This window comes from Peromyscus eremicus, chromosome 10, assembly GCF_949786415.1.
Source record: "Peromyscus eremicus chromosome 10, PerEre_H2_v1, whole genome shotgun sequence".
Classification (NCBI taxonomy): Eukaryota; Metazoa; Chordata; class Mammalia; order Rodentia; family Cricetidae; genus Peromyscus; species Peromyscus eremicus.
Genome location: NC_081426.1, coordinates 2827754 through 2899842, shown reverse-complemented (window position 1 = coordinate 2899842; position 72089 = coordinate 2827754). Strand labels below are relative to the sequence as shown.

The following is a 72089-nucleotide window of genomic DNA, read 5'->3' as shown; positions in this document are numbered from 1 at the left end:
CTGGGCTACCAAGTGAGTTCCAGGAAAGGCGCAAAGCTACACAGAGAAACCCTGTCTCAAAAAAAAAAAAAAAAAAAAAAAAAAAAAAAGAAGAAATCCCAGCCCGAGTTCTGAGGTTAGTGACTAATTTAATGAGTGAAGTGGGTTAAGTACCCACTGCTCTCACCTGCGATGTGGACATTACTAACTTGTTAGTTGGTGGCACTAATAGAACCCCAAAGAAAGTATCTTGTTAGTGTGCCAAATTAATTTTCTTCCCATATTTCACCCTTTGCTGAATTAATAGCAAATTGTAGTATAAACACATTAAATTAAAAGTGAGCTTATACAGTTCTTAGATTCACACTGTGATCTTACAACAATATCCTTATATCTTGGGATGATCATTTTGATTCTCATTGTGGTCATCTTATGCAATGTCCTTGTATCTTGGGGTGACTGTTTTGAAAGCATTACTTCATAAGGAAGTCATTTTGAGATTTTAGAAGTAAAAGGCTCTTGGTTAGTGTCCAAGAATCACTGTCATTTTAAATGAGTTGCTGATTGTGACAAAAATATATTGATTCTTGTGTGCTTCAACTTGGGTTCTGATGAGGACTCTCCAAAATTTTAGTGTCAGAAACCTACACTAAGACATGCTCACATTTTAGCTATTTCCTGAGTATCACAAGACACACCATTTGGACAATGTTCTATAGTATACTTAACACAGTAAGACAATTGCACACTTTACTGCCACACAGAGTAAACCTATGTTTTTCCTATCACATCCATGTTATTTATCCAGATAGTATCATTTTTGCCATTTTATTCCTGTTTGAACATGATGTATTTTAACAAAATTCCTTTCTATTCCTGGAGCTAGTAGTGATCACCCAGAGCCTCCTGGACATGCAGTTAGAAACCATCACCCTCTTTATATGACATCCTACTTCCTGAACCCAAGCCCTTTACAACTGGATTTTTTTCCCTAATTTTGAAACAAGAACTATTGGAAACATTCAAATAGAGGGTAAAAGACCCCAGAAAATGTGCCTTTTGGGGCATGCTTATCATTAGCATAGCACAAATATGCCTGGTTATTATTTGATTTAGAAAAAACTATGGTGAGGATATTTTTTGTTTGGTTTGTTTTTTTCTTTTTTCTGTCTCACAAAAACCAAGTGTTCTCCAGCAATGAGGCAGCGGAAAAAATCAATACTTGCCATGTACCATGTAACCAATAGAATAAGGGGAATGATTTATGTATGGATGGATGCAGCCTGAATCAGCTGGGGCCTCGCACGGAGAGCAAGAAAAAGAGAGGAGAAGAAACAGAAAGAGAAGGAGAGAGGAAGGCTAGGCAAGCTCAATTGCAGAGATTATTTCTAAATTGTGGCCAGATTTTTTCTTTTCTTTTTTTCTCCTGCAGCAATAATGCCCATCTCCGCTCTGCAGAACATAGGAAAGCCTGCAATTTGTGGAATATATGATGGCTCAGCTTTCCCCTCCTTTCCTTAGAGTCCTGATGCCATGTTTATATTAAAGTGCACTGAGAAAGGGAAAATGATGCATGGCCTGCAGCCCTTCAGCCATCTAGTCATCTCCACCCTACGCAAGGCTAGTGATGGGTTGACAAGCACTAGTTAACAGAGAGTCAGGTCATCAGCAGGATTTTACACACACACACACACACACACACACACACACACACACACAGCACCGGTTCCTGAGGAGACCAGCGGCAAGGGCTTGCACAAGAAAACTACTCATGAGTTCCTGCTGGAAATATAGTTTGGTTAACTGGAATTCCAGGGAGCTGCGACATTTAAAGGTATTTAATCCTCAAGGTAACTTCTAGAGGGGCTCATACCCTTGCTGAAAGCTGAGATACAGAGTGTAGTTACGAGGTCTCAGTGGGAGGGCCCTACTTCACAGCTGGGTATGTGTCCTATTGTATACTGAATTTTAGTTGTGACTTTATATCAGCTTATTTTTTCCTTTAAGATACTACTGCAAATGTATCTTTAAATGAAAAATAATTTATTCCCACTTTCTGCCTCAAACTCAGAATGAACCATGTAAAATTTTGTGAGAGGCTGATTTGATCATTTCTTTGGAATAGATTTATTATAAAGATGTAATTACATAAATCTAAATTCATTTTTGTGGGTTATCCTCTCTCTGTATTGTATGTGCAAATGTAGAAGCTTGACAGTACTCTGTTTTCATCAGTCCATTAAAAGGCTGACTTGTGTCCTTTTCTGAGGGACACTGATGCTAAATAAATGTTACTATGTTTTTATATCCTTTAACTCAGACACAGTGTTAATGTCAAAGTTGGGTAGTCCAATAGAATATCCTGCATTCTGTATGTGATTCACTGTTCCACATGATACACAGGAAGATATTTTAAGCATCAAATGTGTCAGAATAACATCATCTTGTTAAGGCTTGCTTAGAGTGAGTATTGTTAACACTTAACCACTGTAATGGTAATTCTCATCTTCAGTTGGCAAATATATTAATATAAACTCTCTTGATAAAAATGCCATTAATTTAAAAATAAATATACTTACATGACACAAATTATCTTGAATTCTAATATCAAAATATCATCCTATTTTAAATACACATATTCACAGTATATTAGATGGCAATTTTAGCAATATTTTACATGTATATTTGTTAACTAGTTCTTTTTCTTTATTTATATAATAATTATGGTATATGTATATATATACATATATATAATCTCCATGTTTACACTCAGATCTGCACATTTTATTTAGTAGTTGAGTTTGCATGCATAGAATAAAGGATTGGAAGTAAAGTGAGACATTTGGAGAGATAAAAGAACTATTTTCAGTGGCAAGACAGGCCTTAATTTTTTAAGTGACTTTTAATATTTAATACTATTTTGTGGATGTCACTGAAGAATAGTTAAGTTTAGCTTTATTATTATAATTGATCTACCCTATTTATAAAATTATTTGGGGAAGATTTCTATGCAAACTAAATTAGTACATCTAATTTATCTCCTCCAAATAAACTTAGGAACAACAACAACAGAAAACGTAGTCCAGAAGTAGAGCATACATAATAAATTATCTTTCAGTAGTTACAATCACATCTGCTTCCCGAAACCAGCAGAATTAAACCCACCCTCTTCTCTTGATGTAAGAAAAGACTGACAATGTTTTGCATTGAACTTGATCGTCACTCCCCCACACTTCTGTTACCCCAAACATGTAAAACAGCAGGACCCGTCACGTCACATCTTTACTTTTGATTCTGTTGCCTCAGCCAAACCGCCTGGGTGAGGGATGAGAATGAGAAAACCTGGAGACGGTTCAAATGGAGTGGAGACTGTGAAGTTCAACGCTATGGGAGCCTTGGCCATAAGGAGCAAATTTAGCAGGTATGTAGTTACCAGAAAACTAACTGGAAATTAAAGAGCACAGTCACCAGCAAGGTGATGCCAAAATATAAATAAGGTAAGCATGTTCAGAACCCAGCTGCAGGTTTAACAGAGATGTGTTACTGCCACTTAAAGAAAACTGTTATTTGTAACAGAGAAAGACGGAGAGCCTGCTATTGGTCACAGAATGTTTAATGAGTCCAGACAGGTCTAGAATATTATTTGAAATAGGCCTTACAAACACAGGAACCTGGGGTGTTAGCAGACAGACTCTTGGCCTCATAATAGGAAGAATACACAAAGTGAGAGGCTAACTATAGGCAATATACAAATCTATAAACAGTGGATTTCATCACTGGTAACAGAGTCTCAATGAATCCTTTGTTTAAAAAGTTTATTTGTACTATATACAGCTTTTATGGGTTCTAATGAAAGCCAATACTCCTTTTGCCCCAACGTGAGATTAATTTCCTATAAACATCTGGAGTTAAGACTCAAAAATGAAACTCACGTCAGCATCTTACACTGTGACATAAAACCAAATCTCCTGGTAAGCAAGGGTCTTTGGTAAACACCTGCAGTGGTTTATTTGCCTTTATTGGTGGTTAAAATTTCACTGAAGATATGTCTATTAAAGAGAAAAATCAATATCTGAGCTTAGTCTCCTGCTTTGTTTTAATACCACAAATTATTTTGAAACCAATTAGCATAAATGACTATTTAAGAAGTACAAGAACTGAATTTTGCTTTGTTATTCCAGCACCCACTGAAACCAACATAAGCTTGTATCTGGTCCCTCTTCCTTAATTATCAGTTAATCCACTTAATAAGAATTAATCAAGGAAATGATTTTAAAAGTCATATGTTTAAGTCTAATTTCATTGTTGCATCAAAAATAAGACTGAAGGCATTCTAATATTAAAAACAAAAATAGTATTAGCTCTGAAGAAGAGTGCAGTGCTCTGACCTGAGAGATGACTAGGTCCCAGAAAAGAACCGTTTCTTGCCCACTCCATTTCTTTTTTTCTCCAGTTAGCTTGGAGCAGGCAGAATTAGCCCAGTTCAACCTGAGCATAATTGGACGGCAAATTTCTATTTTCAAATCTAAACTGGTTCATTAACACCATATAGAGCTTGGACTCCATTTAGCAGAAAAGCTAAACAAAGGCTTGTGGCAATCCATATCTGCTCACTGTTAAAGCACAGGCACCTGGATATTCCAGATCTTGCCCAGGCATAAAGGCACAGAAACCTTCTACTGAACACTAAAAGGACAGATGCTCAAAGCCACACCTCAGCTCCTGTGCCTGGTGGGATGAGCTTCTTCGGCCCTTGTCCTGGCTCTTTGCATTTGCATCTTTATAGATTATGGGAAGCTATAGATCCTTTCGTCTCTCACAAAGCTGTCCAATTCCGGCCACAACCTCAAATGGTTTACTGTATGGGCTGTCTCATTTATTCAAGCAGATTTTTTTTTAAGAGCTAAATGAGAACACATCCTCCCTTCACACCCCCAGGGAATAATCCAAAAGATGGGAGGCTCCTAATAAAACAATTAATTGTGATAAATTTCTGGATTTTACTCCTTCATCTAGGGCTATTTCCATGGCAACACCCTCTGCTCCTATTGTTGGCTTGTTCCTCATTCACACAGCAGGTGAAGCCCAGGGCAGCCAGGGCAGGCTGATGGTCAGCTTTTATTTTCTCTGGCCCTTCAACAAAGGTTAGTTGAGGTCACCAGAAGTCAAAGGGTAATTACTTTTCCTCCTCGGGGTTAAAGGTACACAGATTGCTGTTGGGACAACTGTACAGATGACCTTCAGCTTTTAATGTTCAATCGTCTTTTCCTTCATCAGACGAATAAGTATGACACAGCAATCATGATGCTGCCCCATGTCTAAAATTCAGAATCTCTTGTGAACCTAACAGACATTAGCATAAAATGCCCTTGAAATCAGTTTGGAAAATCCAATGTGTAGAAGATTTTCTATCTCGTGAATAAAGAATAGAAAAAAATCCAGGCAGAAAGTTGCAGCAGAGTGCTTTTCCTCTTCTGTTAATCTGGTGTTCATATTCTTCCAGGCCTTAATAATTCTCCTGGGGGCAAGTTAGAGCTGAGAACTGTGAGCTCTCCTCCTCCGTCAGGAGCTCTGTTCTTCCCCTTTAAACGCTGGTCTTTTTCCCATAGTGGACTAAGAATAAGTCAGATCAAGTGAGTTTTCTCTAGTCTCCTTTCAATGCCTACAGAAAATCAGTCTCTAAAATAATTGGGAGAGGGGTGCCTTCTCAAACTCAACCCTCAAAACATTTTGTCCCTCATATTTGAAGAGCCACTTTCAGATATTTTTAATCTGAAATTTCAAATAAATGATTTCCATAGATACCAAAAATAGAGACAGTCACCAGATGCAACGTGTCTGTCCTTTCTCAATCACCTAGAAGAATATTTCCAGGTCCCTGGCCGTGATAAGTTTTCTGATGGCTTAGCTCAAAAGAGATACACAGAGGGAGGCTAGTGTCCCTTCTAGGCAAAAGGCCCAGGTCACTTGGAAAGGGCTTTTGACCCAATGTTTTAGCGAAAATCAACCATCTAACAAGTTCCCAGAGTGCTGAAAGCAGGCCCTCCCTTCATCTAGAGGAGAAACACTGCTTCTGCCCCTTTTCTCAGGTTCACCTGAGTGTGAGGTGACAGTTACCAGATATAATTTCTCTCCAAACCTCTTTCTCCAGTAATCAGGCTTGACCTAGATTTCACCATATCTTCATATGAAGTTATCTCTCTGCTCAGAAACCTGCAAGGAAACCCCTGGATGCACCTCCCAACGCTGCCAGACTAAACTGCTCCATTAACCTCTGCTTCTGTCTTCTGTGTGTGTCCTAGCCTCCCTACCTCTGCTACTCTGTCCTGCCAAACAGACTTCAAACAGACTCTGTGGCTTTCCCTGCTCCTAGCTGACGCTGTTCTCAGTAAACAGCAAATCTCCCTTACAGTTCCTCCTCCATTTAAAAGATTGGCTTATCAGTTCATTCAGGAATTTCTCCATGTTTTATTTCTGTGCTATGCTACACCTGAACCAGTTTGATGAATGCCTTATACCTAATACATACATTATCATGTACATAACTGTATATCAGTGCTATGGAAAATTCACCTAACTATTTAAAACCCATAAAATAGGAACTTTTAAGAGACAGTGCTTTCAACTACTCTCCTCCACAAATTCATTGACCTCTTAAAAGAATGTTTCTATTACAACTTCTTGCATAGTTGTCTTTGATAGGAATCTTAGAAATCTCTCCTTTCTCACTTCATTTTCTCTTGTCCCTTGAACATTGCTATAAAATCTTTGTAGCTATAACTCTTGAAAGAAAAATATTTTTGACGTCATCATACTTGAAGCTCCCAAACTTCTCTCCTTCCTGCTGTCAGTTACCAACAATGACTGCTGTTGTCATTAGTGCATAGTTAAGGAGACAACAAAAAGCTGTTATGGCCATACCCAAAGATACCACTTTAGAATCGAGTCTTGAATCTTCATGACCCATAGAGTACAGTAAAGGATGTAGATGGGTGGGGGTGGGGGGTATTTAGAAAGGGAGATAAGATCTAAGGAGGCAAATGTCACCATCCAGTATGTAACCTGGTTAAAAATTACCCAGTGAGGGAGGAAAGAGAAAGACCTAGAATCATGTATGGCTAGTTGTCAGCAGTGGCTGATTTGGGAAAGAGACAGCTCTTTGCTCAGTTATAGAACAAAGCCACAGGGAGCAGTATGTTCTCTGCTCGGGGACTCCAACCAGGGGTATTTGATGAAGGCACAGCTGTCCACTCTGTTATTGATGTAATGTGGTTATTTGGGGCATCAGAAGGGAGATGGGTTCAAGAAGGTAAACTTTAAAAGAAGGTATCTTTTCTTCTCTGCATACTTTATAGCCTTCCTAACGCTCTCCGACCTCCACTCCTTCACCCCTACCCTGTTCTGCAGTTGCACCTCATACTGAGGTTTAGAAGTCAGTAGGCCAAATCTGCCCTTGACCAATTAATGAAGATGCCTGGCTGGTATACACCCCAAAGCTACACATCTTCAACAACAGCATCTCTGGCATTTTGTGAGGGAGATATTTAGGAGCATCACTTCCTTGAACTCTGTGAGATTGCCATTCAAGGATGCTCTAAGCCAGCAACAAATTAGTGAGAAAACTACAATATGGTTTAAGTCAAAGCTTTGGCCCACATAATACACCACATATTCATATTTTACTCATTTCAAAGCAGAATTAGCATTTTGCTTTAGGCAAGATGCAGGCACTTGCCCTGAGCTGATTCTTGCCAGTTCTGAGAGTTTTGTTTCCTCTTGCATGCCCATGTCCCTGGGTCTTCATCTATAATTAACCTTCCCTTCACTAGGTCTTCATCTATAGTCAAGCTTCCTCTTTTCCATTTTGTAGAAAAAGTGTTTCCAGAAGGTCCGGCACAGAGGGATTTTCACAGTCGATTTCCTCTTTTTGTGCCAGAAATAGTTGTGATCTGCCATTCCTCAGATTGTCATGTACACGTGTGGAATGGAAAGCTATCTCCTGTGGACCTGTAGTTGAACTTCTCTAGGAGTTGTTGAGTAGTTTCAGAAACTGATAGGGAAGTGGCCTGGTCAGGGCACCAGGCTCTGGTACCAAATGAATGATGAGTGCTCAGTGCCTAGTTTCTCAGGGTAAGATGATGTCCTCAGTCCTGGAGCACTACTGGGGCTAAACTGAACTGGACTTGGGAACAAAATCAGTGGCTAGCACCTGGAGCTTTTAACAAATGTATCAAATACAGACTTCCCAACTTCAGCTCAGAGGCTCTGGTTCAGTAGTTCCCTGAATCTGTTCTAACGATTGCTTAGGTGTTGGCATTGTGCATTAGCTACACAGCACACTTAGAATATCTGAGCAGTGGATTTCATAGTTCTGGATTTGATTCCTACCTCTAAAATGGATCAGCACCCTTCCCTTTGCTAAGTATTTTCTTACCTTTTCAGAAACATCCATGTTTTCTGGATATCAGTCTGTCTCCTTTCTGGTGTTTTACCTCATTTTGATAATAGAACTTTAGTTTGTGTGAATCATGTGGATTTTAGTCACAGAACCTTCCTATGTTTACTCAGTCACAAGGCTACTCTGTTCCCTGATAGTGGAGTGGGGAACTTATCTTGCACCAGCCCTCCATATCCAAAGAAGCAGTTTCCACAATTCTCAAAGCCACATTTCTCTACCAATCATTACCTGACCTCCTGTCTTCTTTGACCTTAAATAAGCTAAGAGATTGCTAAAACACATAAGGAGACATCATTTCTTTCATGGAAAGCTTGTGCTTTTAGGAAACAACGCATTTAGTACAATGGTGAAGTACACAGGGCCCAGGGACAGAGAGAAAAAAAGAAAGACTAGATTCAGGTGTCAACTTTACCCTTTACTAGCTGTGACTCCTTCAGTTTCTCCTTCTGCAAAGTGGGAATGATAACAAAACAATAATGCACAGACACACACATACACAGAGAGTTACATCACACACACACACACACACACTCACTCACTGGCTGTTAAGACAATCTAGCTGATACAGCACACGTGAGGAGTTTATCACGTTGCCCAGAACACAGTGAGCCTGGATAAACAGCAGCTGTTAATTGTATGGAACACAAGTTACAGAAAGTCAGCACAGGCTGGAACACAAGTTACAGAAAGTCAGCACAGGCTGGAGCACAAGTTACAGAAAGTCAGCACAGGCTGGGACTCGAGCCCGACAGCTTTCTTATTAGCTGCTTTTCAGAAAAGTAATCTCTCCTTGAGCCTCAGTTTCTTCATTTCTAAATAGAAATTCACAAGGCAGTGTAGGGTGGCTATGAGGTTTAGAAAATACATATAATTTCCTAACACTATACCTGAAGACGTTGTTATTTAGTTTTGTCCTTTCTGACTGAGATCTAGATACATTATATTTGTTCCAAGCTAGAATTCTGCAAGAGACATTTGGGAGATGTTGTCAGAGAAACACACCAAGTGTTATCTCCTCTCTGGTCCATGCAAAGGAGGACAAGCATCAGTTTGAAATTTCTCTGAGGAAAGCAACATGGATTAGCTATAATTGCATGTTTTATCTCATGAAGGCATTGTGATGAGTCAGCAGAGTAAGATTTCTTATGAGTATAGCATGCAATAATTAAAATGGGGCTTTGCAGTCAGTCAAGTACAAGGACTCTGGCCTAACATGGCAGGAGGTAGCATGTGAGTCCACGTTATATACATGCAGTAGAAATGCATCATTTATATTAGAAAACTGGAGTCTTTCTGTCAGGTGAGCAGGCTTCAAAAGCTTCAGTTTGTGGTGGTCACCATGCCTCCTGCTTCTGTGCATGCAGCTCTGGCCCTGCTCAGACAGAAGTCCTGACCTAGTACTGCAAAACACTGCAAAACCAGCACTCAAGACAAGATGCTCTTCTCCCTCCCCCGAGACTGGGGTCAGAACGAAAGTCCTGTACTTCACTTGTAATTCCAGAATCACAAGTTTCTTGAAGACCCTCTTACAGCTTTGAGCCTCTGGGCAAAGTAGTACATGCCACAGCTCCACATCTTACTCAGGGAGGTCCAAACAAACCACTTGCACAGATATTCCTCACCTCTGGGAGCTCACAGACTGTTTTTTCAGGACAACTGCTTGTTTTTCCCTGTAAAGAGGTTTTGGTTTTAGAGATTTAAGTGTTGTGTTTTTTCAAACTATTATTTATTAACAGCCACTTCATTCAAGAAAAGATATTTAATCATTAAGATGTGGAAACACAAATCAGAGTGGGAAAGCTTCCCGTGCACTCATGTATGAATGCACATAAGTAGACACAGACATTCACACATGCATGAATGTGCGCACACACACACACACACACATACACACACACACACTGAGAGAGAGAGAGGGGGGAGGAGAGAGAGACAGAGAGAGAATAATCTCATGTTATCATTAAAGGGGAAGATGTTGCCATGGGAAGCTGAGACCCACAAGCGTGTGTGCCGACTCCCATTCTCCTACAGCTGGCATCTCTGCACCCTCAAGCATCTCCCTTCCATGCCTTGGCATGAGTGAGCACAGCCTTTTTCAGATTGAATCCCCTGGCTACTTGCTCTCCTTAGCCTCTTCCAGGTTAGAAGGGGAAAGCCCTCACTGGAGTCTCTTGCGAGGGTATGTGGTATTCTCACATCCTATCTGAGGCTGAGTTTCCTGTCCCTTCCAAGATCCTGGATACAGGCTGTTCCATGTTGTCCCTTGCAGTTACATGGATCCCAACTCCCTACCTCCCAACATCCCTTACGTCAGATCATTTCAGGTGACTAAGCAGTTGGCAGGTAGATACTCATGCAACCAAAGAGGCTCCATCAAAAGAATTTTCTCCAGTATTATAAGCTAAACTCTCTTTTGCTCTGTCAACCAGTGACCCTTACTGAGTTCCTATAAGTTGTTGTGCCTGGTGCATGGAATACAAGCATATAAAATCTATTCTCAAGGCAATTGTCTACAATTTATTTCTTCCTGGAGGCCTGGAGAACCTCATGTAATTTTCACAGTGTGCCAGAGACCCAAACCTACAGGTGAGATAGATGTAAGTGCCTCAGGCAGATGATAAAAAGCAACCACAGAAAATGGAACTAATGCAGGGTGAAGGGCTGCTAGGAGTCTTTGCAAGCTGTAATCTGCATGCAAGAACATGTTTTACACAGGTCCTCCTGAGGCTCTTCCATCTTCCTGCATAAATATGACTTTTCCTCCTTCAAAGATGCTTGAAAAAAATTAAGTGTATCGTCTTTCATTTAAAACTTTTCAACAACAGTAAATCATGCTCATCAAATCAACAGAAAGTAGAGAGAAGGGGTGGGAAGATAGCTCCCAAAGAGGACCAGCAGACAGATTCCTGCCTGGCCCTGCCACCAAGTGAATAATTCCTGGAGCAAATCAGCTCACCCCTCCAGACCTCAGTCTTCCCTTCAGAAAAACAAGTCAGTTGAACAGCTCCAGCAGTGCAAGTGGTACCCACTGTGCTTGTCCTAAGTGTTTGCATATGCATCAAGCTTCTTAATCATCACTACCTTATGAAATACCAAGCATTGTAGCCCATTTTATAGAAAAGGAAACAGAGGCATGGGACAGTAAAACAGATTTGTTCCAAGTTCTGTAACAAGCAATCAGCAAAGAATTAGAATCTACCCATCAATTCTCTTTCCAGCACCTCCTCTCTTGATCACTAAGATGGGCCATCCTCTAGTAGATGAGATTTAGAGGGTACTAATGACATCCTCAGTGTTTGTTTTACTCACATCTGGAAGTGTAAAAGGACTGCTAAGGGCTCATTTTATATATACTTTAGACCAGCTGAACAATCAAGATTGCATCATCCTGAGACTAAAAATAAGCATCCTCAAAGTCCTCACAGATACTTCAGATACCAGCTGCATCCTGTGGCAACAGTGGAAAACAACAGCATCCACTAGATAGCAGCACAGGGTGGTCAGGACCTGACAGTGTCCCAATAAAAGCTGAGGATATGTCTTATTCTCCAAGACCAAGGCCATAGGGTGGTGTTCTCATCTACCCATATTCAGCAGAGAGCCACCACATCCTCGGCAATGACAGAGACTCCCCTTGACATTCTTCCTCCAAGACCCTTGGTGGATGTTGGGCCTCTAGTAAAAACTTCATGATATCTGCTGCTATCAAGGGGATGGTCTTGCACAGCCCTTCAAGCACAGGTGCTTGTGGGTGGGGACTTGCTAATATGATGAGCACTGAGCCCCATCTCAAGCCAACTAAAGAGCAATCTCACCTCACAGCCTCTGCTAACATCTCTTCTCCTTTTCCTGCCCTAACAAAAAGCAGAACCAGTGCACCTGTAGTCCTAGTTCAAGAAGCAGCTGCTTCTTCCCTTGAGACACCTGGTGTGTTCCCAGCACATGCCCTGCACCCACCCTTCCCTCCTTCTGAACAGGCTTCTGATCATCTTGTCTCTGCTGCCATCTCCACCAGCATGCCTTTCCTGATCCTTCTAACCAGACACGATCTGCGTTTGGTTTTTTTTTTTTTTTTTTTTTTTTTTTTTTTTTTTTTTTTTTGGCAGTCCACAGGACTTTTCTTATGCCTTCCTCACAAGTTCTACTCTCAGTGAAGTTTCTTCATATCTAGTCTGTATTTTACTCTTTAAAGAGCTTAGAGCTGTGCCTGGCCCTGATAAATATCTGCTTGATTTTTCAAGTAATCTTACCGCAATAAGTAGAAGGCTACAGTCCGTCAAAGTTGACAACAAAAGAAGGGATCCTTGGACCTTTTATTCTCTTTCTCAAATTGTTCAGTTGTGGAAGGATTTTTTTTTTTAAACAAATTCCTGATTAACAGAGATGATCCCAGAGGTGAGAAGAGGCTTGCTGTAACCATCATGCACACAGATTATCTCCAAAGCAGTTCTGGAGTACAAATACCCCAAGCCGAGGCCTGCTCACTGGACCTTCAGCAAGTCAAGATCCGTGCTGCAGCTGCTGCTTTACCCCAGCTCCAGAGTGTCCAGAGGGGTGTGAGCAGAGCAGCCAGCACTAGGGCACGTGCTCTATCAGGCATTCGTTCACCTTGCCAAGGTAGAAATGCAACCCAGGTCAGAGCAGCCACTGTGCTTTGTCACACACTTTGTCTGCACTGCTTTAACTTCCTTAGACAACTACGTGTGGTAGTAAAAATTTCAACATTCATGGCTACAGAAAAGGAAAACTTTTCCTCTAAAGGCAACAAAGTTGGTAAATGTGAAAATGCTCCCAGGATTTTCAAGACTCAGAGTTTCTTTTACAAATATCCTGTGTGCTAGTCTGTGAGGTGGCCGAAAACACTGCTAGTAGTGTTGACAGTGTTTTTGGTAGCTGAATATATAGAACTGGAGGGTAGGAACCGAGAAAACTGTGTGAGGCATTGCTTTGAATGTTAAGTCCTGTGAGAATGGAGCCTGAGAGCACTGTGCCGCACACACAGGCCAACATGGATCACCTTTGGGCTTAGAAATGAGCTGCCAGCAAAAGATACCCGATGTTCACTTGATCAAGTCAGGTGTTACTGAATGGCAAAGGGGCCTCCTTCTTCACCACAGAACACTGTTCGAGAACCTTAGCAAGTAATCCTTCTAACAAGTGGGTAGATTTCTCTTGCCATAATTGTTCCTCCTTGACTTTTTAATGTATTTCTGTTTACATACCATGCCCCTTTGGTTGGCCAGGTAACTTGGATTTGGGAAGGTAAATGGAGCTCAAGCACTGAGTCCCTGTTAAGGATGAAAGTCACAGACCTACCTGGTGCATTGAGAATCAACAGGGCACTACCCAGAGTTTCTTTCTCACACTTTTCCTCACCAAATAAAAGCTTGTGCCTTGCAGGTTTCAGAGCTAGAAGGTCCAACACCAGAGAGTAACACTGTGGATATCAGGACTCTATGAGAAGAGTAGGGCAGAGAACAGAAGACAATTGCAGAGAAACAGTTTCATTCCATAAAATGCTAGATTGCACAGTATTAAGTGCAGCAATTATAATTAGAAGTTGTGGATAAGAGACAGTACTTCCTCTGGTCCACTTTTTCTAAAGCAGACTTCTGCAGGGGGTACCCTATTGCCCCTTTACCTCCAACAGACTAACCATGGAGCAAAACTACTCATTCCTTCACCAAGTTCATTTTCCAAGCATTTTATCAACTTGACACCAGTTCTCAATTTCTACGCCTTTCTTTTTGTCTGAATATTTTATAGTCCTGACATAATGATTTTAGTTAGGAGCCTACTTTAGAATGAGTGTAAGAGGGCTAACAGTACATTAACATGCCCACTATCAATCAGAAAATTGCAGGTCAGCTCCTTGAATGATATGTTGCTCAGCACATTAAATCCTTGAATTCAGCAAAAATATATAAACACTTTCACTCCTGAAGTTATGAAAGATAGGTGGAGTAAATGGACAATTAGGAGGATAATCAATTTAGAATGGTTTAAGTGGAACAATAATGGATTGCTACTTTTTCTTTTTTTCTGGTGTAGAAACTGAGTGCCTATGCTGTCATTTTAGTACGAAAGAGATGGCAAGGAGTAACCAATCAAATATAACTTTCTCGGTCTTTGCTTATGTGCTTAAGCTCCTGCTATGCGCACATTGCCTTGACAGAGAGCCAACAGATATTTACCAACTGATATCGCTAGAATAGGTGAAGAACAAATTACTCTCCTTTTTCTTAGGCATCAGTTTTCCATTTAAGCTGGTGCCAACTCTATGCACTAGTTAGTATAGATTGCAAAGTTTATTGCTAATCTTCTTTGCTACTCCCAACATTCTAACACCCATGTAGTGCTCCTGGATGACTCTCCTCCATGACAGTGTCCTCCACCATGAAACAGAGCACACTTTCCTCTAGACTCTAGAGAGTCTGTAAGAGAAAGCAAGAAAACCTGAAGAACTGAGGACTAATCAGGTCCTATCTCTTCTATTCCATGTTCTCTGGTCCCCTCAAGGGCTGTACAAAAGAAAGCAACTGTTTGGTCTAAAGCCTGTCTTTTAGAGAAAGTGTGATGGCCCTCTTTTTGGCAATAGGGATTCTTTATATAAAAATAGAAATGAAAAACAAAACATAAGCTCTGTTCCTTTATAACTCAGAATTTTAAAGCGTAGGTTTATGTTTTGAACTTATAATAATTATACTTTTCTGCTCTTACAAATAAAATTTGAACACATAAACCCATAAGTTTAGTACACATTGTTATGAGTAATTGTGTGTATAGTTTGTAGTCCATGTGTTGTTGTAGTTGAAAAAGGAGTATCAACTTTCCTCCTTGAAGATTTTAACACAGACTAGCATTCCTCCACAACACATACCATCTTCTCAAACAAGAAATACTATTTCAGAAACGCATATAGAGTAGACTCTTCATACACATGTTTACAACATACACTTGATATTGATATGCCAAACAGCCTCGTAAAGAGTATCAAGACACAGTTGTCAAATGTGATATTAGTTAACCTGCATCAATAATCTGAGAGCATGAACACAACAGTCAGCGTCCTGTGTTTTCCTTTCTTGTACAATTAATTATATGTTTATATCTAAGTTTTGGAAACTGTCAATATACTAGTTTCCTATACCAATCTTCATTAAATATATTATTCAAATATTAAATTTACTAACTGTAACTATACAAAATACTATGTAGTACTGAGATATGAAAGCATAGTTCCTGCTTTCAGAGAACTTAAAATCCAGTGAGAATGCTAAGATTTGCAAGCAGTTTCTCAATGTTCTATTTAATATAGATTTTAAAATTTCACATAATGAATATACAGGAGTAAAAAGGCTTTATGATTGATTTAGGTAAGTTGTATGAATATTATTTCCCAAACAGTATGGAAAAGCCCAACTATCTGCACAGGACAATCCTCCAGTTTTCTGGGGTGTCATGGTGACTGAAATTCTACTGTGTTCTGCAAATTCACTTCTTTAAGGAAGTGGGATTCCACTTTTCCCCTGTGTCAGTGGGCCCATTTAATTATAGGCATTTAAAATATTAGAATCATTTAATATGTTTATGGTAGGTGTTTTTCGGCAATCTGGTTTAAGAATTAGCCATAGATGAGTTAAGATGTTGTCATGGTATCTGTCAAACCATTTCCCCTGGGAAGGGTCACTGAAAAGAATGACGCACAGATGGGAAGGAGAATTACAGAAAACAAGCCCCATCTCTCACAGTCTGTGGAAACCTGGTGTGGTAATGAAGTCAGTGGTACCAAGAAAAATAGGAGTCAAAAGTGGAGAAAGGCTTGACTCCTCAGTTATCCCGCACCTAAAAGTCAGTCAGTCGGTAAGCTTATAGAAGTAGATGATGGTGATAAAGGAAAAGAGAAAAATTGAGAATTCCCATAAATTCTGTGTTATCAATGACTAACCACACAGCGGCTAATGTTCACAACAGGAACAAGCCTTTATAAACTGTGCATTAAAGCTCTGTTTGGTTCTAATGCAGAAAAAAATGAATTAACCCTTTGTTAACTCAATATTTTTAACTCTTGGACACCAGCAGAGCCACATGAATTTATGGACTAAGCACAAAGCCAATGCACAGTGCTGAAATTATAACAGATTTGTGGGGATTCACACTCATTAGCATTCACTGGTAAACACTACACAATGTAGCAGGCTTTGGTGAAGCTATTTCTACTAACACAGGAGCTATAAATATGACTTGACTGAAGGAGTGTTCCTTTACTCCTCTAGCCACAGCTAATGAGTCTATTCAGGAGCTCAATACACCTTATTTACGTTCTATTTTATATGCTGTATAATATTTTGTATACTGATCTGATATCAGCAATGGATGGCATATAAGTAACTTGCTAGTTTTTTTTCTTTTTCCTTCCCTTTTTATACACATTTGGATCTGTAAAATTTTGTCACATGTAAGCACACCTGTCAGCACACCAAAATCAAAATACAGAGTTGAACCATCACCACCAAGAATTGCTTTTATGGTCATATGTTATCCCTAATGCCTGGAAACCACTTATATTAGCTCCATTTCTATAATGCTGACATTTGAGGATGTTCTATGGAATCAATCCATATGTAAAAAGAGCATATCTGCTTTTAAAGACACCTATATGGTTCATATGCATATACATACAACCACATACCTGTGTTTGCTTTTTATAATCTTGATTCCATTTTTATAAAAATATTTCAAATTTAATTTTATTCAATATCCAAGACATTAGAAACAGCCTGGGGATAATCTGCCCAAGGTGGCCCCTTTCCTGATGCTTGCCGAGCTCTGTGCATCTTCAGTGATTCAGTGACTCAGGGCTGAATTCTGTCACAAGGTTCAAAAGTCACTGCTTTTTTGGAATGGAGCTCCAGCTTTGGGGGGAAATTGCCGTAGGGAGGAAGGAGTCAACACTCTTTGCAGGTGCTGCATCCATCCTGTCATCCCTCTGGCTTTTGCAAGAATCCCAGGAGGGACTTTGCTGGACATAAAGGAGATAAAGAGTTAATTGCTTCTAACCAGGTCATAAATTAACCTGTTTTTTTAGAGATCTGAAGGAAGAGGTGCTCCAAAGCACTAATGAACACACGCATCTAAAAATATCTCCTTGTTTAATTAACAGCACACACACACAGCCATTCTAATTAAACCTGCCAGCCAGACCTAGGACTATCGGTTCCACATCTTTCACAGGCATTAAAAAAGTCCAATGAAATCATTTGAACATCACTGGGAAATAACACCAGGGAAAAGGGTGTCTGAGGGGGAAATTAACTCTGTGCTAAGCAAGGAAGCTGTTGTGTCATAGAAGTCAAGCTGGGCACAATGTCAGTGTGAAAGGTGGAGGCGCTGAAGGCAGAACCAGTTCCAGGCACTTTCCTTGAAGATTTGCAGTCATAGCAGGAATACATCCTCTCCACCTTCCAGAGCCTGAGCCTAGCAAAGCCTAAGCATCTATTAAACATGGAGGAGTCGAATATCCTACTCTAAATAGCAACAGCCCGTGCTTATTGAGTGAGTGCTTGTTTTGTGCCAGGAATTGCCAACCCTTATGTAACACAACATACCATCTTATATATGATAAAACTGAAGTTTAGAAAGGTGAAACTACTTGTCCAGGATCTCAAAGCAAGGGAGGATCTAGATGAATGTAGTCAGAGTGGGACAATGGCCTGCCTGCTTAACATGCTCACTAAGGTTCTGAATTAACTCCTGATGGACTACAGAATGAGACTAACAAGCATAGCTCTGAAAAACAGCAAGCTTTATAATACTGGCGTTAACCATTTTGTGTGTCCAGTCATTTTTATTCCATTTTAACAGAAAAGGCCGAATTTAAACACAGGTTTCTATGATGTCAGATACTGATAGTAGAAGATAGTGGCACCCTCAAGTCCGAAGTGGCAGGTAGAGCATTTCATCAGCTTGTATGTTTTCAGCACCTTGACGCAGGTGTAAAGGTGGGTCATGTACACCATGCTTAACATAGGAAGGTCATACATCACATTAAAGTCAGTCCACCAGTTAGTGCATTTTGAGATTCAAATGTTTTAATTAACAAAATTAAATGAAGGCTTTAAGGACGGTGGGAACTGAGGTGCCACACAACCCTGCTACTCAACTGGAAATTGCTCCTGTCTGGAAAGGTGGTACCATGATAGGCATAGTTTCGCTGTTTTGATGGTGAAATTTTCTTTTTCTTTTTGTTTAATTGATTTTTATTACTTAACACAGTGCTAGCCAAAGAGAAGATTTCTGAGGTTGGATCTAACCTACAGATTAGGAATCTACTCACTGTAGCTAAAAGGCATCCAAAGGAATAGTCCACGAAGTTGGGACGTGAATAGGCGGAGGAGTGGGACCTGGGAGTGAAGGTGAGGCCCTTCCATTCAAAGCCTCTACAGATGGCAGAGGATGTGGAAGAAACAGACAAGAAGACAATGGCAAGAGGCCTGCCTTCTTCACATTGTGTATATTATTGTAACTGCTGTGGGTATGGGAAAGGAAGAGAGATTAGAGGGTAGCAAAAGTCTGATGTCTGTTCCCATGTTCAATGTTATGGAGCACAGGTCAGAGGATATGGGTAAGCACTTGCCTCCCATGACTCCCAAGTGTGAACTGACAACAACCAACCCAAATGTTTCGGGTATTGACGTGCCTGGCTCTGTGCTGTTGTCTGCAGGGACGTCACTCACTGCATTTGACAGCAAACACAAATAGGCACATTTCCCCACCCTACAGATAACAAAACTGAAGCCTAGAGAAGTTTTCTAGTCCAAGGTCACATAACTGAGAGGTATCAGCATGCACGGCTGTGTGTGCTCAGGATCTGAGTTCCTACCAGTGTCTGTTGCTGCTTCCCTTGCTGGGATTGAAATGGGACCTGGAGAATAAAAAGGCAAAGTCTTTGTGAAATGCTGTGCCTGCTCAGTAGTCCAGGAGCTTCCAAGTCTAGAGAGAGCAAAGGAAGCTCATATTCTCCTTCTCCTGACACTGCTATTCCTTCAGGGGCAAAGTGGGGGTTGTTGAAAGCAGGGCACCCATCTGTGCCCTCTGCCCTCTGCTACTAAGCCCAGGCTAGTGACATTGGCAAACCACATATGCTCTCCAAGGCTCCCCAAGAGTCAGTTTTTCATCTGGTCTAGGAAAACAATATGAAGGCAACTGCCAAAGAAAACAGTCTCTGGCAGTTCCATGAATCCATCCCAGATTGGTTTGTGAAAATGCTTTCTTCTTAAGGTTTACTTGTTTGTGTGTGTGTGTGTGTGTGTGTGTGTGTGTGTGGTGTAAACCACATGTGCACTCCTATCCAGCCACAGAAAACACTGTATAAATGCCAGCTCTCTAAATTCTTTCCTTATCCCAATGTCAAAAGGGCTGCCCGGTGCTGTGCCTGAAGCTCAGGCTCCGGACAGACCGTGGCTGTGGGCTAAGAATTCTAACCCAGTCAGTTATCGTTTTGGAAGATGTGAGCTTCGGTTTCTCCTTTTAACCAGAGGATTGGTAGAAAGTGTTATGGTGAGTACAAAATCTCAATGCCCATGACATCTTCCCTAGAGATGAAGGCTGACAACAAACACGTATCTGTAAACTCAGCTTTATAAAGCTCTTTTGATATTTTTGTTAAAACACCAAATTCCAGTTAAATTATCACTTAGTCACCTGTTTGTGAAGTTGGGGAATTATATTTTTTTGGCAAATCTCTCAACCTCCACAATTAGAGACTATAACCCATCACAGGAACAAACTGAGCACCTCCAAGCTACAGGCTGCCTAGTAAACATATGTTGGTGGAGATAGTCTAACACATCCCACCATTTAATGGCTATCAGACTATTGCATAATATGTTCCTTTAAGTGAAAACTTTCAAAAGGAATTACATAAACTGCTATGAGGCAGCCTTTCCAGCTCTGTCTCGAGTGCACTTGTTTTGAGAAACCTCCACTCATGGCTGTAACATACAGTTAGGATGCCAAATTTAGGAATATCTTCCTTTACTCACATGTTTCTGAACTCTGAAACAGCTTATTCAATGGTGGCAGCAGTTTCTGAAAGCCTTTCCAGCTCTGAAGTTGTAAACCTTGTTCTAAAGCTCAGGCTAACCTGATGCCTGGAGATGCTGAAAGCAGCTTAGCATCATCCCTTCATTTGTGCATTTCCACCTAAAAGATGATCTGAAAGCAACGTCAGATCCCCTACAAAATGAATTCATTTCCCCATCCAAATCTACTTCTTCTTGTCTTGGGTGTTCCTAGCTCCAGCCATTCAGTGCTCAAATCTGTAAACCTAATAGTTGTTTTGGTTTTCCTTTCCCTCATCTTCACATCTACCCACCAGCATACCAGTTGTTGGCCAGAATGTCAACCCCTATTATGGTAGCCAATGAAATGGCAATAATAATAATAATAATAATAATAATAATAATAATAATAATAATATGAAAAGAAACTAGTCCGTGTAATTTTTTTATACCAATTAGAGAACATGATGATATTAGTTGTTTGCAAGGCCAAAGTGCCGACGCAGGAAGGTCTAATTGATTAAAATATAAGGGCTGGATCAGCACTTTAGGTCAAATCCTTAGAAAATAGATGTTCTTTATGCAAAATTAAGTGTGTTGCAAGCATCTTTCTTACCAGATGTCAATTTTTTCTTTTGCCATTTGCCCCCAGGTGTGAGTTTTGGAGATAAATCCTGCATGGGTAGCTTCACACAGGAGTCAGAAGCTGTTTGTGGATAGGAATTAAATTGTTATTCTCCTTTTTGTGTTTTGCAAATGCCTCCTTCTGCAGATAGGGTAGCTCAACATGTCTCCATCTTCTATTTTGGTACTCTGCAGGCTGTGGCTTGATCCTATTATCTGAGTGATAGGCACCTTTATCATGTGCTCACACTCACTGGTGAATGGAGGGGAGAATTATGCCACCTCCTCTTTTAGGACCAGGGAAGCAGGCCAAGATACCATTCCTCAAAATGTCAGGCTTCTCATTGCTACTCACTCCTCTGTATCTATGCGTCCTTGCAGCTGAGTACATTGAGTGGGGGTTTTAGGATGTGTCCAGATGATCAGCAAGGCTTTTGCTTCCCTTTCACAAAAGTATACTCATTTGTTATTGGTTTCTTTACTCTTTAGCCTTTGGGGGGCCCACCACCCAGCACCCAAATAAATCACATGGAGTCTTATTCTTTCTTATGAATGCCTGACCTTAGCTTGGCTTGTTTCTAGCCAGCTTTTCTTAAATTATCACATCTACCTTTTGCCTCTGGGCTTTTATCTTTCCCTATTCTATATTCTTTTCTTTACTTCTTACTCCATGGCTGACTGTGTAGCTGGGTAGCTGACCACTAGAGTCCTCCTCTCCTCCTTTTCTTGTTCCTTGATCCTCGTCTTCCTCCTATTCATTCTCTCCGCCTGCCAGCCCCGCCTATCCTTTCTCCTGCCTAGCTATTAGACATTCAGCTCTTTATTAAACCATCAGGTGTTTTAGACAGGCAAAGTAACACAGCTTCACAGAGTTAAACAAATGCAACATAAAAGAATGCAACACGTTTGCATCATTAAACAAGTGTTCCACAGCATAAACAAATGTAGCACATCTTAAACTAATATTCTATAACACTCATTTGTAAGGAAGACACAGTCAAATGCTACTTAGAGTTTGTCTTGGAGCTTGTCACCATTTTAATATTTTAAAATGAGGATTTTCATATGTAAGAAATGTCATTTCAAATTGTTCAAGTTAAAGAGTGGAGCCTTCAACATGTCTCCAATGTTGAAGCCATGGATTTCCTAAAGTTATCAAAGTGTAAACAGCAATGGTCTATTAAAAGAATACTTACTAGACACCAGACACTACACAGCTCTTCATCACACTTGGTATTAACAAAACCCCAGAAACTGTCAGTGTTCCTAACCCTGATTCACAGTCTGAAAGGTTGTTGTCACCACTTAACATTTATTAATCAGTTGATTTCAAAATATAAGACTGATTAAATAAGAACTTCATCACAAGATCTTCAGTAACTTAGTCCTCCATCCAAATAGAATAACGAGTTTAGAATTTACACTTTCTTGGTCTCAGAAAATATCTCCATGTAAATAAAAGTTTGGATCAGCATATTTTCCAGAGAAATGTCAATTGCATCATTCTGTGATATATCAGCATTTGAATCACTGTTTATTACTATATTTTTCAGAATACACAAAATCATTTTGACTAATATTTAAGGGTTTACTGTATGACTGTATTTTACAAAATAGCTGAGATGGTTAATAACTTTCATATATCAAGCAAAGACAGATAAATATCATGTCTAGGATTTAGAGGTAGATCTAATTCTCCTAAGAGAGTAAGAGATATGGCTAACTAGCTCAGGACTGTGGGGAAAAGTATTTTTGTAACAAAAACATATTAAAACTGAGAAGCAACTGTTGTAATTCACTGAGAGTTCTAACTGTGTACTCAGTTCCTGGGTTTGGGTGACAGTTTGTAGGATACTATTACAGTCCCAAGTATCTTTTAGAAATCTTCACTTCAGGACATAAAGTGTGTCCCCTCACAAGCGCCACAGCTCTCAAGAGGCAGCCCAGTGTTCCTGCTTTGGGCAATATGGAGTCACTGGCTCCTCTTGCTTCCATCCAAATCAGCAGTAGGGAACAAATGCAGAGTAGGCCCTACATTTAGAGCAAAGACAAAGAAGTAAGGAAATTACAATGTGGAGAAACACAGTTTTATTGATTAGTAATCTGTGGATGTGTTTTACACTATTATCATAAACCTATAATTCAGTCAGTGAATTAATGCTGGGTACCCTAGACTGTTGGTATTTGTGGAATAGTTTCAGAGTTCTGTGATTTTAATAATAGTAGCAGCAAATACTTGTAGCTAGAGTTTTCCTGCCTGGCCCACAGTCAGGACAAATCTCTCTCACCTGCCAGTCCCACAGCCGCTCAGACCCAACCAAGTAAACACAGAGACTTATATTGGTTACAAACTGTATGGCCGTGGCAGGCTTCTTGCTAACTGTTCTTACAGCTTAAATTAATCCATTTCTATAAGTCTGTACCTTGCCACGTGACTCGTGGATTACCAGCATCTTCACATGCTGTTTCTAATTGGGCGGCTGGCAGTGTCTCTCTGACTCAGCCTTCCACTTCCCAGCTTTATTCTTCTCCTTGTCCCACCTATACTTCCTGCCTGGCCACTGGCCAATCAGTGATTTATTTATTGACCAATCAGCAACACACTTGACATACAGACCATCCCACAGCAAATACTCAGAAATGTTCACTGCTATCTACTCATTCTGAATCCCTGGAATTGATCTTCCAATTTAAAAAGTGTCTCTAAACCCCAAATACAGGGTGAAGCATATACTGTAGATCAATAGATTTTTCAAGTGCAATAATTGTTTCTCTCTGGGAGATTCCCATTAGTCCCAGAAGGAAGAATACTTTGATTGACCTCAGAGAACACAGCAAATATGGATAAGCTGTGTGTGCTGCTGACCTTATCAGGCAAAAGGCAGGCCTTGAAAATCACAGGAGAACACCCTGGGCATGTGCACATCAGCCATGGGAACCAAACAGCTGGTCAAGTATGTGTTCCTCCAAATCTGCCAAATATGAAACTGCAGATCACAGAAGGGAAAGGAGGAAAGCAAGTCTGTGAACTAATAATCTCTGTACATTTAAAACACCCTCAGAGAATAATAGGAAAAAAGAAGAAGAATATTTGACACCTGGGAATCTTAAACACATTGAGGAAAGACATTTTCTTCATTAAAAACCCCAAAGACCCAATTGCTTAAGCTCCTGGATACAGAGCTCACTTTTGATGCTGTATATCTTGCTCTGTATCTAGGTTCTGTAGCCAAGAAGACAGCTAGAAGGGGAGAATGAGTATGCTTTATTTACCATAGATAATCTCAAGCAATGGAGCTGTTTAAACTTTAGGGCTGTGGGTAAGGGAAGCAGGGAGGAAGTCTCTATACTTTAAAAGGAGCAAAGCTTTTAGTTCCACCAAAATCTCTTCCCAGCATTAATCAGGGATAACTCTTCATCTCCCACTAGCAGCTGGATCAAGAACCTGAATGCATCTTTAGTATGGGAGAATCCCAGTCGCCCTCACTGGGCATCTCTGAGGAAGTGGAATATATTCTTAGGCAAAGCACCATGATGCTTTTCAAAAACAAGACTTTTGTTTGCTTAGCTTTTACTTTTTAATTATTCTTTATGTTAGCATTCAAAATATTGAGTTTTATCATGCTGTCTTCATGTACATGTGTCATTATACTTTCCTTCTCAATCATTCCTCCCCACCTCTTCCCTCTCCTACCCCTTCTCCTCGTGCCTCTGATTCCTTTTCTTCTCCCAACCAATAAGCTAATTCCTGCTTTCACAAGGCAAGATTTTATGATCTCAGGTTTAAATTGTTTCTATTTGTAGTGAAATTAGTACAATATTGAACAAATAAAACAGATGTGGTGACCGAAAAGCAAGCCCTGGCTTACATGCTAAGAGGGAACGCAGAAGAAAAGGAAACCCAAGGATGCTGCCTAAGGATCTGAGGGAGACACCAATTTTGCCCTTACAAATATCTCAGAATTTGGTTCAAGGCCTAGAAACTTTCATTTATTCACTTATTCAACAGCACTTACAGCAGACCTACTGCTATATGCCAAATACAATATTAGATATAGAAATATAGAGTCAAAATAAGATGGTCCTTATCTTCCAAGAGTTCACAACTCAGCAAAGGAGGGAAAGTGTGACATTGACTCACTAAGATCACTAGAGAAAAGAATCAGGAGAGTGAAAATGAGAACAATGGAAACGCAAAAGCCAGGAGGTGAGAAGGAGATCCTAGTGTATTTGTGAGCAACACAGAGCTAAAGGGCTGGAATCACTTTCGTCCATTCGTTCTCCTATTCAACAAGCATTTATAATAGACCTACTACACACCAATGACAAGACAGTGTGGCTAAATCAAAACTTACAAGATGGCAAGTGGATAGAGGGGCAGGACCAAAAGGGGCAAAATGACAGTGGAACTCTGGCATCTGGAGCCAACTTTCTCCCAAAGGGCAATGTTGTTGACCAACACAACCACAGTGGTTCAGTCTTGACTCTGACCACTTCTAATCAAGTCAAGTAAGCACAGGGTATGCACTCCAGCTGTGACAGAGCTCACCTGTGTGCACAGGGTATGCACTCCAGCTGTGACAGAGCTCACCTGTGTACACAGGGTATGCACTCCAGCTGTGACAGAGCTCACCTGTGTGCACAGGGTATGCACTCCAGCTGTGACAGAGCTCACCTGTGTGCACAGGGTATGCACTCCAGCTGAGACAGAGCTCACCTGTGTGCACAGGGTATGCACTCCAGCTGTGACAGAGCTCACCTGTGTGCACAGGGTATGCACTCCAGCTGTGACAGAGCTCACCTGTGTGCACAGGGTATGCACTCCAGCTGTGACAGAGCTCACTTGTGTGCACAATGTATGCACTCCAGTTGTGACAGACACACTCACTTCTGTTCTCACTTAGCATTTGTGTTTCTGACTTGAGTCAGGTCATGCCAAGAACTACTTCCCCTACTTGCTATACCCCTAGGATGTTTTTAGGCACACAATGACTGGAGGGTGTCAGTGAATTTATGACTCCCAAACTAGGGGAGCTGGGCCTCCTGCCACACCTGAAACAGTTCCTTTCAAAGACCCCTGTCCCCGAATCCCTGTCATAGCTCTGAAGTCTGTGCCTCACATGTTCATTGTCGCCTGATTTAGGACGCTGGTTCTGCTTAGCTATTCACCTTTGTAGATTTGTGACAAGAGAATACACAGAGATTCCCAAGAAGACTATTTGTAATTCACCCGCACAGGTAACATTTTGACTCACCTGGAAAAGGGACAATATTTTCTTCATTGATATAGTAATAATATCTGGCTTCAAAATAAATGTCTTTATCAGATTTAAAAAAAAAAGTTCCTTCATGACAATTTCATCCTAATATTTAATCAGAGAAACTGGAGAAAGAGATAATGAAACCTCCTTTAAGGTTTTAGCTGTAAATTCTCTGGTATCACCCTCTGGTGATAAATGGCTGTAGGGAAAGAGGACTGCTTGGTGTAAACATTGTAAAACCAAAACCATGCTGTGAAAGTGTTTCAGAGCCCCTCCAGCTGACACTTGATGTTTATTTCTATGGTCTCTCTAGAGATATAAGAGCCAGGAAAAGAAATTATAATTTAATTTTAAAGCTCTCAGTAACTTAGAAAAGCAGCTAAAAAAGTCAAAAGGCAGAAGACTAACAAGTTTCCTGGTTTTCCAAGGTGAGGCACTGGTATTTGATAGGCCTCTGTCTTTATACAGTGGGATGAGAGAAGGTCGCCACACCCCAATAATGATCCCAGGAAAAACTTCTGAAGGTATATGCTGTGTAAAGATAGACAATAATTCTGTGAACAAAACATCACTTCAGTTTTAAGTAGATAAAACAGATGGAAGAATGGTCTAGGTCAGGTCTTCACAATCAGTAAGTCATATTGAGATGCATTCTGAAGACACAAGGGATGCAGGTTCCCAGTAGCTTTGCTGATGGAAGCAGAACCACAATGCTACACTCATCCCCTCCTTTCCATGCTGTCAGCCTTCTTAGAATGAGTCTACTCTCATCAGTCTAGCTCCTAGCTAGGAAGATTCTGTCACCTCGTTATTAACTAGAGAGCTAACTCCAGTCCAACAGTCCCTTCCATTCACACGGTCCTCATGGCATTTTCTTGGTCATTTATTCATGCAGTATTTATTGAAAAGCTATTCTGTGCACAATGATTCTAGGTCTGGGCAAAATCAGCAGCATACAAGAGTCACTGCTGTCCTCAGAGTGCAATGGAAGGATGCAGTGTAGATGGATTCGGTGAGCAAAGAACAGAATCATTGCAATAGGCAAAAGAGAGTCACCTAGAAAATACACAGGGCATTAGTCTGCCCTGTGATGAGAAAGGCCTAAGTGACAAAGGAGTCGGGGTCTCTGGGGGCCACACCACTGTATTCATATATTGATGGGCTTTGCCACCACAATTAGCTCTGGGGAAGTTGTGTCACATCTTTATGATGTAATTTCTTTGGCTATAATGTGGAAATAACATGTCTCAAAGTATTGTTTTGAGGGTTAAATGAATTGACTACATGTACATGAGGCACTAACATTGATAAAGAGCTTTCATGTAACTGTTAATATGATCATGTAATCTTTAAGATCCTTTCTAGGCAGCCAGTACACATTTCTTCTTGCATTTCTACTAGAGATAGAAAAAAATAGATTTAGATCAACAGAGCCACATCCTTTGTTTCTTTGTCCCATGGATGGGACTGCTAATTACACTATAGATATCTTTTCATGATGTATTGTTATATAAAAGGAAAATAACCAAAACTTGTCTTACACCAATTTTGCAAGAAAATATTACCTTCTAGTAAATATAAGATCCAGCTGGGAGGCTGCAGCAATGAATAGCCAACACAGTGTCATAAATGTGGGAAAAGTCAGATGTGGCAATAATACTGCTGAAGAGATAAACAGTCAAATAAAACACAGCCTTGGTAATTCCCAAGTTAAAAAAAAAAAAAGAAGAAGCATAACTCTAATGGGTAATTGAACACACAAAAGGATGTAGGGTAAGGAGTGGGTCCTATTTGAAGTAGTAAAACTTTACCTCAGTCGTTTTACCTCTAATACAAGATCTTGGGGTACAGCAGGTACTGGCGCCATTAAAGGGAAATTTATACTTACAATACTAGAAAAAATGATCTTCCATAGGAAACAAAAATTGCTTTGGGTTGAAGAAATAAATAAGAAGGGGTTTTTCAAAGTCAAGGTAAAAACATTTTTTCTCTTGTCATAAATCAGTACTGAGTTTAAATTTTGAATCATATTTATTATTTCTTGCTTTATCCTGATGCAAATTTCAAGTTTCAAAGCTCATTAACGTTCTTAAATGTTTATGTTTATACACTGATTGTGCCTCAGTAGCATGTTTTATTTACAAGTTTCTGTGCATACTGCTGTCTTTAAAAGGAATTTTAACCTTTTGTGCATTAAAGAGATGACTTTCTTTCTAAAGTATCATTCTGAAGTTTACTCATTTAGGTGATGGTGTTGGTAGTTGTCTTGATGGAGCTTAGATTCCTGGGAAAAGTGTTTTATCACTTAAATTACATTACTCATTGATTATGTATTATCTGCTTATATTAAGAAGCTACTGTGAGCAGTTAATGTTTACTAAACAATCAATAAAATCTAAGTGCACAAGAATAAACTCAAACAAGTAGACTGGAATTCAGGAAACACTGAGACCACGCGAACAATGGTCGCTATGAGAACTCATTTCTGCTCAAAAGATCTAATTTATCTTTTTAATGTCATCAAACTTAATAATCAATGGCATGTCTTATAGCTTCAGTGATGCAGCAACTTGACAATAACTCAGAGAGTTTAGAAATCAATTCATCAATTCACAATTTTAATTGGACTGTGTATGGTTACTTTTAAGTGATTAAACTCTCCAATAATGGATGTAAAATGAAAGTTAATATAGATGTAAACAGTTGCCTTTATGTTATAACTCAGCTTCTGTTCCACCCCAATAACAGGCAGGCAATTTCCACCATGAGCGCGATTGGGTGGAATAGACATAAGGCATATGTAATGGACAAGAGTGAGATGGAGGCATAGTAAGAGTGAAGTCATTTATGTATGTGTGTACATGCACATACACATATACTTCACAATGACCCTCTCAGATACCTACAAGTCCAGTGCACTTTAGGCAAATAAGAGGAAACACAGATTTTCTTTATTTCCTTATTCAGAGGGAGGTTAAAGAATGTTGTTACTTCTCAAGTCTGCATCTACTTGGAGGGTTGTGCTACTGCTCACATATTTGCATACTGAAATCTCATTATCCATTAAATATCCAAGCTAGACAAGATCTGTGATTGGTCTACCTCACCCCTTCAAGATTTGGGGACCCAGAAGTTTAGGGGCATTAGGAGACCTGTCTGCAATTACACAGAGAGTTAGAGACAGTCTTCTTCCAGTCTGTCTTCCCACACCCAGCAATCACTCCACTCCAGCACACTTCTCTGATCTCCCTTGCCCAAGCACATAATTTCTGACACTTAACAATGAGGAAATTAATGAGTTCGTGAGTTAAAGATTGGCTTTAAACAAATTGGTTCATTATTATTTAATTGAGGAGGCTTTGAAGCAATAAAAGCCTTGCTTATGAAAACTAGATAAGTAGCTCATGAAACACTGAGTTCAAGAAATGTAAAACCTGCCACTAGTCACTATGTGCTGCCTTCGTGGTTGATAAACACCACCCAGTAGCTCCAGAAGTGTCAGAGCCAACAGTGTCCCAGCACTCCAGAGGCATACATCAATGTGATCAGAAGCATAAAATATAAACAATCATGAACATATCGATTATTCTGGACACTTGAAGTCTAACAAATATTTGAAAGGTCAGTCATTTTACTTGCATCAAATTACAGATAAGTCATTTGCTTGAAGCTGGAAATGTGGTTCTCCATGTGAATTTATCTCATGACCTATGAACTTCATCATACCATAGTTTCCTTAGGCATGAAAAATGTATCAGAAGCACTCAATACTATAATGCATATACCAATAAACAATTTATACATTGCCAGGAAAAGTATTGTATGGAAGAAACTGCTCCTATATGCTGAATAAATACCATTAAACAGAATTTTTGCTCTGGCAGAAAGTGTTTCAAGCTTTTTGTAAGTCAATTACTATATGAGCTTAAAAATATTATATGCTTCCACGTTGTTAAAACATAATGATGTGTAGTTTCATAATTTACTTCTACTTTTATCTAAAAAAACACTAACTTTGGACTGATTAATATACTAGAGTTTATCTTCAGACAATTCTTTTTTATAGTGAATGATTTCTATAAGGTTCTCCTGTATTGAAGCCTGATTTTTAGCGTTTTCTCAGCAATATGAGCTTCCACCTAGTAGTCTGCCTGGTGCTCCAGCTGGTTAGGAAGGGGTAGCTCATAGTCCCACAGTTCCTTCTCTGATAGGCATTTCTCAGGAGTCCACATCCTTCTGCTGGCTTCTGGCAGTACAAGAGGGCTTTGGTTTGGAGTACTTGCAGTTCATGAACTCTTTATGAGAACAGCAATTCCACCTTTCTGACAATGCTTCCAACTATCCTGAGCTTCAAGGATCTGCTCCCCATCTGCCTCCAAGCATGATTCTCTGTGTAAGGAAAACACCCTTACACAAACTTTTACACAAACTCAGAATTTCTTCTGAGACATTACTGTATTTGCAGATTAGCAACAACAACAACAAAAAGCTTTCCTTTAGGTATATATCAAGGATAACCATTCTTAATTCTTTCTTTTGAGCTAAGGTGGGCAGTCTTACAGCACTTTCTCATGAACTCATCTAAGACCCTGCAACAACTAAAATAAGCCTTAAAATAGATTTCTTTCGCTCATGAGCTGATCCATTTGGAAAATTCTCTTTAAACTCATGTTCCATTAGTCAGCAGTCGATAGCCATAGCACATATTTCTACTTTATACTAAAAGTCCTTAAGTCTAATAAAACAGCAGAGTTACAAAACCCAAAAGAAAATAGTGGTGATTCATCTTGTAGTCAAGTGTACAAGAGTTCATTTTACAGTTGCTGGTGTGTATATGGTGAAACAGGGTCTCACATAGCCAGACTATCCTCAGAATTACCCTTAAAGCCTGATCCTGTTGCCTCTCATTTTTAGAGTGCTGGGGTTACAGGCATGTGCTGCCGTGCCAAGTTGATGAGGTCCTGGGGGACTGAATGCAGAGTTCGCATGAGCCACACAAGCATCCTACCAGCTGCACTATAGCCACAACTCCTCTTACAGCTTCTTAAAAAAATTACCTATAGAAGACAGTATTTTGCTGGCAGTAGGGGTGCATGCCTTTAATATCAGCATTTGGGAGGCAGAGGCAGATAGATCTTTGAGAGTTTGAGGCCAGCGTGATCTACAGAGCAATTTCTAGGACAGTCATGGCTATAGAGAGAAACCCTGTCTCAAAAAACTCAAAATAAATAAATAAATAGGTTGATAAATAGGTAAATAAATAAATAAAAGAAACACAGTATTTTATTTTAAAATAAACCTGAAATACTAAATGGACCAAAGAAACTAAAAACTACCAGTTTAAATAAAACCCATTTAACAATTAGTCAAAAGAGGAAGAACATTCTAAAAAATCTTTCAATTTCTTCTTAAACATATCTTCTATTGTCTTAGGGGTTTCTATTGCTCTACAGAGACACCATGACCATGACAACTCTTATAAGGAAACATTTAATTGGGTTGCATACATTTCAGAGGTTCAGAACATTATCATTGTGGAAAATGGCAGCGTGCAGGCAGACACGGTGCTGGAGAAGGAACTGAGAGTTCCACATCTTGCAGTCAAGAAGAAGTGAAGTGTCTCACTGGGCATGGCTTGAGCATATACGAGGCCTCAAAGCCCACCTTCAAAGTGACACACTTCCTCCAACAAGACCACACCTACTCCAACAAGGCCACACTTCCTAACAGTGTCACTCCCTTTGGGGGCCTTTTTTTTTCAAACCACCACAGCTATGAATGTAATTCCTAATATAAACTGCATTCTGTTAGATAAAACAAAGAGATTTGCATTATTTTCTGCTATTTAGATTTTCAAAGGCTCCAAAAACCTGTGTAACTCAAACATTTTTAATAATAATAAAAAGTCAATTAAGTCTATAGTATGATCTTAAGCACAGAAAATTCAGGATCGAGCTGGGCAGTGGTGGCATGTACCTTTAATTCCAGCACTCAGGAGGCAGAGGCAGGCAGATCTCTGTGATCCGAGGCTAGCCTGAGCTACAGAGTAAGTTCCAGGACAGGCGCAAAGCTACACAGTGAAACCCTTCTGGGGGTCGGGGGAAGAAAATTCAGGATCTCTGACTTGGTGATTGTGTTTTAGATAATTTTATTCTGAAATCCAGTCCTTGACTTCATTGTTCTCCAAGACTATTAGGATAAAGGGGCAATTTGAGTTGAAAAAAAAAAAAAGACAGTCAATTTTAATTGTAGACATTGTAATTACAGATTTTTTTTTGAAAATGCATACTTCACTATCTCTCTTCTAATCACATATGATCTGCTAGCCAAATACCCTCTAATAAGCAGTTCTCTGTATTTTAGAAAACTGTCTTCTGAGTTATAAATTGATGATTGAGGAACTAGAATAAAAACTTTTAAGTAAAAACGAAAGAATCTCATTATTTGCTGCATATGATAAAACAAAATTTAAAGGTTGAAAGCCCAGGTCTTTCTCCTGTGAAAATTTGTTCACATATCCTAAGTTGTAGGCTTGTGAAGTCACAAAGACAGAGCCACTGGTATTATTAAGTTGAAGTAAAAGCATGTGGGCGTATATTAAGGAGATCTTCGGAGAAAAGTTAAAGATATGCTTGTTACACTTTCCCTCCACTCTTCCCTCAACAGCTAGTCTTGTTTTCAAGAAGGCATGCATCTCATGCAAGCCCCATTGCTTTTCCTCTGCTCCCTACCTCCAAGTCTACTTGAAAAGGTGCCACTCGGTTCTCTACACAATAAACTCCACAGATGCAGATGGATGCCTGTGCACCAACCTCCTGTCCTGCTCATGGAACTTGAGTAAAAAAATAAATAAAACAAAACTAGACTATGTCACCTGGGCTTACAAAAGACTGTTCTTTGCCACAGTACCTAAAGTCAAAGGATCTACTCTGACATTAATCTGCCTTTGATGTGACAGGAGAGTGAGAGTCCCCACACTTGTTGATGACAACCGCCACACACCCAGCTTTTCTTGTTCCCTGACAAGGCCTGTCCCAGTCCTCTCCTGGGACACCTTTCACAGCAACTGAAAACAACAGAAGCCAGCAGGAATGTGTAAGAACAGGTGCGAGAGCCTCCTGGCTGCCTGCCTGCAGGGGAAGGGTCTCTGCAGACATCCCTCTTCCACACTGCCCTGCTGCCCTCAGACACCACAGGGTCTTGCTTCTTTTCATGCAACAGATGTTTGGAAAGATTTGTAATGATGCACTGTGGCTTTGAATGTGCTGCTGGCAAACTTCTCAGCTTTTAAGGGGCTAGAGCTGACTCCCCAACCAAATAAAACAAGAATGGAAATGGTTACTCATATTTGTACTCAGATAGGGGAAATGATAATAAAGAAGCTAGGAGTTTTCTAGGCTGCCCCATCATTCCATCTTGCTGCTTTACAATCCTGCCACATCTTGGAAAGAGAGATATTCCTAGGTTCATGAGATTTCTATAATCAAAGAGGAAATAGGTAAGCTAATGCTTCCTCCACAAACAAGTCAGAACAATCACATGCTCTAGCAGGGGAGACACCACCATCTGGCTGACTACTTATCCTCACCTTCTATCCATATCTTAGAACTGTCCTACCAGTCTGGTGCTCTCTGCAAGGTTGGTTTCACCTATGTAGATGAATGGGCTCTGCTCCTTGGAGTGACTGCTTCTCATGTGGATCATCATCATCATCAGCAGCAGCAGCAGCAGCTGTGTTATCTGAGAGTTAGAAATGCAACATCCAAGGCTCACCCAAGCCTCTGAAAAGACTTTAACAGATGTCTCAGATGATTCCTATGTAGCCAAGTCTGAGAAACACTACACCACAGCTTCTTAGAGTGAACAGAGAATAAGCTGTTCTCCTCTGTATGTGGAACCGGAGTACTAAGTGATTCTCTAAGCCACCAGTTCCCCAATATGGGCAAGCACCATCAGATCAATGCTATGGTTGAAAAGACCAAGGTCCAAGAGTACATGGCTAGTGGTGGCAGGACTTTCACGCAGAACTCACTGATTCCAAGATTCCTGCCTTGTTCCTGACTCAGCCGGTGCCTTCAGAGAGCACTGACTCTTCCACACCTAGATCCTGAGAATTATTTTCCATTGCCGTCACTTGCAAAGGAGAAAGACTTTGAGTCTTGGTTCTGCCATTACTTATTACCATAACTTTGACCAAATCACACTTTCTTTTTTTTTTTTTTTTTTTTTTTTTGGTTTTTCGAGACAGGGTTTCTCTGTGTAGCTTTGCGCCTTTCCTGGAACTCACTTGGTAGTCCAGGCTGGCCTTGAACACACAGAGATCCGCCTGGCTCTGCCTCCCGAGTGCTGGGATTAAAGGCGTGCGCCACCACCACCCGGCCAAATCACACTTTCAAAACAACAGACTAGAAGCTTCATACTATGGCCACTATAAAAATCATTTTCATAAAATAGAAAAGCAAAGTCATGATTTAGCATCAAGTAGCAAATACTAATATTATACAAGTTTTAAAGTAATCTATTCAAGCATTAGAAAATGTAAGGAGATATGCTCACAAAATGTCATATGTAATAACATGGTTATTTGTTACCCATCCTATATGACAAATTAAATTATGGAACAGTTATTCACTAACAGTATAATCTCCCAGACTTGGCAGTGACATTAAAATTTTGGTTTAATGCTAAAAGTAAAAGCAAGTTATAAAATTAGGTACATTTCTTCAAAAAGGTAGAAAATATATATAAACCTATTAATGTTCTATATTCAGATAAATGGGTACAGGTGACTGTTTTCCAACTTTCAGTAGTTACCAAATTGTTTTATTATTTCTCTCAAAGAAAATAAATGTTATGAAAAGAGAAGGAAGACAAATACAGTGATCATGAGACCTGAAAGAGTCATGTAAGTCACAATCTGGCTCAAAACTCCATAGATAGGAGTAGGTTGGACACCTGCTGAACCCTCACTCGGTGCTGAAGCCTTTGAAGCATTGTTCACTAAATTCTCCAAGGTCAGTAATAAACTAGAGTCTGCAACATTCATCCTTCTTGAAATAATGTGCATCTTGTTGGTTTCTCAGACCAAATATTGGGTCTCACATCTATATAGTTCTGCATACAGTTTACAAAGAAAGATAGAAACTACCCAGAGCAGTGGGGGCAGGGCATCTCTCCATAGCTTCCTGAGGGTGACAGTTCTTCCAGAGTGGCACCCTGCAAAGCTGCCTGCCTTAAAGAAGGGCACATGAGTGGTATCTTCAAATGAATGACTGTCAGCTAGAGTCACTTAAGTGTAAGCGCCCTCTCTCCCCAGGGCATTTGCCTTTGAATCTTTCCCCTCCATGTGGTGGAAGTTGTATCCTGACCCCAAGAGAAAGGACTGCAGGCATTAACAGGCTGGGGGAGGTGGTGCTCACAGTGAGGCCTCTGCTTACCAGCAACAGCAGCTTCCTGAGAAAGGTCAGACTGTGTAGGAGGAAAGACCCAGCTCAAATATTACCTACTCAGATTTCTTCCAACTGCCTTGTATGCATGTACACAGCTAGTGTCTTACAAAGTTGACACAGACAGCCTTGCTTATAACAGTAGAAACAAACTTGTTAGCCAGTACTGTCACCTCAAATGTCACCATAAATAACAAAATCAGTGTTTTGATACATAATTTATTAAAAAATAGTTTGCATGCACATTTTCAAGTACTTATATATAAGAATTTTGTAAAACATCACATTCAGAAAAATATAAAACAGATTTGAGTAAACCCAATTATATTAGTTTAAAAGTTATTCACAATGTCTTCTTGACAATGGGATTAACCATCAAATATTATTTGCTATAATATAGTATATTACATACTATGGGTAATATATTTCTCACAGCATCCAGTATCTTATATATGCTTTCAGCATTTGGGACAATTGTCAAGTTGATGAAAATATCTATTACTATTTCAAGAATAATTGAGAATTAAACTTTGGCATAACTCTACAAAAGAGACTTCCATTTCTTAACTTTTAAATTCTAAATTTCTATTATTTTATTATTCTGTATTATAGGAATGTTATCTAAAGTTCTGAAAGAATTATTTGTACTAAAGTGGTATTTTGCATTTAAGAACTTTAAGAACATCAAGAATTACTCACTACAGATACAAAAGCAAGGCAATCCAAAATAAAATTGCCCCTCAATGACCAAGCACACTTGTGGCACCTTTGGGGGAAAAGAATGCCCTGTCTCTCTCCTTCAGTTTCTACAACACCTCCACACAGGAGCAGCATAAAAAATGCCACACTTGATTTAATTGATTTTAAGATAAAAGCCTGTTCAGTTTTTTAAATTGACTTTGCTAGTGAGAGGGAGAATGTGCCCTTTGAACAAGATTTCTTCTATGAATCATTTAACTCATCAGAATTTTCTCTACCTTTTGGAAAGAAGGAATTTCATTTTTGCACATGTTAAAAACAAAACTTTTCAAATCCTTTATTTTACTGCAGAGTTGGCAAAGGATCATGATTGTGAAGTTCCTCAACCTGCACTGTTAACCAATTCGGTTCATTTAAGTTTAGCAGATTCCGAGAGTAAAATCTTTACCCCAACATCCATGCAACAGTGCTCACAAGTTTAACTGTAGTTAGTGACTTTGTTCAGGGCTCTCCTTAGCATCTTATGGTAAAGTGGATAAGGAGGGAGAATAAAGCTTTGACAGATGGCACTCAGCGTTTGACCCCTGCTGAGCTCAGCAGGGCCTGTGGTTTCCAAGGTTAGGGCTGTCAACATGGCTGTCTATCAATTGAATAACCAAGTATAGACTGCCTGTCTGTTTCCTATACAAAACTCAGACTTCACGTGCATTATTGTCGGTCTTTTCTGCTGATCTAGTAACTTCCAAGCAGGAGGAGTAAGAGTTCTTACGTAGCCTCGCTATTTAAGAAACACTTGGAAAGGGAATTCTCAGGGGCTGAAAGAGGTAGGCTGTGATCTGGTCTTTTCTCTCTTTAGTTTCTCCCGAAGTTTCAGTGACTTGAAAAGAATTCAAAATCCGCCAAGGGTTTCCTTTTACTGAATGGCTAAATGTAAAGCTGTTTAAAGTGCACTTAATAATGTCTATCTCTAAAAAGGGTGGTTAAGAATCCTTAGGGTGGTGGACGCTGACCCTTCTAGAAATATTAATAGTGAAAAGAGAAATGGTTCTACTAGAGTACCCTTGTGTTTAGATGTGCTGCCAGGACCTCTTATTCCCCTCCCCTAACTCTAAACATTAACACACACCCTTTTTGTTTCACCTGTGTCTAAGACTTTCAAATGCTCACAGAAAGAACCTGATGCTGACAAACAGAACAACTGGACATGTCATCAAAATGTGCCTTTTATCAGACACTCTTAGCAACTGTATTCTTTGGTAAGTCCTCTATTTTCTTTTATCTGTGCTTTGTGATTTCAAGATTGTTGTTGCTCTTCTGAGATTATATTTTAAAAAACTTACTGATGGATTTATAAGCCCAGGCATTTTTATACAGAAATTAAAGGTGAGGTGGCACTCTTGCATAAGCTGATAATTATATTTTCAACGTTTGTTTTACTTTATGCTTGTAGTAATTAAAGCAAAACCCACTACTATTTCAAAAGGACAAAAAAAATTACTAGTAAAATATTAAAGCCCAATTTTCAAAAATGACCAGGCAGAATTTCACCCCACATCATTATTAAGCATTCTAGTTGCTGCTTTTGATAGGGTGACAGGAGGGTGGCTTTACCTCTCTCCTTTGATGCTGGCCTGAACAATTCCAGCTCTTACAGTTGTGATTGTTTCCAGGTAGCATGTCTGAAAAGATGACATTCTCCTAACAGAGCTGGAACATTTCCTCTGCAAATGTTTAGCCCATGATTTTAAAATGTTATTTGGAGAAATGATTAGAAGTTAGGATTCTCAGTGTGCTTAATTACTTTGAGCACAAAATAGAAAGTTTCTCATTTTCAAATACATTTTTAAAAGTAAATGCTAGAAAATTTTAAACTGAAATACAAAGGAAGAACTTTTAAAGCCTAATTTAGTGTTTCCCTCTTCAATATGGGATATCCACCAGATGGCAGATATTCAGTAAATATTGTACTCAAAGGGGATATTAAGTATTAAATAAAAGATAAAATGAATTCCTGAACTGAAGTAAACCAGCTTTTAACTGGGTCTCTTTATGATACATTATCAGCTCAGAATTTAGAATGACCATTCTCTGCTGTTCTTAAGCTCCACCTTTGACCAGCTCATATACAACATCTTGAACAGAAGCTGGAATGAAAAAGCATTAGACAGCTTGGGTTTTCTCTCTTTCCGTGACTCTGCCTCTTTGGTTGCTTTATTCAACCATGTGCTTACTAAGCTTCTTTGTAACCACCACCTCCACCACCTCCCCTGCCTCCCTCCACCACCTCCCCTGCCTCTTCCACCACCTCCCCTGCCTCCACCACCTCCCCTGCCTCCCTCCACCACCTCCCCTGCCTCCCTCCACCACCTCCCCTGCCTCCACCACCTCCCCTGCCTCCTCCACCTCCCCTCCCTCCACCACCTCCCCTGCCTCCTCCACCACCTCCCCTGCCTCCCTCCACCACCTCCCCTGCCTCCTCCACCTCCCCTCCCTCCACCACCTCCCCTGCCTCCCTCCACCACCTCCCCTGCCTCATCCACCTCCCCTCCCTCCACCCCCTCCCCCTGCCTCCTCCACCTCCCCTGCCTCCACCACCTCCCCTGCCTCCTCCACCTTTCCTAGCACCACCCCCAAGGAAGATTTTTCAGTGGTAAACTTGCTGAATCAAATTTATTTTCCACATACTTGCCTTTCTGAGGGTTTCTTCATTGTGACTATGTGGAAAATGCACTTCTGAAATTCCATCCAAGTCCATAGGCTATACAGCCCAGAGAACAAAGTCCACACCCGGCAGGAAGGCAGCAGCCCCGAAGGGAAGAGCAGGTACAACACTTGAACAGTGTACTCAGCCACACACCAGAACATTCTTGGTTCTCATCCAGAACTCTGGGACATGTGAGTCAAAATGTCCAAGGCTAATTAACATAACAAATATGCTCTAATTTCACAGAGCCCTTCCGTTTTGGGGGAGTGTTGTTGTTGTTGTTAACTTGAGCAACACACACATAGAATTTATCATCACCATCACTGACCCCTTGTTATACACCCAACCTCCAGAACTATTCCTCATCTTGCATAACTGAAACTCTATACCTATTAAACAGCTCTGCCTTCCTAGATCCTTCCCACTCCTGGAAGACAGTGTCCTTTATTCCAGGGATGCCTACAAATGGACCATACAGTACTTGTCTTTGATAATTGACTTATTTCACCCACATAGTGTATGTTGAAATTGTCTTCTTTGCTAAGCTCAGTACACACCCACAGTGTATTAGCACTTTTTGGCTTGTCTATCATCTGTTAGTATACATACATGATGGATGCTTCAACCTTTTAGCTGTAACGAATAATACCGCTATGATGATAAATGCAAAACCTTTAAATGTTTAGAATGTGACTCTTGTATGCTGCAGAGCAAATTAGGACCACAGTTTACACTGGGGGAGGAAAAGCAAAATATTACAGCGGTAAAACAGCTCGGGCTCAATGCCTGCTTACTTCCTGCTGGGCTCTGTACAAAACACATCACTGGTTTACATTCTTACAGACAAACACTCTTATTCCTATCACTTTGTATAAGCAAAAACTGGCTAGGCTTGGTAGTGCAGGCCTCTAATCCCAACCACTCGATAAACTGCAGAATCCTTTGAATGTCATGCAGATCACATGGCATTGATTATCCGATGCAAGTCCAGGTGCTTCAAACAGAGCCAGACAGTGACTAATCAGGTCTTCACATTTTTTCAAATATGTCTGCAGATAAGTTCAATATTAAAATAATGTGTTAGTTTTATTTACCACCATTTATGGAAGGATGGTGATTTTATTTTAAACCAGATCATTACATGGACGCATCCTTGCTTTCTCGATTCCAACTTACAAATTTGCTGTTCAGCAAATAGCAATTCAGCTTCAGCCAAAATAGAGAATTCAGTGACGATTATCTGCCAAGGTGTTTTTTTCAAAAGATCCAATTCTGCAAACCAAACAGAAGAGGGAGCTATCCATCAGGAAATCAAGCAGTCCTTTGTGAAACAAGTCAAATAAACGTTGGAGGAAATTCTTGTAATTGAGTCTTATTTAGTCTTTTTGTTCACAGCAACATTATGAATTTTCTAGAACATTCTTAATGAGTACAGAAACTAGCAGTCAAGGAAAAAATCACTGGTTGATGAAGAAGAAAAATATTCAAACCTTTACAAGCCTGAAAAAAAAAATATGCTCGCGTTTTATGGTTTATCTCACATTTCATGCCAAAGCATACACTCAGAGCATGCCCTCCCTAAAATAATAATAATAATAATAATAATAATAATAATAATAATAATATTCTCAGACCATGCAGCTGACTAATATTACCTTCCTATAGGTCACAATTTTAAAATGAAACAAATTTAAACGGCTTTAAAATTGAGAACATCTGGAAAATTATGGCCACAAAAAAGAAAAACTGTTGGGCCGCATGTGTCTTGAAAATGCTGTTATAAAATTTACTTACTATATTTAAAAAGAAAAAAAAAACGTTTTGTTCCCCAATTTGTTGAAACATCTGAAAGTTCATGAGGTTATGACCCCTCTTTAAAAAAGCATCTCCAACCACCTGCAAATACCCTAGGAAAAGCAGTTGGAAACAATAAAACACGTGCTAGTTAATGGTTACTAAGGAAACGGTTCTGGTTCACCAATCAGAAAGCCTGCTCTTCCCAGTGGCTTTGTCCGAGGGAGACACGCACCAGCTGTTACTGAATAACCATTGTTATAGGTCATCAGGAAATCACAGTCAGCAGGCAACCCAGCCCCACTAGAAGTTTATTTCTCGTATTTGTTCATCACCAGGGCAATTCTCCACCTTTAAAACATCCCCTTATGCCGGGTTAACAAAATACACCCTGCCCGTGCAGAATCATTTAAAGGAGACAAGTAGGAAAAAAATGGTCTTTTTTGCTTAGCAAACAGGTTTCTTCCTAGTTTGAGTTGCATAATCCTGCGCAGTGTCAACTGCAGGGCAGGTATCTGAAGCCCCTGCGGGAATGGGAGCTGTCTCCCTGGAGTGGCCACTGCGAGACCTGCCCCTCACTCTTCAGACGCCAAGAGCTTTTCCATAGCACCCCTAAAAAGATGTTAAAATCACTGGTGACTCCCCAAGTAGGAAAGACCAGTGTTGTTGGCAAATGAGGGCTCTCTACAGACTTAGGTTGGGGTCTCCATTAAGGAACGGAGTTGAGAGATCAAAGCCATGGGTCACGTCCTCACCTACACACAGCAGAAATCCCCACTTCTCAGATTTATATTTTTATAGACTTATATAGATTTAATAATATAGATATAATTAATATCTAATTTAAAAATATATAATGTATTTTATGTAGATTTATGTATATGTATTAAGTACATAGGTTTTCTTTTAAATAAGAATTTAAAAGCCAATAAGCAGTAAAAGCTATTCCAATACCATACTTGTTCCAAAAAAAGGTAGGAACGTGTAAACTTCAACGTCAACATGGGCATTTTTATTTTTTATTTTTATTTTTTTTTTGGTCATTCAATATGCATTTATTAGAACATGGGCATTTTTAATTCAGAAGTCATCACTCTGCCCTCACAAGTAAAAAAGCTGAGCACACAGAAATAGCAACACTTCTTATATGCAATCTGAGGTCAAGGTCTGAGGTCACAGAGAAGACCACCGTCCCCAAACTGGAAAAACTGAAGGATGACCAGAGACTCAGCTGATAGAGTAGAAATTTCCTGGGTCATGAACTTCTTTCACCTGCCTAGCTGGGTTGGAAAGCCCAGATTCCAATGGCCAGAGCAACAAGGTGAGCAGTGAGAGGCTTCAAAACTCCAGGCAGATCAAGTCACAGCAGGGCCACACCTACCTCCAGAATAGCAAAAGCAATAACAGACAAAAGTCATCCAAGTGAGAAGTTGCTGGTACAAAATATAGAAATTGTTGAGAGAAAAGAAAGTCTAACCTAGAATTGTGTGTCATACAGAACTGTGCTTTCACAAGTAAAGGAGAAATAAAGGCTTTCTCAAAAACTGAATTTCTTGCTAGTCAAACTGTCTGGCAAGTAAGAAACAGAGTTCTTCAGAGAGGATATGAGATATGCTATAGGTCAGAAACTCATATCTATACCAAGATAGAAAGAGCTTCAGAGAATGAATATGTGATGGTAAATTAAAATTTTATTTTTTTCTATTCTTAAATTTGTTAAAAAATATTAGCAATAATGTATTCAATGTGTATTCAAAACATTGTTGTTTTGTATACATAAATATATGTGTGTGTGTGTATTTAGATAAGTGAAACGAATAAAGCAATAATATAAGTGGTATAAGAGAGGAACTGGGGATATTTGTTATCACAAAGCACTTGCACAACTCAGGAAGTATATTGTGAAGTGAACTCGGGTCAATTATAATTGTATATGTACAATGCAAGTCTAAGTGACTATCAAGAACAGCATTTATTTTTTAAAAAAAAGTAAAATTGACATGCTAAGAAAGAAGAGAAAACTGAGCCAAATAAAATATTTAATTGTTTATAAATATATAAACAACAACAACAGGGAAGCACAGGGACAACAGCAGGAAAGAAGAAATGTGGTGGCCCCAAGCCAGCTGGAGCAGTGACCGCTCTAACTACCAATGGTCTGTGCACACCAGTTAAATGGCAAGAATTGTGGAGAGTAGGTAGAAGTGGCCAACTATTTCTGTCTATAAGTACGTCCTTTAAACTTCAAGATAAACAGATAAAAAGTGAAGTTATGGCAAGGGATATGCCATGAGAACACAAATTAAAAGAGAACACAAATGGTTGGGAAAAGACCAATCTTCACAGCAGTAGAAGTTACAGCTTGAGAAGAGATATGACATAATGCCCTGTGGAAGGATATACAATAGTTAACACGGATATGTCCAACAACAGAGGACCAGATATGCACAGGAAAAGCTTATAAGCCTGCAAGGGGAAATAGATTCAGCTGTGGACCTTCACGCTCCTTTGTCAGAAACGAGCAGAACCAGCATTCAGAAAATCTTAAGGACAGAGTTGAACTTGACAACATTATCAATAGGGGACATCAATAGAAATTTCATTCAAAAGTAACAGACTAAACATACTTATCAGCCTTGCATGCAGCATTTACCAATATAACACCTTCTGGGCCATAAGGAACATTTGAAAAATTAGGAGGAAAAACAGTCATGATTATATCAGGAGATACAAAATAGTATTTAGCAATATCCAACATTTCATTCCAGGTAAACTGTCTAGACTAGAAAGAGTAGAATTTTATTAGCTTTATAAGGAACATCTACAAAATGCTTCAAGTTAGCATCATCTTTAATGAGGAAAAGCTTGGAGTATGACCACTAAGATCAAGAAATAAGAATATCCTGTCAGCACTGCTTTTCAACATTGTACTAAAAATCGTAGCAATGTAATAAAACAAGAAAACGAGAGGGAAAGTGTACAAATTTTCAAGATAGAAGTAAAATGGTTTACTTTGTGACAACAGGAACATCTAAGTAGGTAGCCTGAAAGAGTCATAGGAACTTCTGGTACTAATAAGCAACTATTGAATAGTTGCAGGGAATAATCAGCAGGTTAATCATCAATAGACAGTGGAATTTGTAATTTAAAACCTACTACCATAAACATAAGAACTCTCCCAATGAAATGTTTAGCTATAAATTTAACAAAAAGTTGCAAGTTCTGTATGAAAAAAAGTACAAAATTCTGATGAAAGATAGCAGCTAACGAAATGGAGTGAGGCTTCTTGTTCATGAATATACAGATTTCACATTTTCAAGGTGTTGCCTCTTCCTTACTTGACCTGTATAGTCAAAACTTTGTGAGTGAAGACAAACTGATTCTAAAGTGTTTATAAAAGGCAAAGGATCTACAATAACAATTCAGTGTCAGAGGAGACTGTCAGTAGTCAAACTCAAGAGAGCTGCACTAAACAAGACAAAGCTCTATTGGGGGGAGTAGACAGGCCAGTCAAACAACAGAAACGCACATACACACAGCAAACGGTGACAAATCAGTACATGTTACACAGCGGAGAAGACTGCCTTTTCCAACACAGTGCTGAGAAAGTTGGACATCTATGTGTAAAACAAGAGTCTAGACACAGATCTTTCAATCTTCATGAGAATTAATAATTAACTCAAAACAGTTTATAGACCTAATATAGAATGAAAAACTGTAAAAATTTCTAGAGGAAAACAACATAAAACCTAGATGTCCTTCTGTTTTAGATCTAATCATGACCCATGGAAGAAGTGATAAACAGGACTTCATTAAAAACTTAAAACTCTGCTCTTCAAAATGTAATGTCAAGAGACTGAAGAGGTAAGACAGACTAGAACAAAAATTTAAAGCTACACATGATAGAGCAGTATTACCCAAAATATACAAAAGAACTCTTAAAACTCAGCGAGAAAATGGACATCACTAAAAAGCAGAGAGAAAAACCTAAGTCAGCATTTTATTAAAGAAAATGCGTGAAGCAGACATGAAAACTATTCAACATCATATGTCATTGGGGACTCATAAACTAGAACAATGGGATACCACTGTATTGGTATTAGAATGGCCAGACTCCAAAACACTGGTAACACCAAATGCTGGTGAGGATTTGGAACAATGGCATAGCTCATTCATTGTTGGTACCACTGCTTAGAAGAGAATGCACCAGGGTCTTTCGATGCTACACATAGGGTCACTATGTAACACATAAATCAGACTCCTGGATATTTACCCAGAGAAGGTGGCACTGTGTCCACACAAAAACTCAAACTCAAATGTTCATACTACCTCTAACCATAATCACAGAACTGACAAGCATTCAAGATGGCTTTCAGGAAATGAACAAATAAACTCTGATATTTGGTGAGTTATCAACCTGTGAAGACACGGAAGAAACTGAGTATTTATTATTATTATTATTATTATTATTATTATTATTATTATTATTATTATTATGTATTATTATGTGAAGAAGCAAATATGGAAAGACAACATACTACTATATGATTCCAACAATAAGACCCAGGAAAGGCAAGAAAGGTGGAGATGGTAGAAAGATCAGTGAGGACCAGGAGTTAGAGGAGAGGAGTAAGCAGAGCACAGCCCATTTTAGAGCGGTGGGAGTTTCTGTAAATTCTGTATGGTACTGTTAGACATGCATCATACTATAAAACTCCTGCATGAAACCCAAAGGTGAGCCCTAGTGAAAGCCCTGGCTTTGAAGTAATGTCCACATGTCTGTAGAGGCTCATCCATTGTGAGGATGCACCACAGGGGTGGAATGTCAGTAGTGGGGAGGCTGTGCATATGCAGAGGAAGCACACAGAAACTCTTTGAACCTCCTGTTCAATGTTACTCTTAATGTAAAACTGTCCTAGTAGATAATTTTTAAGAGAATTCTCAAATCCTCATCTTAGAAATTTGGGTTCAAGATATCTTCATTGGAGCTTTAAAATGTTTCATAATCCAACACATTTCTGATTCCCAGCCAGGCTTGAGAATTACTGAGTAGATCTTGCTGTGAGAGTTCAAAAAGCACAGTAAAGCATTCCTCTTCTCAGCCCTTTAGTTTGTGATTGGGATAGTCTTATGAGTGCATCTGTACTGATGTGTTAATGGCAGATAATGCTTATATAGCAAATATGTGCATTTATAGAGGGGTATTTCTAACTAGTGTAGGAATATAGGCAACAAAAATTATGAGGCTCACCCCAAAGCTTTGGCCCAGCCATGCCTTCACATGAATCCATAAAACCAAATTGGTGCAAGAAAACAAAAGTCAGGAACATAATAACAAGCAGGAGAGCAACAACAGGAAATATGACAACTGCGATTCCAAACTCAATTTTCCCTTAAGAGGACAAGTACATGTCAAACCACAGCCCACAAGCACATGTAAGACCAAACGCAAGCTTTGGGAGTGCAGATAGCTGCAGAAGTCATAACTGGGGTGTCCTGGTCCCCATCTTTAGAGATTAGAGGAACAAACTGTTCACAGAGTTTGAAACACAAGCCCCACCCCTGCCTTTTTTTGTACATAACCCAAAAGATTGTAATGCTTACATATGTTCTCTGTCTCTCTGTCTCCCTCTCTGTCTCTGTCTCTCCTCCCTTCCTCTCTTCTCTCTCTCTCTCTCCCTTCCTTCTTCCCTCCCTCCCCCCCTCTCTGATAGAATGGTTCTCCCTTAGAGCCCAGATGTTTTCTATCTTTCCAGGCCCCAATTATTTCAACACATGACTTCAGCTGCACTCACATCACATCAGGCCACCTGTTACATCCTCTGAACACTTATGAGAGATTTGATGTTAAGTCTGTATTTATGGTTTATTTGAAAAAGCCAGAATACAATTAAGAGGATGCTTTTAAAATCATCCTGAGGCTCAAGGATGTGTACAGAGTAGATTTGTAGATAATCAAGATACTGTGTTATGTAAACACAATCAAATCCAATTTTGTGAATCACTATTGCATAAATTTGGATAGAACCCAGTAGTTTAAAAAAATCTAAGATACAATTATATGTTTGGAAGGCATAATATCACTGGAGTTTTGAAGATTATTAATTTTGCCTCTAAACCAAATATTACCCAAATTCTCCATTATATCATACTTTAATTTATGATTAAATTATGACTAAATATATAAAAACATTTATTTTATATTTTAATTTTCTCTAATCTGAAATTAAATATGTTCACTCTGATATTAATAAATGTGACTTTATAGATGTATATACATATAAACATATATACTCATATACGTGACTCTTTTAAATAGTAGATATTTGAAATAAAACACTTCAGTGGATCAATGAACAGTCAGTAGTAAATACTTATTAACACTTTCTATAGACTGGAACTATTCTGTCTGCTGGGATACAGCAGGAACAAAATATTCTAAATTTCTGTTCTGATAAAACAATGAAATAGTTAATAGAGAAGAAATAGTTCCATGAACAAAAACTACCAGCATTTCAGAGTTAATATTTTGATATTCACAAATTGGGCTGTACTCCTAGAGTAAATACTTCACATCGTGCATTGTTTCAACTCTTTAAAAATTGGCTGCAGGTGATGTGATTTATAAGGCATTACTAAGTAAAAAGGGAGACAGGGAAAACAAAGCTGACAAGCATATCTCCTGCTGCACTCTCCTTGTGATTTCTTAGGTATATCTATAAACTAAGAAAGGTGTGAAGAAACCCAATGGCAAGTTCTAACACACAGACTGTCTGAAACTTCAAGAAACTCAAGGGCTGTGAAGCATGCGGTATGGTGAGAGCATCATTTACAGGCGAGACTGGTGCTCTTTCCTGTCACCTCAGCCCTCTCTGTGGAGACACACAGAGATAATGGCTTCTCTCTTGCTCTTCTGTTTGAACCCCACCTATAACCCTTACTTCCTATCTAATGTAAATCTTTCACAAATATAGTTTTAGGGTCTCACAGGACTAGAAGGGCCATTGTAGAGTGAATAACTGTTTTACACCCTAGATGTAATTGCACAGTGGCAGACTGAGAAATCTCTGCAGGCAAATGTGATGTCACTGAAAAAAATCACACACTTACCCGTAGAGATTCTTCCGTCTGTCAACATCAAGCACTGAACCACTTTATCAAACTGTGATTTTTCTATATGCAGTACTTTGGCTTGTAACAAGTCTAGCGAAAGAGCCAAATGATAGCTAGTTTGTTGACCTTTGGCTTCACCTTAGAGGACTGCATGGCTCACCAAGTTAAATTGTAAGACGAAAAATTGTAACATGGCTTAGGGCAGTGATTATCAAGGTATGACTTACCTACTGCTTGCGTCATCTGGGAACCAGTTAGAAATTTGAGTTTTCACACCCATGCCAAGAACTCCTCAGTCAGGACCTCCAAATGGGCCCCGTAATTGCCAGCCAGGTAATGCTGGCTGGTGGTCCAGTTTGTGACCACTGACTAGAAGAAAGCAAAAGATCACAGGTAGAAAACTGAAATCAAAAACTCTTCTCACACTAAACAAGGTGTGAAAAGTGTCTTAGTTAGGTTTCTGTTGCTGTGATAAAGCACTGACTAAAACCAGCTTGGGGAAGGAAAGAGATTTGGGGCTTACAGGTCCTGCTCACAGTCCATCATTGAGGAAAGGCACAGCAGGAGCTCAAGTAGGAATAGAGGCAGGACCCATGGAGGAAGACCACTCACTGGCTTGTTCCCAGGCTCACTATGGCTACCTTTCTTGTACCTCCTATGACCCAGAAGAGAGACTGCCCACAGTGAGCTGGGCCTTCCCACATCAAATATCAGTCAAGGAAAGGCCCCCATAGACATGCCCACAGGCCAATCAGATGGGGATGATTCCTCAATTGAGATTCCCTCTTCTCAGATATGTCAGGTTTGTGTCAAATGGACAAAAGCTAACCAAAACAAAAAGACTGACAAAATAATACATAGTTATAAAAATACTGTCTAAAATGCACAACCTTTAAAATATATTCATCTTAATAACATACACAAGCATCAATAAGGGAAAGTTTTATCTTCCTTTAACTCTTACTTTGCCAATGAGATTACAAAACTCTCCTTATTTCCTTAGAAATAAAGAGTTAAGAAATCTATTTAGGCCGGGCGGTGGTGGCGCACGCCTTTAATCCCAGCACTCGGGAGGCAGAGCCAGGCGGATCTCTGTGAGTTCGAGGCCAGCCTGGACTACCAAGTGAGTCCCAGGAAAGGCGCAAAGCTACACAGAGAAACCTTGTCTTGAAAAAACCAAAAAAAAAAAAAGAAATCTATTTAGAAGGAGAAACGTTTTAGTCTGGGAGGATTAAAAGAATACTGACATCATTCAAGTTGTGAGCCATAATTCTTATTAGATTGTATTGCTACATTCTTCACACAGCTTTGAAAAGTTATTCCTAAGGTCACAAAATATGCACTTAGCCTGCACAAAGAGAAGGAAAATGCTTTTACAATGAAATTATTTCAGCCTGGCCCAATAGTATTTGAAAGACTCGAAACTTACTTCCTATGTAACGTACTTTGGCGAAATAAAGGATGACTTTATGTGACTGTCTTTTTCAGTATTCTCCACAGTTTGCAGCAGAAGCAGTTAAATTTGGCAGTAAGTGAGAGACTAAGGAAACTCTGCATATTAAGAAATTTTCCTTTGCGTTTTGATACTATAAAATTGCATGGCTGAAGGGTAAATTGTAATTGGACTTGGCCTCTGACAACAATGGGTAAATTACATAATTTGTGTATTACACATCAGAATGTGGTATCTAAACGATTGGTATGCCCATTAACCAGTAACCCCTAGTAGTTTGTTAATAATTCATCTTCTATTTCATTCTTAACCAATTTATTTTGATTACTTGTGGGCCACACCAATTTCCCATGATGTGATGGAAAAAATGTAACAACCAAAAACTGAATTAGATCACACACAAAGCATCAGCTTACTCAGATCATAATAATGAGGTTTGGCTCATTCACTAAAAAGTAAGAGTTCAGCTATTCCCAGAGTCTACAGACAGTGCTGGAGGTCAGTAAGGTGTTTTAGATGACACTAAGTCAACTCAGGGAGCACCTTAAGTTTGATGAAAACAGACTGGTAATCTAGACACCAGACTTCTTGACTTCACTGGATTCAAACCAACTCAACCTTCCTTGCTGTTGCTGTAGTTCCAGCCAGTATTTGATAATGGTTAAAAAAAAAAAAGCAAGAGTTAATCAATGATGTAATTGATATGCAACAATCTTTCAAAACATGGGATTCTGCTGGAAAAAGCACCAACATAAGAGCAATACCAGGAAGCTAGCATAATGCTACAACTACTGACATGAACATCTGATAGATACTGCTGCATGGAACATACATGTAATCTACCTTTGCTTTCTCACAAACACAATAAAGGTATTATTAAGAGTCACACTTTAGGGACTGGAGAGGCAGGTCAGTAGTTAAGAACACTGGCTGTTTTTCTAGATGACCCAAGTTCAGTTCTTAGCACCCACATAATCATACACAACCATTAGCTCCAATCCCAGGTTTCCCAGCACACTTGTCTGGCACCCATGGGCACCAGACATGCATGTAGTGCACAGATATACATACAGACAAAACACCCATCCATACACGTAAAATAAATAATTTTTAAGAGTCCTATTTTATTAAGAAAATGAGGTTCAGAAAACTTTTAAATGGGAAGGAAGAAATTATGTGAATGTATACAACTCAGTATTTCAGACAAAATAGTATAGAAGAACAATCAAGGAACTATGGGTCAGAAAATCTGGTTAAGTACCAGATACCCCTACTTAATTTATCTGGACTAAATGTCTTCATATTTAAAACAAACAAGATATTCTCTATTCTGTTTGTGTCCCATTACTGGAGAAAACTCTTGTCAAAAAATGTAGAAAGTTGTTTTTGAGTTTAGGATGAAGTGTACAGGCTTTAAAAATGGCCTAGATTCAGGCTATTTCCAGTCACTCTAGATTGCATTCATAGAGGTAAAACTGCAAGAGAAAATATGCCAACAAGAGGGTTAATCAGTCTCCCTCAGTGCCTCCTAAACACACTCTTATCTTTCCTTCTCACCCTTCTAGGTCCTGCTCCTTGTCCCAGTCCTGGTGATCCCAAGATCATGGCTTCCCTTGAAGAACTGAGCCAGGTGAGTCCATGAGGAATTTCCTCCCTTCTTCCAAGGAATGTCAGGGTTTTAATAACTGTGTAATTGAAGTACATTTCAGAACCACAGCATTAAAAACTGTAAAGGAATACTTTCCTCGATAGAATTATCTGTCAAGCACGAATTGTGCTGGGCTTCACAAGCATAGCCCCTTTGGTCCTTGCAATAACCTAATCTGAAGCTTGACTTTTGAAGATGAGAAAACTAAAGTTCCTAGAGGTTAAATAAATCCCCCCATATTTTCACTATGACTTGACTATAAGGACCAAAGGTAAAGTAGCCTCAGGCCATGTAGCTACTTAGCCCAAACTATGTGTTAGTTTTATTTGTGCCATTAGACATGTTCCCATAGTTCTTTAAAATTGCCTATATCTATTTGAAAACATGCAATAAATAACCTCATTTTGTCATTGAAAAGTAAAGCTGTTAAGTTATAATCCCCTGGCTGATGTGGACAACTAGAAGGTCTAATAAAGTGTAGATCTATGAATACTTTAACCCAAATATCAAAGTGATAAAATCAGCTTTCTGCTACTAAAGACACAGCAAAACATAAAATTCACATTCTTGTTAAAGAAATTCCTTCTTCCTTCCTAATGTTGCTGACAATTTAAAATCAAGTTTAAACAAACCATTAATATCTTCAAAACATTGTGGGGATCATTTGGAGTGTTCATAAAACAAGACTGCTTTAACATTCATAAACAGAGAAATGTGCTACAATTGATATTAATCATCAAATTTACATATCACATGCACTCCGTGTTCTGTAAAATATCAAGGGAAGTATTCATCACCATTCCATTTTGGCAAATGGCTTTTTCCCTCCTATGTTAGTGGCCACCCACCACTGGTGGCTGCCATAGAGAAGCTCACAAATTATGACTGGCAAAAATATAATTACACACAGAATTAAATCTACTCCATTAGTATGGCATGGTTAATCACTAGACTGAGCTTTTAGTAGCAACATCCTCAGAATGAAAGAAGGCGTGGCCCTTTTTACTTTCTTTAATTCTACATTAGTTTCCCTTCTTATTTCTGTTTTTCATCATTTTTCTCTTATTCTTCCCCTCTTCTACATCTGCAAAACCCAGAGCTGTGTGGCTGGGGATAACAGAGGGAAAGAGAAAAATGATTTCAGTGATGCATAAAACATTATCACTAACACCCATCAAATGTTTTCTCATGAGGCTCCAGCCAGGAACTTCAGAAGAACTAGAAGATTATTTCTTGGAGAAGTTATTGCTTTAGAGGGAACATGATAAATAATATTAAAAGGCAACATATCACCATTATCATTATTGACAAATACTTGCTGAGTACACGATGTACTTAAAACAGTGCCAACAGTAATATATATGCTGAAACACTTTAAGAAACATGTTCCATTGTAAAAATGGGAGCTCCTCTTTGGACTTTAATATTCTGTTCCAGTGGATTTGGGAGGAATATAAAATTATCTCTTATTATATGTTAATTGTGCATTATATAGATTTTTATAGAATTTTGTGAGCTTAAAGTGTTTACTCTGACTGATTCTTTAAAACTTTCTTCTCATTTTATGGCTAAATTGTTTTAACTGGTCATATTCATGTTTAAATGTCTGCATGGAAAGGACATAAATTCATTTAGAAACTCAGCCTGTGAGAACTACGAGTAGTAAATATCAATGAAGAGAGTAGTAAATATCAATGAAGAGAGTAATGTCCTCTTTCTTGACCTGGGTAGTGGTTATGGGGTGTGTTCATTTTGTGATAATTTGCCAAACTGTGTACTAACAATTTCTGTGTTTTACTTTGTCTTTACCTCAACTGAATAATATATATATATATATATATATATATATATATATATATATATATATATATATATATATATATATATGAAGGATCTTGGCATCCTTTTCTCTAAATACACACAATCAGAAAAGCCTGAGTATTTATTCTCTGTCTTCTAAGAGCCTCGTTGCTTTTTCTACCTTTAATTTTCAAGTCCCAGCCGAATAGATTGTTTCCAAGCATCAACATTCAGGCACCAGAACCTCTTCTATCAGCCCTACCTCAACCCTTGCATAGACGCTTTCTTCCCTAGATGCCCCCTATATCTTCTCTATGAAGTCCTGAACATCCCTTAATATCTTCACAGTGTTGTAGAACGATGCTTCCCTCCTCCCTTCCTCACAGACCCATCTCTAGCCTACCTTTGCTACTGCCCATAAAACCCCTAATGCCCTTTCACAGGCTGGGCTGGGTAGCTTTCTCCAGACCTCCTTTACAAAGCTCTTAACAATTACAAAAATAGCTATGCCTCCTGGTTCTCATTCATAGTTGCCCCCACACACATTTGTCCTTCCATGAAACAAGTTCCATGTGGTTTGCAACTCCATAGAAATATACTACTATTAAACATTCCCCCACTTTCATTTGATTTCTTCAAGAATCTTGATAGAGTTGTTGTAAAAATTAAATAAGATAATCCACATAAATTCAGTGCAAAGTTAGGTCCATGGTATTCACTTACTGAAGTATCTCTGAGTGCAGAAGTAGTGTGGTTCAATATCTGACATTGTTAGACACTTCATATAAATGGTCTTACTTAAACCTCTAGCAATTCTATGAGATAGATTTTTGAACTCGTGTCTTAAAATGAGAAAGCTGAGCATTTGCAGTTGGCCAAGCACTTTTTTCTGGGACACTAACCAGTTAAATAGATTGGGGGAAAGCATTTGCTTCTAAATAACCACATTCCTACAAGCTCTGAATCTTCCCAGACTAACACTGACACCCATCCCCTCAATAAGATGGCTTGGAGTCAAGGTTGGCTATCATGAGAATTCAAGAAAACTCAAACCTGGCCTTTGCTCCAAGGGGCTGACAATGTTTAAGTTATCTCCTCTGAGCAGTGTCCAACCATGCTGTTGTTAAGACATACTTGTTTGTCACTTTCAAGTATCTAACCACCTCCATTCCTGGTTTGTTGATTTAGACTCTCTTTTATCCTCTTAGAAAACTGAGACTACAGTTCCTGTTCTATTACAATAATCTAAACAAGATTGAATTCTAAATACTCTACTAAAAATTCCAAGGGTTAACTTCCTTCTTTGTGTTACTGTGGATAGAATCTACCAAAGAAGGTAGGCCCAAGCTGATTCAACCACTGTAACTACAATCCCCTGAGACAGCAGACTAGCTCATGTCACTGCAGTTACCAATGTCTCTGGTCTCTAGAAACCTTCAAAATATTCTTTCTTTTTTAAGAAAGAGATGCCCATTTTAAGAGCCCAGGCAACCCATAATGACTGGTCTAATAACAATTTTCTCTCTCTAATCACACGTGTCATTTTCATCATCCAACTTTGTAATGGCTGTTCTTTTAAAAGCTATGTATTCAACTGCTTATCTTCCATTTGGGAGAATGCAACTGATCCCTTGAATTAGAGGTGACCAATTTTAGGGCTTTGTAGAAGCTTAAACTAGATAAAGATAAAGCTTATTTATAAGAACCATCCTTTGTATCAGCAATACTTCTCTGTTGATAATTGTGACTACGTACTCAAGAATGTCTTCACCATTCAGAATGTGGAAAACATGCCGATAGGAAGCTCAGCTCAATGGCAGTTCCGGCTTTGGCCTTGGACTGGACACCCACTCATGCACACGATGACTCAAACTCTCTTCTCGTAATGCCTTATCTCTGCACACCATGCTCCATGAATCCCTTCCTCTATTCATAATCACTGCAATCCTCATGCTCCTCCATCTGACCTTCTCTTCCACAAAAATCCAGAAAGTATGCACTTGATAAACAAACATATTCATTGACAAAGACAGATGTATTTAAGACAGCTTTACCAAATTTCAGCTTCAAGCTTGTATTTAACAAAACTCCAGCCAAAATGCTCATTTGTAACTGCAGCTAAATATTTTATTAAAATACATTTGAAGCCAAACATTTTCTGAATGCCTACAAGGCTATAAAAATAATAAATAATATCTGCCTCTCTCTCAAACCTTGGAGAATCCAGATTTCAATCACAGGAAAAACAAGAAGACGAGGTAAGAGGAAGGCAGGCTTGGAAGTGGCTACTGCTTGCACAGTCACTCCAAGTGGGGGAGCATGAGGGAGACTGCAGATCACCAGAGCTCCAGGGAACATGGGGGGAGTGCATGGGAAAGCGGGGGATGTGCTGTGAGGCCTTTTACTCACCTGCACTTCTCGGATTGCTTTTTCCAGATTTTCTATCTTTGTTTTAACTTCCAAAAGAGTTTTGCAACAGGCACCTAAATATGCCCAAATGAGCACAACCCCAGCACTCATGAGGGTTAAGTATCCAAGCACCTGAGATATTTCAGAACTTAGATCTGAAGCCTAAGGACAGACTAGATTTTTAAACAGGTCTCAGATGATGAGTGCTCAAATCCACAAAGAAGTGAAAATAAATTGTAAATATAGCTTTGAGCAGCTCTAGGTGCCTCGTGGTTGTGAGAAACCATGAGACTCAAAATCCAGAAAATAGACATCTCTTACCCTATATGGTACTTTATCCTGATGCCCCAGTAATAGCCTAGAATCTCTAGCAAGGTACACAAGAGGGTCTGAAAGTTTTCTACCAGAAGGAAAATAATAAAGAAGACAGAGTCATACAAATACAAGTGGGATATAGTTTTTACATATTAAAATTACATTTTATTTATGAACTTTAAGAAGCTATTTTTAAGATATGAAAACAAACCTACAACTATGTTATAATAGTTGAATTATACAACTGTATTATTATACAAAAATAGTTGTATTATATAATACAATGGTCTCTGTATGCTATTTGGGGGGAGTTCACATGAATAACATGTATGTGTGTGGGGCAGGAGATACCCACAGAGGCCAGAAGGTGCCCTGGAGCTGAAACATATGGTTGTGAGTCTCCAAATGTGGATTCTGGGAACCAGAGCACGGTCATCTGCAAGAACAGCAATTGCTGAATAATCCCCCAGTCTCTTCACATTATTTAAGGGAGGGCTTCTCACTGGACTTGAATCCTGCTGACTGATTAGACTAGCTAGAAAAAAAAGCCTCCAAGACGCTCCCGTGCCACCTCCTCAGTGCCAGAGCATGTGGCTTTCTACGTCAGTGTGGAAGACCACAGTGAGGTCCTCACACTTGTGCAGCAAGCACCTTGCCAGCCTGGCTGCCTCCCTAGCCTGCACGCGAAGAATGTTTAACTGCTGTGCTTTCTCAGTTGTTGGTTATATTTGCCTGACCGTTTTCCCACCCACACCTATTCTTCCAACTCAGCAATTTATCTTAATTTTATCAATTTTCAGTTATTCAATGACAAATTATAAACTGGAATTTTACAGTATTTTACAGAATTATAGGAATCAGTAATTCAACAAACATTTTACTTACTTCAAAATTCTTCTAACTTACTGCTCAATCAAAGTCAGGTGTAGCAATGTTGAGTGTTTGAATATAGCCTCCCTATATAAAAGTCGACAGTCTAATGAGAGAGATCATTTATTTTACTTTTTTATTTATTCAATTGGTCTTTCATATCATGCATCTTGATCCCATTCATTTCTCTGTCCCTTCACATCTGCCCTTTGCCCCTGCAGCCCCCACCCAAATAAAACAAAATTTAAGAGAAAAAAAGGAAAAAATAGGAAAAATAAAACTCTCATCATGGAAGCTGCAGTGTGACACAGTGAATCACGAAATAAACCCTCTCTGTCTGTATATCTTTACTTGCAAGTATTCATTGCAAAGAGTTTTTGGTCTGGTTCAAGACCTCTAGTTTCTACTACACCATCAATTCTGGGCCCTCACTGGGACTCTTCTTAGGTATCCTGTTGTTGCCCCATGTTTTGGAGATCTTAGGTGCCTGATCCTCACACCCAAAGCTACAGGAAAGAGATAATTTTAAGTCAGAGAACATCACTGTATATAACAAGTGCAGAAAGAGAGATCACAAATTCAGGGGGATTGCCACTGAACGAGACCAGAGAGAGAAATCAGTGTCTGGTATGTCTTCCACACAGGTGTACAAGTGTAGGCTAAAGCAAGAAGAGAGGAAGAGAAAACATTCCTAGTATGGTTATGGCATGTGGACCAAAGGCAGAATACAGATCATCAGATTCCTGGCACTTCCAGGAGTTTGTTTTGGCTAGAGTTGACCATGTAGGAAAAGAAATGGCCTGGTTTGAAGGCAAGCTAGTGAGAAAGGCAGGGAATTCAAATACAAATCTTAGCCCCCAACCAGAAGTGCTGAGTCAGAACCTCTAAGTGGGTCTTATTTGTTGTGTTCTCCTCTTGTGCTACCTGAAGCAAATGGTGGAGAATCTCTGAAGCTGTGCCCTCTCCTCTCCTTGGCTGATCAGATTCCTCCACTGGGCTGAAGGAAGGAGCCACAGCTAACGGCCCGATCTCATTGAGCCATAATAATGTAGCACAGGCAAACAAGGGGACATGGAAACCACCATCCGCAAAGCAGATGTCCCTTGTCATACCTGCCCATCTGGTAAGTATGTGGTCATTCTTTATTTTAACTTATGTAATTGCTAGTTCCCTTGTCTGAGGAAGTATTCTAGAGGTTTTGGGTTGGGCATTTCTAAATTCTTTATAGATCTTGGTTTAAAATGTCTCAGGTGATTGCTTTTGTCATCTATTCATTCCTGGTAGTGTTTATATAAGGAATATATATATATATGGGAATCCTTTCTTAATACAAAGATACTTTTATTGTATCACAGGCAAGAATACCTATACTTCTCTGTGAAAATAAACTTTAGTTCAGCAAGAGTCTGTTCACTCTCATCAAGAAAAGTTTAAGGGAACTACATATGATTTCACTGCCAGGTCTTTATAGACACAGCTCTATCTAGGCAGCCAAGCACCTCTGCTCACAAGATTTTTCTTGCAGATCTAACCTGGATGGCTATGAGTTGGCTTAATCTCAGCTGGCAACTGTGAGATGTCCCTATCATCCCTCACAGAGGTCTCTGGGATTATGCTAAACAGAGCAATTTCCTTGACCTCCTAGACCCAACGATAATTGTGACAACCTGAGTCAGAACTTCAAATTTGAATTTCATACAGACCTGTGGCAGTTACTGTGTGTGGGCAACCTCTTCCAAATCTTACTGAAGCCTTTCTAAAATGTTCTGTGACTGGAAAAGAAACTAGCTGGGATTCACTTGTATTTATGATGTCATTTCAATGTTACTTATTGCTTTATATTTTGCTTTAAAAATCAGCAACAGGGTTGGAGCTTCAGAAGCTGAACCCAAAGTGTTTTCTCTGTGAAAGTTTCCCCCACTTCCTTTGTGGATACTAGTCTGTCAAATTCTAGTCAGTCAATCTAAGCACTCCATGTCCTCAGACTTGAGCTCCCCAGATTACCACCTTTGATTACCCTTCCTCACTCCCCCTATGTGTCTTAGTGAATACTAAAATTAAGGATTAACTGCAGCACAGGCTGAAATGGACAAAAGACATTTGAGCTTCTATTCAATTCTAATCCTTGTCAGGCCTCAAAATAAATGAACTTTTTACTAAGATGAGGGAGATAACTCATTCTGGGCAGACAGAGACAAAAGCCTTGCAGGCCAGCTGGTTTAGCTGAATTGTTGATCTTCAGGTCAGTGAAAGATCTTATTTCAAGAAAAGAAGACCAAAAGTGAATGTGGAGAACATCTACACACAAAATCACATGTGCATGAATAACCACATGTGTATGTTTGCACACACAAGCATGGACATGTACATCTACATAAATAAATATACTTTAATAACAAAAGAGTGAAAAAATTAATTCCCCAAGGGTAAGGCTCAAGGCCAGTCTCTTCCTTTTTCATCCAATAACATTAAACAAATCAGATGAAACAAATTTATACTTAAGTGTATGATCAACTTTTATTTCAAAAATTATTAAGGATGGTGTTTCAAAGTTTTGAATGATGTGTATTTTTCTTGGATTCCCCCAGAAAAGCAGGTCTGTATGCCTCAGTCTGATTAAGTTACATTATGTATCAAGACAAATTAATATGACCAATTAAATTTTTGCAAAATATTAGGTTGACTAGAAGATAATCAATATGAGAATTAGTTGTTTCCAGGCTAAAAGAGGAAATGCGGAACTCTTAAGTAATAATGTTAACTTACCTATGGCATAAAGATTCTTCATATTAATAATGTGCAGTGCCGTTAGGACTCTTATAGGTGAGGAAATTTCCCAATACTCTATATTCCTCTAGTTAAAATAATCCCTCTCCCTAAAAATGTTAAAGAATTTCCAATTCCTGTTCTTGGTGACATTTTTCCCAAAGAAAAGGACGTGGACGCAGTTCAGTGGTATAAGTAACTTTTCCACACACAGCCCGTGTGTTAGCATGACGGGGCACTGTTGCTGTTTTAGGAGTTGGTGACGTTGTCTGCACACAGGGTCTACCACACATAGCCTTGATCAGAGTGTCTGGAAGTAGGGTACACATACTAAGAGCCATCCAAGGGATTCAAATGTGCAAACTGAAACAAGACTCACTGTGTCTGAGCACAAGAAAGCTGGGGTCTAGAGGGTTGAAATAAAAAAAAAAACTGGTGAGAAATGAGATTGAAGGAGACAGGTGAGAATTGGGGGCTGACGAGGACTTTGGGTTTTAGCATGAGTGACTTGAGAGGCAAGTAGAGGCTTTCATTGAAATAGTAGCATGTTTGTAATGTAATTTAACTAAAAAGGCTTTTCTTGGCAGCTAGTCGTTTGTAAACTATAAAGAAACACGATTATTGTGAATTTCAGTAATTTCCTTGCAATGTAATTTTTACAAATATAGAGCAGGAAGAAAGCTGATTCAAGAGTCAAGGGCCCTGGCTGCTTTAGACTAATCAGAGATTCCATGTTCAAAACAAACAGACAAACAAAGAGAAATACCAGTAACAATGACCCCGACCTTTTCAAAGTTTCGTAATTCCAGAACTGCATTCTGGAAATAATTGAAATCAAAGTAAGTGAGAGATTTGGTATTTCTCTCAGTAAAACTCACTCTGTAAAGGTTTGATTCATTCAAAGCAGCCCTCAAAATAGATGCAATACAGTGCGGTCCTCGGGATGAGGGTCTGTATTGCTCAGTGCCTGAGCACTTGTCAGGGATCCTGGAGTAAACCTTCAGTGTTCTAGCTCATCACTTCACCAACACCGTGGCATGAGTCTCTCCCTCTCCACCCATGATGTGGAGTGACAGGAGACAACGTGGAAGTAACCAGCTCCTAACCAGACCACAGAGGTGGAAGCTTTGACACTCTGAAGACCAGGGTCTTAGATGTCAAATAGCACCTGTGATCTTGATCTTTTGGTATAAACCCAAATTCTCTTTCTGCCCAGAATAGCCAGCTGCATTCTGCTCATTCTCCAGTCTCCTGATTTCTGCCTAACCATGGCCTCTACCTCACTGAGGCTCTGGGTGCTATTCATATCAAACCTCACCTCTAGGCCTGGACTTGCCCTTGCAATCCACAGGGGTGATATAGACACTCCACCCTTGCCTATTTGGTATCCTGTATAAAGGACATCTCAAGACAGTTCCTTTAAATGTTGTCTATACCCTGACCTGGTGTTCTAGCGTATACTTACTACCCATCAACACAGAAGCCCAAATCTTGCCTTAAATGTTCTCTAAGCACTCCTAGATTCCTCTATAGATATATAGACCCTGCAGTATGCCACCACCACTGTGTCAGTAATGGTTTCTCCCTGATCCTTGGCTTTCCAAGCAACCTAATGCTTCCCCAGCTAAGGTCACCTGCTGATTTTATCCTCCCTGGATATCTCTGGACTGATTTAATGCTAGAAACCAAATACAGAACTGGGTCTACAAGCAGGGATAGTTTCTTTTCTCTCCACCTCAATGATAATCTGCTCTAGCTTATTAAAACGGGACCTGTGATGATCACTGACCACACAAATATAGTATCTCATCCCTGGCCTAAAAATACCAGTAAGGCTTCCAAGAACACTTGCCACCAGGGCTCCAGCTCAGCTAGCTCAGGGAGTGGCACTAGCCTGTCTGTTGTTGCAGGAACCCCTGTACTATGTGGAAGTTCTCTCCTGACAGAAATTTCACTCCATTCTTGGGAACTAGCTAACAGATCCCTACCCTTTATTTTCCTTCTGTGTCATAATGAGTGTGTTAAAGAATGTGAGCAGCCTTAAGTCAGACCAATCAGAGTTCCATGATTCACCAATAAAGCATTGAAGTCCTGGCCTGAGGGAGAGCAGTCAGAGGCATCCAAAAGCAACCCTCACAAGGGTTGCACCATGGCCCAAGGCCAGCTCTGTCGTTTGCTGTTGAAATACAGAGAGTGGAGACATGGCCTTCTCTCATGATATACTGTTGGAGAATGAGCAGCTACTAAATGCATAGAAAATATCATCTTTATCTTGCTCAATGTTCTCATAAGTAAATCAACAGTTATGTCTTCAGTGGTCATCACAAAGTCCCACTTTAACCAACCTGGGACTGTTTGTCATTGAAGTAGAGACGGAGAATGTTTTCCTGCTTATAGACTCAATCCTTATAGCTTAGAGCTCACTTCAGTCACCCTGCCAGGTATCCAACTTGGGCTAATCTAGCCAATTCTTCCAGTAGTTCTAAATCCTAGACCTCTAAATAACTACATTTTCCTTTGGGGATTAATAACATTCAATACTTGTTCTCGAAACTTGTTATACTCACATCCTATATGCCACTAAAAATGAGTGTGATGACCTGAAGGTGGAAAGCTCAGCCTACATGTGTTTCTAACAAGAAGCCCGACATTTGACTTCATGAAATTTAGCATCTTTTTACTTTCCATTCAGCAAGCACTTGATACCAGTGAAGTCCCAGGCTCTGTGTTAGGAAGGAAACCATGAACAAAGCCTCCATGGCCTCGGTACACTGGAGAATTGGCGATTAAGCAACCGTGTAACTATCTGTAGTAAATAGTTACCTGCTATGAGCCAAGGATGGAAAAAGAATGTCTAAACAGTGAAATCAACATTTAAAGAGTTTGGAAGAAAGGTGTGGCAGACTTTGATGAAGTCTAAGAATGGATAAGCTTCCCTACAGCTCCCAGCAGGTTGTCTTGTAGCATTGGCCATACTAAGAGGATCTTTCTAGAGAAACTCAAGGAATAATTTGGAAAAGATCTCCCTATTCTTTTTTAGTTCTATCTTCATGAAGTTCCTCAGCTTGGAGGAGAATCCTCCAGCCTTTACAAAGATTTCTGGGAACTGGAATTTAGGATTCTGTTTCCCTAAGAGCGGTCTCTTAGTTGTCTTCCTTTACCGTGATTTTGCAGCATCTATATGCATATTTGCTCTGTTTTCAAACTCAATAATTACTATTACTTTGCCAAAACCAGCAAAGTTTCCTTTCTGCTTTTCTCTGGGATGAAATAGAAACTGGGAATTGAGGCTATATTCCTTCAAGACCCATAATAGTACAAAGTCCAACATGCAACTTCCTGAAATATGCTAATTACTAAGATGAACTTATGTAACTGATTAAGTCTGACATTATTCCCTCTAGATCATCACATTCACTTATCAACAATTATCTTTAAGATCACTCGGCCACATGAGCCAGATTGTCTCTCACTAGGTTAAGGTAGTGGTTTTTAAACTTATTGTTCCTCAACTTGGAAATTTCTTTAAAATGCCAATCCCATAGATCCATCCCATATCTGCCAACACAAAATTTCAAGACCAGATCACAATGATCTTCATCATAAAAGGCCTCCTAGATAATTCTTCTGTGATTCAACTTTTTTTTAATGTATACCTATCCCTTTGAGTCCCAATTTTCCCACCTTATTCTCCACTTAAAACTAATAATGACATCTCCATGTCCTTCCACCCCAGCCACTAATCCAGTATTCACAGCTTTTAAAAAGTGCTATAATCTTGTACTGGACATTCCAGTAGCTGAGAATTATGTCATGAGAAAGCAGGCACCCATCTCATTATTTTTAATGAGACACTTCCCAGAGAAAATCACATAGAGTATATTCACACCATTCAAATCCTGAGGGACACTGCTCTCTACATCTCTTCATTTATTAATCGTATCCCTTTTCAGAGTACAAATAACAAATGACAACTGATAACTAGCTACTTTTAAGAGTTGTTAAGCCAGTTCCCTAACCCATAAAGTCTAGCTGCAAAATCCAAAGTATTATCTACAAGGGAGCAGGGGAGCATCATTAAAACTTGGCTTTCAGTCCTTGTTCTGAGATCACTTCTCCAGCAAGTAGACCTGTAGCACCCCCAAGACTGCTCTACTTACACACCTTTTGGCTTTACTTAAAGATCCTCTATGAAGAGTATAAAAACCAAATCCCAGGAAAATCAGTTGAATACAAATGATTGTGAAGTAGCAGGAGAGAGAGAGAGAAGAGAGAAGGGAAAAGAAAGAACATTATTTAGAATACTTCACTGATACTCAAAGTGTTTAAGTTTTTACTAAAAAAATTTTTTTTTTTTACTGTTTTCAAAAATAAAGTAAAATCTTAACTCTGAGGCTTACTGGTCAGTAATCTAGAGGCCAGACAGAAAGTAATCAGTAGACTTTAAGTTCCCAGATCTATAATATCTACCTCTCAGCACCACCTCTATTCTCTTTCCACATCCCTTAACCAATATTATTATCTCTCTTGTGAAAATAGAAAGTTCCATTGGGCAAAATGGTGGATTTGATAAGTAATGTTAAAGTCTTTCATTCTGTATTTCACAAAATCCTAGAGGATTGATTAGATTTTTCCAATGAGAGATCCCTAAAACTAACTCACAGTATCACTGATAAAGTAGTAAATCAGCTGCATCTTAAGCTTGTTGTTCTTCTTGACATAATATTCTAGCTGCATCTACTAAACTCATGTCTTCAGTGAGCTAGACTCTAGAATGGCACTTCTGAAAATGATGGTGATGTGTATCGCCTAGATTTAGTTGATTGTAACAGAGTGCATAAACATGTCTAAACACATCAACTTGGATATATTAATTATGTGCTAGTTTTGTATACAAATTATCTTTAGTAAGCTTGGGAGAGAGATCAGCTCCATAAACATATATCAAAATGCATTTTATTCTAATAAATGAGCCTGGTTTAATAATTAATTAGAATTGTCTTGTTCAAATCCACTTTAAGATTTTAGTGTTCTAAAAACTACTTATCTATCTATTTTGCCATTAATTTTTATGTTTATTTTAGTCAACTGGGAATTTGCTCATTAGTATGACTTCGTATTGCTTTATTATATGCCTTCATAAAGACTCTCCTAACCACAAATGAAAGAATAAAAGAGAACGAGTTGCTGTGTTGGGAAATAGATAATATTCAGCATAGTTGTCACAGTTTTTGATGTCGCAGATACTGCATCAGGAACTGATTGGTTAAGACTCAGTCACCATCAGTCCCTAATGCATTGCCTTCAGCATCTAAACAACCATCAGCAAACACCTCGAGTTAGACTTGCTGTGATGTGTTTATGATCATCTGACAGATCTTAATTTAACCTTAAGAAAAATGTTTTTTTAAGAAAAGTCCCAAGATGCTAAAACACCTATCATTAGCACTCTTGTGGATTTATTACTGCAATTGGAGACATTAATCTAGTTCCTTGTGTGTCCCTATAATGTATTGTACCTTCCTGACACAATATAGTACTAAATAAAACAATTTAAATGTTGCTAATCACCTTCATTTCCTGAGAGAAAACTGAGTACATTTCTTTCTTTGTTTAGTATAAACTTCTAGGTTTATATGGTTTTAACTATGATAGGAATTATTTGTCTAGTAATTCTTTCCTATGAGTGCCACTAAAGTAAACTCTGTTAGAAAAAAATGCTACAAAGTGGTCACTATAGTAAAAATCTGCTTTCAATTACTCTAAATTCATTTGTATTTCCAGCATTTTTCAATTGGAAGGTCAAGGTGGCTTGATCAAATCCTTTATCTCCACTTAATAATGAATTTAAGAAGTTTTATTGAATGTATGTGAGTTCCATATACTATTCTAGAAACTTCAGATGCAGTAGTGAGCAAAAAACTCACTTCCAAATGGAACCTGTGTAGTTGTGAAGGGAAAAAACTAAAATCCTTCTCTTTCCTGTTGAGTGGATAATTTTCAGAGGAGGAACAATCTTGAAAGAAGTGTGCTTTAATGAGTGGAAGATTATCATATAAAAGTAAGTAGCAGCTGGTTGTACAACTACACCTATGTCATACACATGCTAGACACATCTTGGAGAATGACAGTGGACTATAAACTTGACCAGACGATGACTATAATTGCAACTGCTGTACCAGATGTTGCTGTGGGATGTTCTGTATGTCACATGTGTTGCTGATTAGTCAATAAATGAAACACTGATTGGCCATTGGCTAGGCAGGAAGTGTAGGCGGGACAAGGAGGAGAATAAAGCTGGGAAGTGGAAGGCTGAGTCAGAGAGACACTGCCAGCCGCCACGATGACAAACAGCATGTGAAGATGCCGGTAAGCCACGAGCCACGTGGCAAGGTATAGATTTATAGAAATGGATTAATTTAAGCTATAAGAACAGTTAGCAAGAAGCCTGCCATGGCCATACAGTTTGTAAGCAATATAAGTCTCTGTGTTTACTTGGTCGGGTCTGAGCGGCTGTGGGACTGGCAGGTGTGAGAGATTTGTCCTGACTGTGGGCCAGGCAGGAAAACTTAAGCTACAAGATGTGGTTTCAATGTTTGAGCAAATTAAAGCATTTCCTGCTGGGTATGCAGTTACTGGTTTTCAAATTATTTTCTCCAGATACTTGTTAGTAAAGTCTGCCAGGAGCAGTTGCTTTTAGGTGACAAGGTTATCAATCTACCTTCACTGTCCCTTCTCAGAGCTATATCAACTCTTCAGCCCTATGTTATAATCTGACTGATAAGTACCTTGGTCACATATCCATTCCACGAGATAGGATATTCAACCATTACATTGATAATATGGTGATCATAGACCTAGTGAGTGATATGTAGCAACCATTGCATGCTCACTGCTAAGACATTTGTATTTCAGAAGGTAGAAAATAAATGCAATGAAAAGTCACAGGGTTTTTGTAGCTAGAGTTTTCCTGCCTGGCCCACAGTCAGGACAAATCTCTGTCACCCGCCAGTCCCACAGCCGCTCAGACCCAACCAAGTAAACACAGAGACTTATATTGCTTACAAACTGTATGGCCGTGGCAGGCTTCTTGTTATCTAGTTCTTCCATCTTAAATTAACCCACTTCTATTAATCTATAAGTTGCCACATTGTTCGTGGCTTACCGGTACCTTACATCTCGCTTGTCATGGTGGTGGCTGGCAGTGTCTCTCTGACTCAACCTTCCACTTCCCAGAATTCTCCTCTCTCCTTGTTCCACCTGTACTTCCTTCCTGGCTACTGGCCAATCAGTGTTTTATTTATTAACCAATCAAAGCAACACATTTAACATATAGAACATCCCACAGCAGGTTTCTACCTCAGGGAAAATTCTATGAGTCCAGAGTCATTGGGGCATATTGAGATACCCTTCTAAGATGAAATTTAAGTCAAAACATCTGGTCCATCCCATAATTAAGAAAGAGACACAACGCCTAGTGATCCTCTTTAGGCTTGGGAGTGGAGAATATATTCCTCACTTAGGAGTGTTCCTCCTGCCCTTTATTTAGTGCCTCTTGTAGAACATCCTTGTGACAATGGTGGAAGGCAATCTTCCCAATGGGCGGAACTCAGAGCAGTACATTCACTTGCTGTGTACTTTGCTTAGATAGAGAAATGACCAGATGTGTGACTGTAGCCAATTATTGGCTGTGTTAATGGTTTGGCTGAATGGACATGACTGAAAAACTGTTGAAGACTGGAGAAATGGCTCCACGGTGAAGATAATTTTCTGCTCTTCCAGAGGATCCAAGTTCAGTTCTCAGCACCCACATGGACTGGCTCCCTATCGTCTATGTCTTCAGCTCCAGGGGATACAATAGCTTCTCCTGGTTCCCACATACATGTGGCATATACACACAATAAAAGTAAGACATAAATTTAAAAGTAACAACTTTGAAAAGGAATGTTGAAAAAAATCATGAGGAGAGGATATCACAATGTCTCAGAGGATAAAAGTATTTGACGCAAAAACGTGACTACCTAAATTTAGTCACCAGATCCCATGGTGGAAGGATAGACTCCTAAAATTTGTCCTCTGACTTCTATATTTGTGCAGTGGCATGCATGCTCTACACACACACACACACACACACACACACACACACACACACACACACACACGATTTAAAATGCTTTAATAAGTTAAAAAAGAAACAGGATATACCTCTTCAAACAAAACAAAAAAATAGTGAAAATATGTGTACCTATGTGAATGTACACAAGAGGGTGACTGGAGAGAATGGTTTATTATTAAGTAGATAAGATTGACTGCTTGTAAATACCAATCAGTATCTTCCCCCAGCTAACCCTCTCATTGCCTGGTGTGCTCATGTATAGAGAACCCACAGTGATGGCAATGGTGGCTATTCTGGACATAACATGGGTTTACACTCAGCAAGACTAACCTAACTGTGATCATTGCTAAGTCCCCAGTCACCCAGCAGCAGAGACAAGACCTACATCGCATCCCCAAAGTGACACCATTCCTTCAGTGCTCAGCCATCTCATTGGTGACTGGTTGATTCCATGGAACTCATTCAATATGAAAGGAGCTGTGCTTTTCTTTTTTAACTACAGCGTGTACTCTGGTTATAGATTTGTCCTTCCCTTCATGTCCTCCTTCTGCCAAAATTACCATCCGTAGACTTATAGAATGCTTTAGTCACCATCATAGTAGCCCATGCAGCACTGTCTATGGTCAAGGAACGAACTTCATAGCACAAGAAGTACTGCCAATAGGCACATGGTCACGGTAGTCACTGATGTTACCACATTACCCATCATCCTCAAGTGGCTGATAAAGGGTGGAATGGCCTTTTGAATATGATTATAGTGCTCACTAAGTGGCAAGGCCTTGTAGGACCAAGGCAAAGTTCAAAATGAACGTAATTGGGAAGTGGCATTTATGTCACCTGAATTTTGTACCCAGTTTTTTCATCTAAAAAAAGGAATAATAGCCTCCTGGGGGTGGTTATGAAGATATCAAATATGCATGTAGGTAGGTGTCCAAAAACAGCATCTAGAATACATTAAATATTCAAATTTGTATAATATTTATTTATTCTCTTTGTGGTGTGTATTCCTCAAACCTATATTCTTTTCAGGCAATCACAATAATCTTTTTTTATATTAACATAATTTTTTGTTGTTAGACATTTGTACACTGTGTAAAAATGTATTTGCTGTGACTGATATAGTAAAAAGTTGAACAGCGGATAGCGAGGCAGGAAGTATAGGCAGGATTTTCAGAGAGAGAAAGAAAGAGGAAGAGGAGTCTAGACGTGCAAGAGACTTGAGGAGACGAGGAGGGAGGATGGTAGGTGGTAGGTGACAGAATGTAGATCAGGTTATAAAAGCTAGGTAAAAACAAGCCTAAGCTAGGGCCGAACTTTCATAATTAATAAGTCTCCATGTCATTATTTGTGAGCTGGTGGCCCAAAGAAAATTTCAACTTCAATTTTTTATTGATTCTCTGGGAATTTCACATCATGCACCCCAGTCCCATTCCTTTCCCAATCCTTCCATGTCCACCTTCTACCTTTGTAGCCTCCCCTCCCCCAGTCCCACCAAAACAAAATAATAAAATAAAAAACAACAACAAACATTTGCTCCTCCATTTTTCCTGCTTCTCCATCACATGTTCATTTGTCACAGTGGCCTTGGGAGCTACAGTGTGTCACACAGTCTACCCTCTTGCCTAAACAGCTTTAGTTGCAAGTGTTCATTGTTTAATGTGTTGTTGATCAGGGTCAAGGCCTCTGGCTCCTGGTACACACCATCATTACTGGACCCTCACCAAAACTCCTCTTAGATCTCCTGCTGTTGCCTGAGTCATTGAGATCCTTCAGTTGGAGTGAGAGCCAACTCAAAGCCCTGGATATGGGCCCGGGCAGTAGCTGAGCTGGTCAGGCTGGGCCTGCACTGGGCTACTCTCCTCAGGTGAGGGTCAGGACCAGCTCTCTTGCACCCATGCCATTAGGACCAGGTACCCTACTGCAGCAAGAAGGGGAGGGCAGATTTCCCAGGCCTGCCAGAGGACTTGGGGCCAGCTCTCCCATGCTCATGACATTAGAGCCAGTTCAGACACTGGAGCCAGGGCAGCCCTCCAGCTGAATCAACCAGCATGGGGGGGGGGCGGGGGGGGGCAGGATCAGCTCTCTGGTGCACAGACCACTGGGGCCAGCTCTCCTATACCCCTCGTGGTAAAACAGGCCATGGGCATCATCACATACCCTTGCTACAGTAGGGTCACAGACCCAGAAACGGCCTTTGGCTACAACTTGGGCCTGGACATCACCATGGCTTTGTCAGCACAGGCCACTCAGATCAGCATGGCCCTCAGACATCAACATGGCCTCAGGTGGTGGCCAGACCTAGGGCATTCACATTCGTATGGCCCTTGGTGGTAACACTGCCATAGACATCAACACAGACCCCAGCTGCAGCTCGGCCCCCAACGTCACCCTGGCCCTGGGTGGCAGCACAGGCCACCCACATCAGCCTGTTCCTCATTACAGTAGCATCTTTAGTTCCACTTTTATCCACAGTGCATGAACCACTCTGCTTCTCCTCTCCCATCTCTCCACCACACACCTGTTCATCACAGTGGTGGCCACCCACCTGGGGCCGCTTGTGGCTGGGCAAGCCACAATAATCTTTTTAAAAGGAGGTTTGGAGGTTATGACATTCTCCTGGTTAATATCCTAAAATTTCCTGTAAATTTTAATAAAATAAAGTCTGTTTATCATCACGTGTTTTAAAGAATATCTACCCTGGTCAATTTATGTGATACTGCTTCTTCCCTGTACTAGTCAAGGGTCCCGAAGGGGCCTAACAACCCACTCTAAAAGGTAATTGAAGAGACTTTACAGAAATGAAGGCGGGGTTAAGGAACTAGAAATTTTGAAAGTTCCAGGCCTTCTAACTAAGCAGCAGCAGAAAGCTATTACTGCCCTAGTCTCTCAGGAGAGAGGGAAGAACAAAGAGAGTGGTCACCACAGCTAGAACAATGAAGCCTTTAAGTCAAAGGAAGAAGCCACTGCGGAACCTCAACCTGCAGGACTTGGAGACAGAATGAGCACTCCAGTCCTTTCTCCTCTGAACTCCATCCAGTTCCTGAAACAGAAGCAGGACAAAGCCACCCTGGTTTCCCAGAATGATGGTGTCAGTACAAGCAGCTCTGTCTTTAGGAATGCAGACTCCCTTTCTCAAGGTTTTAAGGAGAGAAATAATGAGAGAGATAATTTCAATTTCTGTTCATCCGAATAGAAAGTGCTAGCGAGGCCGAATGGATAACCGGCCGTGAGTTTCTTGCTCAGTCTTTGTGAGCTTCTTGCTTCTTTCAGTGACAATCTGCTGTCTACACTGATGCATTCTTTCCACCCCATATCACTGTTTTATTGCACATTGTATACTCTTCCCAACATAACACATGTTCTGAAATAATTTTCTATTTCATTTTTGTTCTCTTCCCTGCCCCCATCCCAACTCCACAAATCCTGTGACTTTATCTTACTTTTTCAGTACCTAGAACAGTGCCCTATACCTAGAAAATGTTTGACAATATTTCTGAATAACGTGGAATCTGATAGACTCCAAGAATTAACATAAGAGAAAACTGTGCCATCATGAGAAGATGCCTACAGAAAAAAAAAAAAAAACCCTTTTCACCACAGGGAGAAATACAGAATATAATTCTAGAAGTGATCAGTATTCTAAAATGCTCTACATGGTTTATACCACCTATCTTAAAGGAATCATGGTGCTGTAGGTTTCAGGAAGAAAATCTCTAGTTCCACCACTTTGATTTAGTTGTGAAGACAAACTGGAAACATGGAGTTGGGCAAGAAGAAGAACCAGACACTACCTAGGATGTGTCTATCATGGCCTCTCTGTAAGAAACAAAGTACATTTTGGAATATGTGGTTTGAGGACTGTATTAAAGATTTCAGGGAAGTTTGTGACATGTCTGGAGAAGGCTGTCCTGTTCCTTTATATCATCAGTCACCTATGAGGCTGTAGGCAGCAGATATAAGGCAGAAAGGCTGGAGGAACTGTGTGAGATGCTTCATCATCCACATCACAGAACTTCGGCTGGGCCACACCCTGTAAGTAACTGTCACTGTGGAAAGCATGCCATGTGAGGTGCTGTTCATTTCTGGGCAAATGATGAACCACAGTGTCGTAACTTGTCACACATTTGACCAAACAATTCCTAATCCTACTATGCTCATTTGAGCCAGAGACACAGAGTGAACATGTCTGTTCCCCATTACTAACTCGTTGATCTGGCCGTAAGAGCAACTTGGGAATGGCATCATGGGCCATGTCACATCAGTCACAGATAACAAACTACCACAAGAATATCCTAATTCATAAATAATAGCACTTCTGAGAATCCACATGACACCCCACATGTGGGATAGCATCTGAAAGTGCTGAGTACTAAAATCACATGCAGCCAGGCAAGTCCCTGCTGAATTCACATCTGAGGAGCTTTGCATGGATTGTTTATTCCAGTAACTTTATGGAGTAAATTATGTATAACAAATTGGTTTCAGATGGTGGATATGAAGCGCTGATGTGCAGTATAAGGAAGGTGTACTCCCACTTTGACCCAACCACTTCCTCTCTCAGTCTTACACCCT

At 39.6% G+C, this 72089-nt stretch overlaps 1 long non-coding RNA gene across 3 annotated transcripts; it reads right to left on the bottom strand.

Moving 5' to 3' along the window:
- Positions 1-22626: 22626 nt before the first annotated feature.
- Positions 22627-54272, bottom strand: LOC131920560 (uncharacterized). Of its 3 annotated transcripts, none has more exons than XR_009381705.1 (4): positions 54095-54272; positions 40410-40505; positions 33973-34124; positions 22627-23154 (listed from the first exon to the last, which is right to left on the bottom strand). It is a non-coding gene; the product is annotated as an uncharacterized LOC131920560 (long non-coding RNA). The 3 variants fall into 3 exon arrangements; XR_009381703.1 differs by lacking the exon at positions 33973-34124 and adding an exon at positions 23990-24110 and having other exon boundaries at positions 54095-54271; XR_009381704.1 differs by lacking the exon at positions 33973-34124 and having other exon boundaries at positions 54095-54267.
- Between the last annotated feature and the right edge of the window lie 17817 nt (positions 54273-72089).